The sequence below is a fragment of the Bidens hawaiensis genome, unplaced genomic scaffold (genome assembly GCF_021521415.1).
Source record: "Bidens hawaiensis isolate Kalapana, Puna unplaced genomic scaffold, B.hawaiensis_p1.1 tig00044214_1, whole genome shotgun sequence".
In the NCBI taxonomy this organism is placed as follows: Eukaryota; Viridiplantae; Streptophyta; class Magnoliopsida; order Asterales; family Asteraceae; genus Bidens; species Bidens hawaiensis.
In genome coordinates this window covers 61,681-128,799 of record NW_027497853.1, presented here as the reverse complement: position 1 = coordinate 128,799, position 67,119 = coordinate 61,681, and the positions used below count along the sequence as shown (strand labels likewise).

The 67,119-nt window shown below is 35.7% G+C and overlaps 5 protein-coding genes, 1 non-coding gene and 1 pseudogene across 6 annotated transcripts; 3 read left to right on the top strand and 4 right to left on the bottom strand.

The window, feature by feature from the left end:
- Positions 1 to 3,636: 3,636 nt before the first annotated feature.
- On the bottom strand, positions 3,637 to 4,652 carry LOC143594792 (16 kDa phloem protein 1-like). Its single transcript, XM_077074019.1, has 5 exons — positions 4,574 to 4,652; positions 4,245 to 4,310; positions 4,021 to 4,159; positions 3,802 to 3,937; positions 3,637 to 3,705 (listed from the first exon to the last, which is right to left on the bottom strand). Exons 1-5 carry the CDS (start codon positions 4,638 to 4,640, stop codon positions 3,637 to 3,639), a joined length of 477 nt encoding a protein of 158 aa, XP_076930134.1. The 5' UTR covers positions 4,641 to 4,652.
- A 2,313-nt stretch (positions 4,653 to 6,965) lies between these two features.
- Positions 6,966 to 9,552, bottom strand: LOC143594799 (serine/arginine-rich SC35-like splicing factor SCL30). Its single transcript, XM_077074024.1, has 6 exons — positions 9,383 to 9,552; positions 8,757 to 8,834; positions 8,031 to 8,195; positions 7,817 to 7,933; positions 7,253 to 7,372; positions 6,966 to 7,144 (listed from the first exon to the last, which is right to left on the bottom strand). Exons 1-6 carry the CDS (start codon positions 9,550 to 9,552, stop codon positions 7,033 to 7,035), a joined length of 762 nt encoding a protein of 253 aa, XP_076930139.1. The 3' UTR covers positions 6,966 to 7,032.
- A 3,483-nt stretch (positions 9,553 to 13,035) lies between these two features.
- On the top strand, positions 13,036 to 15,357 carry LOC143594791 (uncharacterized). Its single transcript, XM_077074018.1, has 3 exons — positions 13,036 to 13,449; positions 14,605 to 14,818; positions 14,906 to 15,357. Exons 1-3 carry the CDS (start codon positions 13,213 to 13,215, stop codon positions 15,355 to 15,357), a joined length of 903 nt encoding a protein of 300 aa, XP_076930133.1. The 5' UTR covers positions 13,036 to 13,212.
- A 7,279-nt stretch (positions 15,358 to 22,636) lies between these two features.
- Positions 22,637 to 23,314, top strand: LOC143594798 (uncharacterized; annotated as a pseudogene).
- A 17,268-nt stretch (positions 23,315 to 40,582) lies between these two features.
- On the bottom strand, positions 40,583 to 40,655 carry TRNAK-CUU (transfer RNA lysine (anticodon CUU)). The gene has a single exon. It is a non-coding gene; the product is annotated as a tRNA-Lys (tRNA).
- A 973-nt stretch (positions 40,656 to 41,628) lies between these two features.
- LOC143594797 (very-long-chain enoyl-CoA reductase-like) lies at positions 41,629 to 43,753 on the bottom strand. Its single transcript, XM_077074023.1, has 4 exons — positions 43,656 to 43,753; positions 43,535 to 43,574; positions 42,025 to 42,779; positions 41,629 to 41,852 (listed from the first exon to the last, which is right to left on the bottom strand). Exons 1-4 carry the CDS (start codon positions 43,728 to 43,730, stop codon positions 41,784 to 41,786), a joined length of 939 nt encoding a protein of 312 aa, XP_076930138.1. The 5' UTR covers positions 43,731 to 43,753; the 3' UTR covers positions 41,629 to 41,783.
- A 6,756-nt stretch (positions 43,754 to 50,509) lies between these two features.
- On the top strand, positions 50,510 to 54,797 carry LOC143594796 (putative serine/threonine-protein kinase PBL1). Its single transcript, XM_077074022.1, has 3 exons — positions 50,510 to 51,473; positions 51,558 to 51,779; positions 54,515 to 54,797. The coding sequence occupies exons 1-3, from the start codon at positions 50,535 to 50,537 to the stop codon at positions 54,764 to 54,766; spliced, it is 1,413 nt and encodes a 470-aa protein (XP_076930137.1). The 5' UTR covers positions 50,510 to 50,534; the 3' UTR covers positions 54,767 to 54,797.
- The last annotated feature ends 12,322 nt before the right edge of the window (positions 54,798 to 67,119 follow it).

The window sequence follows — 67,119 nt, the reverse complement described above, 5'->3', positions numbered from 1 at the left end:
GGAAAAGTGGGACAAATGAACGTTTTGTTTACTTTGGCTAATTAGTGGATATTTTCGTCATTTTCCCTTATATGATATCGTCAGACGTCTAAAAAATCTGTCGGCTCTGGCAATTTAAAGAAAAAAAATTATTAACATGATAGTTTTTTTGACGCGTGACAGAATTTTGTTGGTTGAAAATCTTGTCAGCTAATGATTAAAAAGTGTGTGGGATGATTAGATTAAAGGTGGAGGTTGTGGGAAAAATTGGACAAATGAACGTTTTGTTTACTTTGGCTGATTAGTGGATATTTTTGTCAATTTCCCTTATATGATCTCATCGGACGTCTAAAAATCTGTCGGCTCCGACAATTTAAAGAAAAAATATCGACCTGACAGTTTTTTGACGCATGACAGAATCTTGTTGGTTGAAAATCCTGTCAACTAATGATTAAAAAGTGTGTGGGACAATGAGATCAAAGGTGGACGTTATGGGAAAAATGGGACTTTGGCAGATTAGTGGACATTTTCGTCATTTCCCCTTATAGTATTTACATATTAAATCCCTGTACGTTCAAGCAATGGCCAAACAACTACTTGTAGTTTCTTAATGGTTATTAAAGTGGTGCACTTGTCATGAACGAGACATGAAGAATTGAAGATTCCTGTTGACATCTTTGATTTTTTCAAAGTCGGCCGTTGACTCGGTTAATATGTCTTTACATAATTTTTGAATACTACTTTTAAAATTACTGCTAAAACATGGGTTCTTGACTCCTTGATGCCATCGAAATCGAACTTTGCAACTATTGGGTCTTTAGATTTTTGTCGTATCTTCAGAAAGTATTTAAAAGCATCACATTCAACATATCAGAAGTTATAGTTATGGACCTATGGTTTTCAGTGGTGTCAGGGGAGGCCAAGTAATTGAGGTCTAGAGCCTTGGTGTCTCTCGCTACTGTTTGTTGTTTTCATTCGTCACCGTTGATAGGGCGACGTTGTAATAAAGATGGAGAAGGTAAATCGGAAATGAATTCATAAAAGTGTTAGATGTTCTAGTAAACGTTTAGATAAAATTTATGTAGGAGACATTTAGTTGTAGTATATTCATTGTTCTAAATGTTACAAATGCATTTTTATTTATATAGGTTATTCTACTAGTCTACACATAAAGTAACCGACATACTATCCTCATTAGAAGGTGTTTAGAAGAAGCAGATAGTCGGATTCAATAAACTGCTTCGTAGCTAGGAAACAACGGCAAGAAGGTTTAAACCCGAAGTTTCTAATATTAATTTACAGAAATATTTGGATATTGTGTATTTGTGAGTATATTTTTTCAATATGCTCACCGAAAATGAACATAACATTACTAATCTAACTTTTGATTTTACGTTAAAACTTAAAAGTCACTTATTCTTTGCTTTTTCTAAACGATGAATTCTAAAAACAAATATAGTTTAGGAACAACAATTAGACGTGTAGTAGGTGTACACTACTATCTAGTTACAAACTGATTAAAGTAAAACCTAACTTTACCGAAATTGTATAAAAGCAAACCAAATTATATATTCAGTTAATCAGTTTTCAATCCGTTTAAACCGTATACACATTGTTTTTTTTCTTTTGTCAAACCTTTTTTATTTACTTTTTTCAGTGTCATATTGCCGCACACATGATACACTGATATCCTTTAAACATAGTTTATTATATGTTTTGTTTTTATCACCGCACACATGATACACCAATCTCCTTTAAAATCTCATCTTTTTTTTTCTTTAAAGAACAAAGAATCTATATATGATGAATAAAATTTAAAAACATATAATAAACTATGGTTTTTTATTACCGCACACATATATGGTTTTTTGGAAGCGAGGTGATTTTATTAAAATTTAAAAACTTCCTGTAAGAAACTAAAATCCTATGGTACAAACATGTCAGTTGAAGCAGAAAATTCACAAAACTAATTGGTTCTGTAAACATGCGGTGTTGTTTAATCTCATTGTTCTTTTTTTCTGAACAGCTGTAAATTAGGAATGACCAATTTATATACAAATTAAAAGATTAAGCGATTATAAGTATAAAAAGTTCGCTAAAAGACATGTTAAAAGTTGGCAAAAGTGTTCAGGTTTCTCTACTAGTTGATTTTTTGATAATCCAAACTACCATATGAGCAATTTACTTACAAGAAATTAAACAAATACAAGTATAAAAAGCGCTAAAAGACACTTCGAAAGTTGTAAGAAGTGTTCAAGTGTCCTTGCGAATTGACTTTTGATAATCTAAACTATTTTCAGTTAACCTGTAGGCAATTTACAATTTATAATGGTATTTTAACCAATGACACTAAAGTGTAACACCTCAAATGGTTTTGATAGTATGATCATGGTTCGGTGTATCCAATACGAACCAAAGATTATGATAAAGTATGGTCAAGTTAATACAATTCGGGTAGTATGATGGTAGTTCAGTACGACCAAAGCAAGCTGCAGAATATGAAGATGATACGGTTCAGTTAAAATGTAGTTTGGATCACCTGATGATATTAAGAATGGTTTATCTGATTATCTCGACAAAGGTCATAATACAATTGTAGCAAACTGGGGACCACCGGTAACATACTTACAACTGTTAACATCCAAGTGAAAATATTTAACTCGGATAGGGAACCACTTGCCATGTAAGAGTTTGAATCCGAGGTAAATCGCGGTTCCACTTTACATCATGGAAGTGAGTGTATTTATAATGTTCAAAATTACGTTAAGCCCCTAAAAGTTGAAGTCATGTCAACCAGTCCACTTGTAATTGTTTTTTTTAGTTATTTAAAAAGGTGGTTTGGTGTGAAAGTATGAGGAGTGGTGTCATAGTTTTTATTAAGACTTGGAATCTTCGATAATATTAATTCCTCCATGGCGTCTTTGATTTCTTCAAAGTCAGCAATACTTCTCTAGTTCTCCATCGAATTCATTTAGCTATTGTTCTTGATTTTTATAAATTTACGATTAATATTTCGAACGTCCATCATAACACTTCAGTCTGAAAGTAATTACATGGTTCATAAACATCATCTAGGATATTACCTACTTATCCAAATTGTCGGCTTCTTTGAGCCTATCTCGTCATATATATACCTCTTCTAGCCTCGAACTTCTCGGTATATACAACAATGAAAAGAACTATAGCTAAGAGCATGAATTTGGGGTTAGCAATCCCGGTTTAGCAACTTTTCAACACTTAATTAAGTCGTAGGTCTGACATGCATGACAAAAACTTAGGGTAAGATAACTAATACCCTTAATCGCCATAACCAATTCTAATAACTACCCCTAACCTCCAATACTTAGGGTAACATAATAAGACAATAATATAAATAATAACTTAGGATAAAAACTTAATTATTATTTCAACATGACACACCATTACGGCTTGAGATTGTGACTTCATTAACCCGGAGGCGGATATGATAGTGAAAACAAATTAAGAAGCAATGGACTTGCTAAATATTTTAAAATGCAATACTTTTATATATAAAAAAAATCATCAATTACAACTTCCACATTACACCATGCATAAATTTTAAAAAATCTCTATTATCATAAATCAACATTTTTACTACTAAATTAAGCAACCATATACAGTTTACATGATGAACATTTACAAAATCAATGCCATTGGCTCTCTTTCCATCCACCAAAATTCTTGTCCATAATTTTGGGTTTCAACCTGTAACCACCAAAATAATCAGGGAAAATATACATACAAATGCACAATACGTAATCAATTTTAATTAGAGAACTGTGAGGTAAAGTGATTATGTACCCTTGGAGTGAAGGTGACTCCGACTTGAATATCTCCACAGTAGTTTTGATTACTACCCACAACACGATATTTTTGTGGATGCAGTTCCGTGCTTCCATTCTCAACTCCTCGTTCCAATACTTCTTTCAAGTGTATCCTGAATTCGTCAATTAATCAGAATTAAAACAATACCACTTTGACATCTCTTGTAACACCAAATATCCTAAACTGCATACGTACGTTGTTTGTCCGATGTAGTCATCAGACGAGAATGTGTCATGGTCCATAATCTTGAGAACAAGCTTGGGTTGCTTGTCAGCTCCTGGATATTCTACCCGGAATTTGAATTTTTCGTTCCATTTTGGGTTACTTCCTTGCCCTGCATCATATATAATATATTTAACATTTATATTATGATTTTGCTGATATGAACATGTTTATACTTGACAATATTCAAATTATACCTTTGGCAATACTGGTTTTGTGTTCTTGACTCCTGTATTGGATCAACACATATGGATCTATTTTGTCTGCCAAAATAGACAAATTTAAGTTATTTAAATTTCACTCGATCATCGAGCTGAGATCAAGCCAAGGCCAACTTAGGCTCAGCTTAAATTCTAAACTGAGCCAGCTCAGCTCAGCTCGAATTTTAAACCTAGCTGAGCCAGCTCGGCTTGGCTCGGCTTCAAACCAAGCGAATTTTGAGCTACATTTTTGCGCTTGTCAAGTGAGTTTGGAGCAATGAGCTATTTCGACGATCCAATATACATAAATTAAAAAAAAAACGTACTAAGGAAATCGGATTTGCTGAGACCGCGAGCATCCACTAGATTGACCTCCAGTATTCCTATCGTCATCTCTCTCTGTGTATATATGTATCTCTTTGAATCACACAAAAGAATGAACTGAAACTTATGGAAATGAATGTATTTATAATGTTAAATGGTTAAGCTAGCCCCATAAATTTGAAGTCATGTCAATTGAGTCCACTTGTAATTATTTAAAAGGGTGGTTAGCTAAGAAAGTGCGCGCGAAGTGGTGGTGGTATAACTGTTTTGAGTAAGACTTCTGGAATCCTAAATCCTTCAATGGCGTCTTGACCTCTTCAAAGTCCTCCATAGAATGCAATTTCTAAATCTAATTTCAGGTTTTTTTTTAAGAAAGATGCTTCAATATATTCCTCGTTAGATAATTTATTAATAATAATATAATATATTTTTTCACATACTTTGTAGGGTTTTTTTTAAGAAAAATGCTTCATTTACTCCCATGCATGCAGGTTTTTTTTTTCTTTCTTTCTTGAATTCAATTTAATAGGTTTTCTCATTTTCTCAATTTGGTAATTGTTTTCTTTGAATCAAGTCGTTCTTTACATGGTTAAGTCAATATAGTGTACCATGTAGGTTCAAATAAACATTTTTAAGTAGCCATGAACCATATTTAACAGGTGGGTATTTGTTGGGAAATCATCATTTTATTCATATTAACAAATAGCATTACCAAACTAAACACTTGAGAAGTTGAGAACTTTATCTGTATACTCTGAAAGTGCCAATTGTAAGTTGAGAACTTACAATTTTAGCCAATTATCTTGTTTTTCTCAATTATACAACTTTAATACCTTTTTTTTAATTTGTTGCAACTAGATAATTGGCTTAGTTTTGGATTAGAGGCAAACCAAAAGAGACATTACATATTACGAAGGTCATCTCTAACCCTAAATAAACAGACCCCCCCCCACCCCCCCAAAAAAAAACCATTGTTCTTCCTCAACGTCAATGAATTACGATATGATGCTTTGCCCATGTGGTTCGTCATTATTGTTCGAACATCTTGGACATCATTTAACTTTGGTCGATTTTTTATAGTTGTGGTAAAAAGATATATTAAAAACTATTTTGTTCACTTCTAACCTAATTAATCGATGTTGGTCCCCCAATTTCTAACCTAATCGATGTTATACGGAAAGGTGCAAAGCCGTGGGATTGTTATTTGGCTTAACCCTCCTATGTGTAGAGCTACTTTTATAAAACCTAGACTTTTGAAAAAAAAAATTAACATACATGAAGAAAATACAAAAACAGTGGCTAAGATGAGCTCAGATCTTGAAGCTACTGGAAGAAAATTAGCAATCAAGAACAAAATGCTAAAAAATATATTATGCATTTCATGGTTGTTTTTCATCTTTTATCATGTATTCCAGTGACCTTTTTTAATTGCAATATATAATATGTAATATCTCTTTTGGTTTGTCTATGTATCTAAAACTAATCCAAGTATCTAGTTGCAATGGATTCAAAAAAGTTACTAAAGCCGCGTAATTGAACAAACCACGAGTATGAAAATAACATTTAGCTTACAAGAGAAAATATATAAGATAAACAAATTATCAATTTACCCTGACTTAACGGGCAAAAATAGACGGAGGTAGAAAAAAGTATTAAAATTTTAAAAAAGTGAAGTAGCCATTTCCCATTTGCACTAAATTCAAAAATGATATTAAAGTTGCGTAATTGGACAAACTACATGTACTAAAATGGCACTTAACTATTAAAAAAACTGAGCCTTTCTAAAAAAAAAAAAATTTAACAGAAGTCAATGAGCAAATATCATTTAAAAACAATTAATTTATAAAAAAAACAAAAGAATGCTGCATATGGATTTGTTAAATAGAATTAAGTAGGACAAATACATTCATACCTGGGATGCAGGCCACTTGCCTCACTGATTTGGTACAAACTGAAGAACTAGAGATGGTGTTTACTTATCAGTTGCTTAGTGTTTTTTATGTGCCCTTAAGAGACACGTAGCATGTTGTGATTTAAGGGAGCGGGTGTTAAGCTACAGGTAGGCTGAGTCCTCGTCCGCCTATATGATAGACGTGTTGCAGTGTCATGGAAGGGGTGCATAAATCGGGTATTTGACCATAACTGGTTCCAGGTATGGTCAACAAGACAGCAAACCACCTTCTATTTTTTTTCTTTTACAAGCTTTAAATAAGATTTGTGTTTAAACTTGATAAAACTTATTTGTTATCAAACAAAAATCGTATTTAAAAAAAACGATACAAAGAAAATACACCTTAAAGCATTCATAGAGTTCCATAATCCATAAAACATGCAACACAATACAAAGTCTTCACATGAGAATTCTAGGAACATGCATGCCAGGTCCCGAGGTCACCAGGCTTAGTTTTAAGTAAATATAATGCATGCACATAATAACCAACTCAACTGAAACTTGTGTATTCTAATCACGCGGCGGTGACATATCAGCAGACCGAGACCTAGAACCAGATGGTGACCTAGATGCTCCACCAGGAGATGGCCTGTACCGTGCGCTTCCTCCGTCTGGAAACCTCCTACAACATAATCACATTCGCCCCATTCAAAAAAACCGTTTTTAAAAAATAACAGTAATAATAATAATAAGATATAAATATTTAACAGAGTGCTTGCTGTAACAATACCTATCATCATTATGATCAGCAGCTCCATCATAACCCGGGGAATCACTGCGCGATCGGGGTGCCCTTCTAACAGGGGATGGAGAATAATGCCGTCTTCTTTTGGGAGCAGGAGAATAAGACCTGCTCAATTACAATGGTTCACCCTCTTAAACAAAATAAAGAGTTAATTACACAAATAGTCCATGCGGTATGTCCGTTTTAGTTCTCATGTATCAAAAGTTACAGGCTTAGACCAACCATTTGTCAAAACGTAACACCATGGTCCCTGAATTGGATTAAATGCTAACATATTCTGCTAATTTTTTAAAAATGACTAAAATACCCCTACCTATTACAAAAGAAAATTGGGCCTGGCTTGAGAGACTTATTAATTTAATTTTTTAAGTTCAGGGTAATTTGGTCATTTCAAATGCAATTTACAGAAAAAGTTAACAGCCTTCCATTTCATAGATCACTAGTGTTGCGTGCTGGCAAATAATCGGTCTTGCAATACAACCACACCACATGGACCATTCGTGTGACTAATTCTAAATTAAGCAAATCCTCTTAAAAACCAAAAATTACCTTGATCGATGACGATTTCTGGAGCCTGAAGGATGGCGAGGAGACCGAGAGCGGGACCGAGACCGAGACCGAGATCGCCCGTGATAAGATCGCCTGCCTTCATGACTGGAGGGTCCCCTGATTATTTTTCAAAATAACAAAATAATCAGAAAACCATGGCATATGAAACATTTAATTAATAAAAACCCACCAGCGTGTGTTAATTAATAATTACCTAACCCTAGCTCTTCTACGCATCTCCTCGGGCCTCTTTCTTGTGTCTGAAGCAAGAACAACAGAAATCTCCCGACCAGCAAACATACGCCTGTTCATATGATGTTGGGCTTCTACAGCATCATACGGGTCCACAAACTGCACAAATGCGAATCCACGTGGCTCCCTGCGTACAACTAAAAGAATCTTTAACAAAAGCACCAAGTACACATAGGGTTCCTGATAACAAGCCAACCAATATCCGACACGAGTTGACTCACATTTTTCTTATTATACCTTTCTTATTATACAAAAGTACATGGAAGCAGCTAAGATCCAAATGGCTGACCTTTTCCTCTACTATCAAAAATCTTGAATTTCTTGTAAAGATTTGAACTTGAAATCAATAGTGTCCAAAACAAAAACTCGCTTCAACTTCTTCTCAATTGATGAAGAACCGATCGATTTATATAATTTCTCTTCATATTCGAACATTCTTGAATTACAATCTTGGTTGAACTAATGTTAAGCAATGTGGGGCTTGGGCTTGTTTTAACTTCAAAGTTCAAACCAACCATACCCCCTGATGACAAACCAGGTCAAAACATAACTCCCTAGAACCGGTCACATACATTTTTAACACAGATATTATGATTATTAACAACTATCGATTTATCCCTTTTTGAGTTATGAAATTATTGAAGCAATTAGCGCTAACTTATTATTACTTATTAGTATTCCCACTCACCCTGTGTAATAGTTCTTTGGAAGATACACATCCCTCACCACTCCAAACCGCTCAAACGGGACGCGAAGCTCTTCAGGCCTAAAAGTCCAATCAAAACAACACAATTTGATAATCATATTAATAGAAGAATGAACGTTCAGCATGAAGTTTGCTCATATTCGTTTATTTAATAAAAGAACGAACATGAACAAAAGCCATGTCCATTAAATTGTATTCGTAAACATTCGATAATGTGTTCGTTTACGTACCGTTTACGTTTGTTCATTAAAAATTTGTAATACTTTATAGTGACTTTTCTAATATTATCATATACGAGTATTTTGTGATAATTAAATTTAAAAACTACCATATGAATATGAACGTAAAGATAAACACCAGCACAAACATGGTAGCCGAACCGACCCATTGACACTAACCAATCTCGGTTAGCCAAATCAAATAAAACATTGTTTGCGTTCATTTACGTTCGTTTGTGCTCATGAACCATTAGTGAACAAGTTCATTTCCTTAATGAACGAACATGAATAGCCGCTCCTGTTCGTGAACAGCTCAGCGGACGAACATATAATCATATCATTTAAAATTAAACACGTATAAATCGAGGATCTTGTTTTCTAAAATTTGACCTGCAATTTAAGGGAATATTGCGAACCAAAAGGCTGCCTTGATTCTGGTCTTTCGACAGCCTGCCTCGGTCACCACCGCCATAGCCTCGTCTCGGAGGAGGGCTTCGAGGTCGACCTCCGCCATGGGCTCTGCGTGGAGGACTGTAGTACGCTGGACTGTATCTCCGCATTTCAAACCCTAACATAAGAAATTATAATAATCGTTAAATTAGCATCATCCTGGTCTACAATTTCTAATCGGTAACGAAATTGAAACAAGAATATGAATGTTGTTTGTAATTTTCGATTTAGGTCGTGAGGATTAAATGCTGAATATGATATATGTGAAGGTGATTGTGAAATTGTAGATATAAGATATGAATGAATAAGATGAGATGGGTTACCGAATTGATGTGACAACGGAAGAGCAGATCGAGAAGAGAAGATTCGGTGCCCTAGCTCAAGGTAAAGGAACCTTCTTGTCTTATTTTGTGTTCGGTCGGTATGTTTGGGATTGCTTATAGTCGGGAACGGTTTGGTATGGTACAGGTTTATGAAGACAAAATTCATTAAAATAACGCTACCATATCATATCAATCTCGGGTATGGTATCGATAGTGAAGGCAAAATTTAGTAAGATAATGGTACCGTATCATATTGTAACGTTCATAAAATTTTGGTTCAAAAATGATAATTTATTAGCTTAAGCAGATCTCAGGTAGATCGAGCTTTTTGACAAGCAGATCTCAAATAGCTCGTGAGCCGAGCTTAAACAAACAAGAGTCTAAAAATAAATAAGCTTGAGTTTCACTTATTGAGCTCGAGCGGGCTCGCGAGCCTAAACGAACATGCTATTTATAATATAATATATACATATTAAATAATTTTTAATTAGAATATATATAGTGTTACAAAAGTAACTAAATCATATATTATATATATATATATATATATAAATATAACTAATATATATAAAGATAATTAAAAAATAGTAAACGAGTCGAGTCCGAATTTGAAAAATTACTCACGGGCTGAGCTTGAGCTTTGGAAATAAAGATCGAAACTAGTTGAGCTCAAGCTCTGTATAAATTAAACGAGTGGAGCTCGGACTCAGCTTGTTTACACCCCTTAAGTAACAAAAATGCAAAAGTAATAACTCCAACATAAAGTGTGTGTTCGGGATTGCTTATTTAAGTCCAAAAAGACTTTTTGTCAAAACGACTTTTTAATTTCTGACTTTTTAATATGAGTTTGGATTGGTTAATGTGGTGAGGAAAACCGAAATTGCAAAAAAGAGGATTATCTTTTAAAAGGAGTATAATAGGTTTTGAGTGCTTGAGAGATATAATGGGTAATTACAAATAATAAGTTATAAGAAGTTTCAAAAAGTCACACGCTAACATGACACTATTTCAAAAGTTATTACGAAAGGTCATTTTGACTTTACCTAAATAACTTTTCAACTTTTTGACAAGCAGACCTCAAATAGCTCGAAAGCTGCTCGATTTGTTTGCAACCCTATTTTTACCAAAGGGTGTTTGTGTGATGCGGCATGGAAGATAGACTTTGGTATACACGTAATAAATGGTAGCATGCTAAGTTTTTTTAATTGAAAACAAAGCAATAGAAAATATCATACTCAAACTAAAGAGAACAAAATGTTTGTTTATATGGTGCATCAAAACCGAACATTAAACTTTGATTTCATTCGGCCATAAAAAGGAATATCGAAAATTCGAGTGTGATAACAATGAAGTAGAAGAACTCAAATTACTAATGAACCACTCAGACCAAGACATAACTTTTACTTGTTTAAATAACGTTTAATCTCGTGGATACGTATAATTTTGAAGAACATGTGGGTGATTCATGTACCTATACATTTATTTCATGTATTTAAGTATTTCTAAGTAAAATTTTTGGCCCGAATTTAATTTTGGTTATCAACTGCAATTGACAAAACTGAAAAAAAAAACCAAAAAGTTAATCGAATAAACCGAAAAAATTAATCGAAGCATGTTGATTAATTTAGTTTGGGCTATTAGCCGAATAAAATCGAAACTGTGCACACCCTTGATCATAGGCATTGAAAGGTTATATTTTTTTACTTATACACAAAACGTGTGTTTCCTTTATTATATATAGTATAGATAAAATATAATAGTTGATGTTATCTTACAACTATATAAAAAATAAAATAAAACCTGTAATATTCTTTTAAGTATATTATATCCCTACCAATATTCGACTTGAGCTAAGCTTAAATGAGTTCATATTTAGAAAAGCTTATTTTTAAACTGGAGCTCATATGATATTAAAAAAAAAATCGAGCCAAATTAATATGACAAGATTAAAACCCGCGAGCTTAAAGAAGCATATTATTTATGTAAACATAACGAATCTTATATAATGTACCAAGCTTATTGTTACACCCTTACTGATGTGTTAAGTTAGTCTAAACAACATAGCGTACATGCACATATTGTTTTTATATAACAAATTGAATTAAACAAAAACACATAACCACAACCACCATAATTAATACTCAGAAGACAAATATTGGCTAGTGTACAAAATGAAGAACGTTACTATCATAAAAGAAAGGATGGCCAAAATGCAAATGTGTGGGGGTAACTTATTTATCATATGGCGTGACCCCTCTAAAAGTCGTGTCACTATCGTATCTTAGGCGACAATTAATGTTATCCTCTTGCCTTCTTTAGAACCTCTAAATTTATTGATTTAATAATATATTATAAAGTCATACAGAAATACTTTATTTTTAAAAACCTTAATTTCTGTAAATGTTTATAAAGATACCTAACCCTGTTTATCGAATTGACGTCTAACATGTAGTTCAACTAAAGTGGACCTAACTTTGGTGACCCCAACTCGCAAGTTAAGAACTCTTGGATTAAGTTTAACCGTTTAAGCCCTCAACCTTATATAAATAAAGGCCACTCGCAAATCTGTTTGTTTTCTCTCAATAAGATCTCTCTTACATATATTATTACATGCTAAATATAATTTACAAGATGGACATCTCTAACTTGTGCTTCAAAGTGTCTACGAGGCTTTAAATATGTAAACTCTGTAATCAGTTGTGGTTGTAGCTTACATTGCAAGGCGACAAAAAAATAAATTCTATACTGTTGTATGGGAGACGAATCTGAACCAGATCTAAGTACTCAAGTTCAAAACCTCGATGATGCGAATTTTGGATTCAACAATATGTTATCAAAATTATGATGAAAAGATCATGATCTTCAACTTTATGTTTCTTGCAAAGTTACTTGAGTGGATAACAAACATAGAAATATTTTAAAAAAATATGTGGCCTAAAGACGAAAGTACCCCACAAGCGAATATACTTCATTTTGTGTCTAAACACGTCATTCACCCATATCCTCCACTTACCAAGTCCAGGCCCTTTTTAGTCATTTCGCATTCCACCCAAATCCTCTATATATCAATTTCCCCCGTTTCTTTCGTCTTCATCCTCTGCCAGTTGATTGTATCTCAATTTATTTACACAATTTCTCTCAATCTTATTCCTCTTTGGATCTCTGTTTCAAATATTGTTGTGAAACATTTTATTAATCCGTTCTTTTTGATTGATGTAATCACAATCCTTAAAAAACCCACATAGCGAACAAACAAACAGAAGCAATAATCTTGGAAAAAATTAAAACTTGATCAGTTTGCGAATCAATTAATATTTTCGGATACCCTTTTCGTTCAATTGAAATGGGTTGTCGTCAATTTAGGGTTTTTGTTTCTTAAAATTAGAATTTGTAATTGGGTGTTATATTGACGGTGGGTTATAGGGTGATTGATTTTAATTGGAGTATATGGATTGTAGGGTGTACCCTGAAACAGGGGACCCGTGGCTGATGGTGGCGGGAAGTGGGTCCGGTGGTGGTGGGAGGGTGTTGGGTGGGGCGTTTAGCCATGAAAGTGAACATGATTTGGCGGCGATGGTTAGCGATTTCTTGGAGAATGGAAGTAGTTGTGGTGCCGATTCGCGGTGCAGTAGCGATAGCGATTCGGGTTTCTGTGAACTCGCTCACCTCGCCGACAAGATTTCGGTAAGTTTGGTTCATATTATTTGCTGTTTATCATACAAAGTTGTCAACTTTTGTATATTGATATTTGTTAATCTGTGGTTTATACATAATTGGTTATTTATTTATGATCAGTTTAGCTATGTCATTGTTTTTTTTCAGCCAAACTTTGATATAAGATTATTAGTTGTCCAGAATCGAAAATTCATTGGATTTTAATATGTTTAGATGCATTAGGTGGAAAATGAGTAAATGACAATCTTGTGATGTTCGGTTAGGACTTTCTGTTAATATATTTACTTGATTTTGAAGTAATATGTTGAGTTTGTCCAAATTTCTAAAGAGCAAAGTTCGTCCTTTGGTCATTTTCGCCACTTTCGTCCAAAATCTTTTTTTTGCCTCCTTTGGGTGTCATGGGGTTTCATTTTCTTGCCATTTCAGTCGAACTCATTAACAGAACTCTTGCTCACCTTGCCGACAAGATTCCGGTACTCTTGCTCTATCTAACTTTAAAGATTTTCCATTATTAGTTATTGCTTCATGCCTCATAAATGTTTGCAAGTTTCGTTCATATATTTGCTGTTTATCATAATTTTTTGTCAATTGTTTTAGCTTTTAGGTAAACTGGATTTTAATAATCCAAACTATGATCTGTTGGTCCAAAATATGCTTCCCAGTTTGGTTCTTAATCATCACTGTGAGCGAAATTGAGTAAAAAATATATGTAAATCAATGACGATTATGATACTGGGATTGAGATTGCTCTATATTGAAAGTGAAAGTTAAGGCTGTCAGCAATCAAATTGATAGTATGGATTATTATCTGCCAATGTGTGTAATAATTTGGATTATTATAATCCAACTTTCCCTTTTTTTTGCCTAATTATCTTTAATAAAGACGCCGAGTTGTCAAAATTCATTGGATTCTGATATGTTTAGGCACATTAGGTGGAAAATGACAATCTTGTGATGTTCAATTAGGACTTTTCATTAATACTTTAGCCTGATTTTGAAGTAGGTTTGTTGAGTTTGTCCAAATTTCAAAAGTTTGTGTCTATGTTACTTTTAGGAGCCATAATGTATATTTTTTGACTTTTTGTTACAAATCAAGAAAGAATATGCCTTTGTAGTTGATGAATTAGATACTTGAATTTTGATTATTATTTTGCTTTCATGCAGTACTACAAAGGTTTGCAAGATCAACACGGGATTGACATGCTATCAGTGGTTACCTCTCTCATCTTATCGATCAATTCCATGGATCTTGAATATATGAAATGTTCATGTAATAGTAGTTGCATTAGGTTCTCTCTGGTCAAACTTCTCAGACTTTCCGGTTATGATGCTGCTGTTTGCACATCCAGGTGGCAGGGGACCGGAAAAGTTCCCGGAGGTAATTTTTTTGATGCTAAAACTTATTATTATTATTATATAATATATATAATAATAAAAACATTAGACATATTGCGTAAAAACGCAGGCGATCATGAATACATTGATATCATAAACTACACCGATTCTACGAACTCCGACCGTTTAATCATTGACATCGATTTTAGAAGTCATTTTGAGATAGCTAGAGCCGTCCCGTCCTACAACCGGATATTGAACTCGCTTCCTGTTGTTTACGTGGGCCCGTTAACAAAACTAAAACAGTATCTTCAAGTAATGGTGGAAGCTGCCAAGTCATCACTTAAACAAAACTCCATGCCACTTCCTCCATGGAGATCACTTGCATATCTTCAATCAAAATGGGACTCTTCTTTTGAAACCGAGCCAGTTTCTGACCCATTTGTTTCTCAACATAAACTATGTGCTGGCCATCTGAACCGGGTCAAATCTTTGATCCAGTTTGAGATGGAAACGGATAGGGGTCATCTGAAGAAACCCGCGAGTCGAGCAATGGTGGATAGGTGGAGGATGAGAAATTAAGATTTAAAAACACGGTGAGATGTAAAGAATGTTGCACGGTTAAAATAAGGTGATTAATAATTTTGAAGTTTAAACCTCACAAGATTGATGCTTTTTTTGGGGTCATCGAAGTCGTGACGGGGTTGTATACTTGGTTTTTTATATGTTTTGTTGAGTTACCTTGTTTCATCTTTTGATGATGAGATGAGATGAGATGAGATGATCAGATCCTCAGTGTTTTGTTATGTGGATCTGATGGAGTTTTGGTTTGTATTTTAGTTTGAAGTTTGTTGAGTTGTTATAAGAGGTTGGTTGGATACTGTTATATTCTTTAATTTATAGAAGATAAGGTTTATGCCATAATAATGGAGAATATGTATTTTTTTTTCTTCTGTTCTTTTGGTTTTTCCGAATCTGCATCCTTGAATGGTAGTAGGGGTGTTTATTATTCAAACCGGACTTGAGTAACCCGAAATTCGATCCGAACCAAATTTGAATTTCAATTTATTCAAGTCGAATATTTATTTGATTTGAAATTTTATTCAAGTGCGAACGGTTCAAATTAACTCAATAATATTTATGTGTTTTTTTTGCTTTTATGTACTACACATTGTGCTTCAAGTTCAAATGGCCCTTCAAAATTTTTTTTAGGGAAAAAATAGAGTTAGCTTTTTTACATTACTCGTTCTAACATTTAATAAATAACAATACGATCGATTCAAGTTATTTAACCATTTAACCTAGCCGCTAAAAGAAAGGAAACTTTGAATGTATGAGTTAGATATTAGTTTAGAAACGTTTTTTTTATAATTTTGAAAATTTTTTATTTTATTTTCCAAATACAATTATTCGAATAATTTCGAATTCGAGTATCTATTCGAATGTTTTTTGAAATTTTTTTATTTTATTTTCCAAATACAATTTATTTGAATAATTTTGAATTCGAGTACACTTATTCGATTTTTAGCGAATTCAAGTCGAATTCAAATTTCAGTTTTACATTTGAATAACTCAATTCGAATAACCCAAATTCAATTCAGAGTTAAAAGGACCGAGACAAGTGGCTTGGGTGACATCTTAATTCTTACAATGCAAGTGCATTTCAAATTTTCCCAGAGTCCACTGTTTTCTTGAATAGTTGAATGCTTAATTGGGCTATAAGTTCTGGCTTTGAAAGAATGGATTGGGCCGAATGTACATGTTTGTCTCATGCCATATCTTAGTATCTTAAATTCTTATTCTTATGTGGCAACTAGCAACTACCAAGACCAAGTACCCACATCGAAGATTTGGAGGAAAACAGCCAGCGTCTCGCTCGAAACTAGCTCATATGTAAACAGGCCAAGCTGGGTCGGTTTGTAAATAAGCCAGGCCATTGGCTCAGGTGTTCGTGGCGCACTTGATAATGGGCTCATTGGCTCTCCTTATTGGTCTCTTTAAATAAGTTACCAAATTTAATATGCATATAATAATAACATAATACCAAATTTAATATGCATATAATAATAACACATATAATATGCGTAGAGCTTATTAAAAAAATGCACGTATAATGTATAAACTCACGTATTTATAAATTTAGTATTGTGTATGTTAAACTTATATTTTTGTCTTTTATATCAGTATTTGTGAAATTAACGAGGCAAGAGCTGGCTTGAGTTTTTTACAAGTTGAGCTCGAGTTTTCATCTTATTAAAATAAATGACTAGAGCTGGCTCATTTAAGTTCAAGCTCGAGCCCCGAGCTTGCTCTAATTCGGCTAGACTAGTGAACAACACTAACCATAAAGGGACAAAGTATTATGTTAAACTGCCTTTAGTCACTATTACTAATATGTTTACATTTTATTGTCGTATACTCGTGTATCATGCTCATTGTTGTCTTAGGCTCTTGTTTCCTACATGGGCGGAATTAAGGGTGGCAAATGTGACCCATAGGTTGAATGAGTTGTAATAAAATGTATATAATGGGTCAGAATGCATGGGTCAAGCTAAAAAAAGAAAATGATTGAAACGGGTTCCATAAAAAAAAAAAAAAAAACCCTCAAAAAATGTCAACCCGTTTTGACCCATTTTAATCCTTTTCTTTTTTTAGTTTGACTCATACTGACTCATTATATACATTTTATTACAACCCATGAGTCACATTTGACACCCCCTAGATGGAACATTTGTCATATTTTATATTGTCATCCTCACACATATTATCATCAATTATGTAGTTAAACGGGATGTAAACATTCTTTTATTGTAACTTCAACCATTTATTTTTTTAGTTAGCTTTTAGTTAGTATTGCATGTGCTTTATAACAAACATAGGCTTTTAAGTCTATAGCGTAAACAGGTGGGCCATAATTAACAACCAAAACTAAGATATATTACCACCAGTTTAAATGCCAACATAGATTAAAGATCAAATCAATTGCTTCACTTCATAAGCAACAACCAAAATCTATGAAACAGTACTTCCCAAGCAATTTTTTCAATAACATAGAAAATAAGGTAACAGGCTCCCTTTGAATTGTGACAAAGAAAAAAAAAAGCAAAAAGATGTTATTTGTGGGTCCTGCATGTCATCAAGAGGTGGGTCTACTTAGGAACATGGGAGGTTTCTTTTTCTCCTTGTGAAATGATTATAAGCTCAATATTACCAGCATCAAGAAAGCAACTTTAGTCTATATATGTTTTCCAAAATTTTTGGTGTGCCAACCTTAATATCATATCTAATGTTTCTTTAAAAACTCTTAATGGGTTTTATAATGTGGAAGGATGTTCATTGAATCAGTTTTCGGGTTATGAATCGAGACTTTGGAAAGGAGATTCAAATTTAAAACGAGTTTGAATTGGAATTAGAAAAAATATTCGAATCGGAAATTCTAAACGATTTGAACAAATTACAAACCTAATTAGTAGAGCAAGCAAATTTGTAACTCGATTTGGGTTGATTTGAACAAAATGATGTGTGTAATATTAACAGTTGATGGAACTCACACCCGAGCTCCAACTATCTTGAGTGTAACTTCCGAGGAAATCAGCTGTTAGACAGTTCGATTAGTCTTTATTAAGTGTTCAAAGAATCAAAGCAGTGAATGCTTGGATAAAGTAAGGTTAGAAATTTTTATTTAATAATAAATAAAGACGGAAGATAACCGTTTTCTGAGTTTAGTTACAGTACTTAAAAGTGCATATATAACGATAATAACAGCTGAATAGGTATAGTTGACATAAAGGTTAACACATACTTTTGTGAGTCATTCCAAATCAATATAAATTTGGTAAAGATATAGTCTGGGTGACATCAATGATTGTTACAACTTGTTTTCCCATTCCCAAAAGGCAAAAGATGTGCATGTTATGCGCTTATTCAATTTATTGCTTTTGTGACCCTATTTTATTACCTTTTTTCTCATAATTCTCATTGCTATTATTATAGTTTCAGTTGATTTTAAATTTCTTAGAAACAGATTTGTTTGTTGATAAAAAAATATGGAAAATTACCAACAAAAAAATAATAGGTTTATAATAATGGTTTAATGCTTCAAAATTTAACAAGGTGCACGTGTGACGAAATATTAATGATAAATACCAACACACGTAGATGTACACAGTGAAAATCTACTTCGTTATACACGGAAATATATTTCGGTACACACACAAACATTAAGCACATGCAGTCATGGGATTTCATCATTTTTAAATGTAAACTTGTATAAATGTATCTAACTGACGCAACATTGACACACGAAAACATCATAGAAAGAATTCTCAAAACAAATGGGTGTATTGTTGAATGAGGAAAACAAAACAATACATGATAGTCTCTTTAGAATGAATTCCAAAATTTTGGGAAGTATAGACAAATTTTCTAATTTTCATTCGAATCGACAAACTCTCAAACAAATATTGAAATTAAAGACATAAATAAACGTGTAAACTAAGGCAATTATTGATTTACGCAATTTACCCTAGAGAAAAGAATTAAAAATCGTTAAAATTTGGGGAAAATTCTCTACTAATAAAATCAAATCAAAGTCCTAACTAATGGAATTTGGGTACTACAGCTGATCTATCTCCTTAAAACCTTTTGCGTCCACTGCCTATGGATCTCGTAACTCCACTCACAATTCAAATTATACTTGTTTTACGTTTGAGCATTTTCTTTCATGTTTATCTCTGTGTAGCTGGTCAAGCAAGAATCAACTAACTTTTTAGATACCAATATTGTTCATAATTTTATTTTATGTATTGGTTTTATAAGCTACACGCATATGGATAGAGATGCATGATGATGTAAGGATATAGTACACATTCATGCATATAGACAGAAATGTATCGAGTGTCAAGCCCCGTATCAATATTCGAGCTATTATTGAAGAAAAATTAAGTATTCTTTTATTTTCATATGAAAGATTAACTTGTTATATATAATCGGAAATAACTTTGATAACCAAGTGGGCTACACAATATATTCCTTTCGTATAAATATATAACAAAAACAAAAATATGTCATTCCTTATGTGATTATGATGATTGTCATATATAACTCAAGTTGCTTCATCAATATAAATACATAAATGCAATTATTAGTCGGGTTCAATGGTTATGATTTAAAGATCTATTAGTGTAGTTTTTAAAAGATTGAGTTTTGTAGTTCAAAAAAGGTTTGCGATGTGGGATAGCTTGTTGCTTATTTGCCTTATGTCTTGATGTAAACACTATAATTTATAATTTATAGTGTAATGATATATTTCTTGTTAAAAAAAATTATTAAGGAAAAGCCAACACCAAATAAGTAATACAAGGCTTTGTTTAGTATATAAGAATGCATGCATCCAATGATGATAACACTTGTACGCAGTGCGTGACAAATAATTGTATATAGCAGAGATTATATTAAAAAAAAACGTAAATGCATTATGAATCGCAATTAAAACAAATAATTACATGCATTCCTTTTTAATACTATAACTGTATAACTCAAGTTGCTTTTAATATACGGTTGTCTATGCTTTGAATGCTCATTTTCACTATGATAAATATTTGTGTGATACAAAAGTATGATATGGTGATAGCATCATCTTATCAACAAAATTAACTACTTTTATCATACAATTACGTATAAGAAAATCAAACCAAACCGATAAGTTAAATCATAAACAATTGGTGGTGTTGGTTCGGCATGAAACGAGTACAAATGAAACCATTCAATTTTAAGCTAACCAGACACAATTGGTAAAAACACAACAAAACCAATCAAAGCTAAAGCTACTGTTGTATGTTTCCTTATTTTGTTAGCGACGACACTTTTGAATGTAGTTGACACGCTAAATCAATAGCCATCAGAGTTACCAGTTCAACTATTTATCTTATTTTTGAAATAGAAAATAGTGTTACGGAGAAAAACTTTCTAGTTATACATACATCAACCTTTTTATAAATCCAATATTAATGTACTTCCTAGGCACTAGTTGAAAGATAGACCAAGACTAACACAAAACTTGTGAACACTTCGCCTTGTTAAAATGCATTGGTGTTTTCTGTACTGCTCTTAAACGTATAGGGATTTCTACTAATTAGGCTCCCATGAACTTTCTAATGGATTTACTTGAAGGGAGATCTACTCTTCGACCAACTTATATTCTTTTGTTTGGATGGGTATTGAAGAAACACTAAGTGACCCCAGACAGATTATGGATAATCTGGGGGTTAAGTAATGTTTCCCACGAGGGTTAGGTCCGGCAAAGAAGGATGTTCTTCAGATGACCTGCAAAACAGACACCGTGAGCTCGTCACTGAGAATGGGGGTTCCTCCTTGTGACCACCCTCCGGCGTGAGAATCAGACTAGATTGCTCTGAATATAAGTATATATTGAGAGAAATAGCTAGTGAAGGTAAGATACAAGATGATCATACCGTTCCAAGGTGTTGGAGTATTTATAGCCAGAGGTAGGTTTCCAAGCAGGTACAGCCAGCTGTATAATATTCTTGTTCTACCAACTATGGGCTACGCACGTGCCATGCTGGTTGGTGGGTAGGCAGCGGCTGATAGTGACAAGGCCGGCTGTGTACTGTTCCCTTTCCACCAACTGCAGGCTATGTGCGTGCCACGACAAGGGTTGGTGAGTAGTTAGCGGCTAATAGTGACAAACAGTACTAGAACATGCTCCTCGTACTGTTGTCGGTGAGCTGTCACCCTGTGATTGGTTCATGGGCTGCTTTGGTCAGATCTTGTCTATTTTGTCCATACCTTGGCAGGTATAGTACCAAAGATCTTCCTAAAGCATACGGACTGGCTCATTTGGGCGGGAGTATTCCCGCCTTGCTCATTCCTTCAGGTGACACTGAATTATTTGAGAGTTAGTGCCTTGTGCGTGTAGCCTTGCTATTAGTGCGAGTAGCCTTCCCTGATGGCTTGTATCCGCAGCTGCGGGGACAGGCGGGGTACTTCACCATTGGGAGGCTTTCCTTGCGGGAACAGCTGGCGTACTGCGCGTAAGGTCTTCATCTCTGAGCATGGTGGGTCATGCGGAACCAGTTGGTCCTTGCGCAGACGTCCCTCTTCAAGGTGAGTCTTGCGGGTCCAACTGGGCTCTGCTGGGACCTACCTCTTCAGGTATGGAGGGAACAAACTTGTGTGGCAAAGTTGCTAAACTCAAGGACATTGAGTATGTTGCTGGTGAGGCGACGTTGATGCCAAATGAGAAAATTTCTAAACATGAGAAAGTTTATTTAAGAAAGTAACATATGTTTATCCCGTTCACTTTTAATACATTTGATTTCTAGTCTCGAAGACTGTGAAATTTCATAATAAGGTTCAATGGGTGCATGATAATTCTCCGGCCTTAAGACCAAAGCTTTTATTTTCAGTTGTATCGGTTTTACTATTCAAGAAAAGGTTGTGACAAATCTTATTATTCGTTTACATAGCATTTTATTGTAAACGTTTTGAATGGTTAAATATCCTGCATATACTTTCAAATTTCAATATAAACGTATGTCAATGTTCATAATATTTAAATGATTGGATTTTATGACAGAGATGTTTCAATTCATTTAATATTTACACCAAAATACATTCAAAATTCAACAAACCATTAAAAAGAAAATTAATTAAAAAGCGTATTTTTTCCCTTGCAAAATAAGCCAGAGAAAAGCCATTCGTTCATAATCACAAATCATTCATTATTCACAATTTCACATTCCACAACACAAAAACAAAAACAAAAAAATAACCATTCCACCAACCTCTCTCTCTCTCTCACCATAACCACCGTCACCACCACCACCAACCACCACAACCCATGGATGAAAAATCACCGAAATCCAAAAAAAAGAAACCAAAACACAAACACCCTCCAAACGATTACACCTTCAAACCCCCATCAGAAGTCAAAGGCCTCCGCTTCGGCGGTCAACTCTTAATAAAATCCTTCACCGTCCGCCGCGCCCGCCACCACGAACTCCCACGCCTCTTATCCCTCCAACCCACAATATTATTCCCTTCCACCACCGCCTTCATCCCCACCAACTTCACCATCCTGGCCCACCATGCATGGCACACCCTCACCCCGGCACCAAAAACTCCAAAATCATCATATTCGTATTCGAATCCCAAAGTTTAAAAGCCTCCGTGGACCGCCTCTGGCCCACGGAGATTCCCCTAGGGGAAGTGAACCGGAAGCTTATCAAAGGCCTGACCGGGTGCGAAATGGCCCGGTTCAAGTTTAGGAAAGGGTGCATTACGTTTTATGTTTATGCGGTTCGGCGAACCGGGTCGATGGGGTTCTCGTGTGCGGATGATTTGAGGGTAATTTTGGAATATGTTGTGGCGTTGAATGATTTTATGGATCATACTGCTATGCTTGCTTTGCCTAATCAAAGAAGTATTAACTTTGCCCCCGCTGCGGCTATGGCTCATTAGCGATTGGAAATTACTGTATTGCCCTTTTCTTTTGTTCTTTTATTTTTTTATATAAATAAATATAAATGGTAATGTTTTGTTGTATCTTGGGGGATTTTTAAAAATTTTTTGATTGAATTTTTTTGTTTTTTTTTTAACTTGTGACAGGTCATTTAAGTAGATACATTAATAGCTATTTAATAGTTTAAATTAAGAATAATGAAAGGCGTGTTAATATTTGAAAAAACGTTGATAATTATTAAAAATTTTAAATATTTAATAACTTTTTATTAAATATTTTAAAAAACGTCGGTAGAATCCCAACCCCCAAGGCATGGAGGCAGGACAACAGCTCTCTCTGACGCCATCACCACTTTGGTGGGATGGTAAAGGCTTTGGCCTTTGGGTGAGAGGTCCAGGGTTCGATTCCTGGCATTGGCGGTATAATGTAAATAGTAGGAGGAAAGCTTGAACATTCAAAAAAAAAAAAAAAAAAAGCTCTCTCTGACGTGTATTCAATCATGCAAGCCTCAATCAAACTTTTGTTCACAAAATGTTAGAATGGGATTTTCAGGGAACATGTGAATATGTGATCGGTAAGTAGCGACTTTACTCAAATAAAAAGAAAATAAAATCACTGATGTAGTTTTCTCAACAATAGGATGATATTAAAATTTAAGTGGTTTGGAAAATTTTGAGTAAGGTTAGTGACTTAGTGGTTTTTATAGGTAAGGAAAAGCTAATCAGTGGGGGAGCGGGTGTTTCATTAAGCTTCGCCAATGGTTGAGGAAAAAGTTAAGTAACTTTAGTGAAACAATTTGGAACTGGATTATTATAAAAAATTGAGGAAAACAGAGAAAATATGTGACTGTGTTTTGAGAATTTGTGTTATATAACCAGAGTGGTGATATGGCTTGGAATTAGTTACACTTTTATGGTTACCAGTTACCGCAACCTGTTGTGATTAGGGATGCTCAAAATTTGATTCGAATTCAATTATTAATATTCGAATTCGTTTTAAAAAAAATTCGATTCGTATTCGAATACGAATTTATGATTTATTATCAAAATTCGAATTCAAATTAACACACACATATGTGTGTGTATTTTTTTGGGCCAAATCCAAAAATAATAAATGATCATTACAAAATATTTAAAGTTTAAACCCAATAGCACATATTATTTCTTATCTCATACTATTTATATCTTAATTTTGAAATTATTATCAGGGTTAGGTTATAATAGGAAGTATACTTTTTGTAGGAAGGATAAGAAGTAATCTTGTCAATTGTTTTTGAATATGGAGGGTTGAGATTAGTTTAGGAGGAAATCAAGTGTGAACACAAGGTAAAGGGCATAAAAGGAATAACACATTTGTTGACTTTCTCTCTCCACATGCAAGACACATGCCAAATTCCTCCATCATTTTAAAACGCCCATAACTTTTTTTTACGACGTTTTTATTGAAAAACAAGTTCACCATAATAACGAGTGTCTTTTTATCTTTTATATGAGTACCATATTGTAATATAAAAATTAAAAAAAAAATTAGTGGGTTTTTTACAAATTGTGTTTTACAAAATTGTGTTATACAATAGTATTTTTCATTGTGTTATTTACATTGTGTCATACAATTGTGTTTTTTATTGTGTTTTTATCATTGTGTTTTTTTTCATAGTGTATTTTTCCATTGTGTTTTTTCGGACTTTTCCGGCGAGGTGGTGGCGGTGGGTGACAATTGTGGTGGCGGTGGAGTGGTGGTGGTTGTAAGAGATGAGTGAAGATGTAATTGGGTTTTTGAAATTAATTTAAGTGGGTTTTGAGATTAAAGTAAGTGAGTTTTGATATTAAAGTATTAGACTAAAATACCCTCCTTCCAAGCCTTCTTAGGAAAATCAAACTTCTTATTTGAACATAACCCATTATTATCATATGGTTTTGTAGCTACTTTAGACTAATATTTGTGTGTTTTACAATTATAATTTTGGTTTTTGAAATTTTTAGCAAAGGTGAACTTGAATCAAATCGAATTAATTCGATTTCAGTTCGTATTCGATTCGAATTCGAGTTTCCTTCTGTTCCATAGAACCCTTGACGTTATTATTGCGATAAACCCAGTGACAGGGAAGTCGATATGTGACCATTGTCCATTAGAGTTACAGAGATTGATGGATGTTAAGATGTGTTTGGTGGTGTTAGATCGATATCCGTCAACATAACTACCCAAAATCGACACCACTCTTCTCTGCTTTATGCAAAATGCATTTTTCAATGAAAATGAAAACTTTGAAAATGAAGAGGGGGTTAGTTTTCTTTTCATTCGGAGTTAACTACACAAGCAATCCATTAAAAGTGGTATTTTAGTCATTTTATGTAAATTCAACATAAAGTTAAACTCAAACTTGTTACAAAATTAAATCTATATATAACCCAAACATACAATTACTTAAACTTAAGTCTCAAAATGTGACTAGGTAAATAGAGCTTATTTGTATAATAACTCTAAATTATTTAAAAATGAAATCTATGAGAATAAAATTAAATAGAGTGCCACAAACAATAGTATTCCAAAGATAATGGAGCTGTGAATATTAACAATATTGTGTTTATTTAACTACTATAGTGCAACATCTATTTTGAACTATTCATGGTAAGATTAACTTTCTACTTACCATGTTTGGGATGAAAACGACATAACAAGTTGACATTATAACGTGAGAAAACACAGGGTTTTATTGGTGGGTAACTTTAATGCGTGACATGTGATAAATAGGGGCATAGCAGTAAAACATAAACCAAATCATATGTTTCTCTTCACAGTCTTAAAATATTTATATAACTATATTTAAGAGCACTCACATTCTTGCCTCCATTTCTACCTATATAATTAAAGTAAAAAACATATCTTTCTTTAAATTTTGTTTACTTATCGGGAATATTTATACAATTCTCATACGATTTCACATAAATTTTAATTATGTATAACAAACTGGTTTTTCTATCTCACATATTTAGAGAAATCATTATATTCTTCTTCCAACCATGTTAAATATTACAGGTGAATTAAAGTCTAAAAACAAATATTTTTTAACTCATATAACGGACTTTCGTTACCAAATCAAAAACGTTACAGCATGTCTAATCATCATAAAGCTGAAAATTGATACTCTGCTTTTATGTTGTATGAGCATGTTATCAATTTTCAGCTCCTTGCTTATTAGACATATTTTAATGTTTTTGGTTTGGTATTGAAAGTCCGTACTGTCATAAATTTTTCAACAAAGTCTTACACAAATTAAAATTATATGTTTATTTGAGAAGTCAACCACAACCTCTTGAATTATGATATCATTCTGAAAACTTTATACAGTTTGAGAAGTAATATCAATATGCAACTTATTTATTAATATTTCAAGACACGTACATATTGCAACAAAAGTCAATAATGTATAATTTATGTTTGAAAACAACCTCTACCTTTTGAATTTCGATCTGGATTTAGATCTCTCTCAAACAACGGGTCCCTACAAACTATGACAAATCGATCAGTTCTTAATAAACCAAATGATAAACTGAAACTGATGCAGAACCAGATCCCGAATTAGACCCGAGTCAAGACCCGTTGGAAGATTAGTCAAGCTCATTTTACCCGATTACCTTTTATCGGTTTATTTAAATTTCAAGTTTGGTTGTTTTCTAAGTTTGAGGACTTATTAGTTTTTATCTCTTTTGTGTTTTGGTTTGTTTAAAAGACAGGAATGTAATTGGGCTCCATTTGGTTCATTTTTATTTATTGAAGTTTATCTCTTTGGGTTCTCTCCAAAGCATACTACCGTTGCCGGTTTCAAGTGGTACCAGAGCACGGTTGTTTCGATGGCAGGTAGTGGGAAAGACACTCGTTTTCATCTCCGTAGAGACGCCGACAGAGGCAACAAAGATCGTTTTCGAGATCCACGAGACATCGAAGAAATTAAACGTTTGAAAAGTGGGAAAGACGCTCGTTTTCATCTTCGTAGAGACGCCGACAGAGGCAACGAAGATCGTTTTCGAGATCCACGAGACGAAGAAATTGAACGTTTGCAACAGCGGGTCCGAGACTTAGAGATGCAACATGAAGATCGTTGGGAAGAAACCGAGACTGAGTCGTTCATACGGGACGAGCGGAGTGCTAACTATCGGAACCCTTTTGCTCCTCAACCTCACAATAGGGAAGTGCAACAACCCGATCCACTTCGAAACTTAGGAATTAAGGTGGAAAATCCGGAATTCGAGGGGCAATGCCAACCTGATGAATTTATTGAATGGCTTAGCACTGTAGAGCGGGTGTTTGAACTCCGAGACATCCAAGACAATTTGAAGGTAAAACTCGTTGCTATCAAGTTACGTAAATACGCGTCGTTATGGTGGGATCATGTTCGAAAGAAACGAACTGGAGAAGGTAAAGCAAAGGTTGAATCTTGGGCGAAGATGAAGAAACTTTTACAGGCCAAATTCCTACCTGTTAACCACATTCAAGATGCTTATCTTGAGTATCATAATCTAAGGCAACAGTCCTCATCGGTGGAAGATGTAATTATCGAGTTCGATCGACTGCGAATGAGGTGCGGGGCTGAGGAGAGCGAAGAACAGGTGATTGCTCGATTTCTAGGGGTGTTACGAACAGAAATTTCAGATGTTGTTCAATTACAACCATATTGGAGTTTTGAGGATGTGTGCAGATTAGCCCACCGGGTAGAAAAACAATTAAAGGCCAAACCGAAATCCAATATGACCCGGTTTTCGCCAATGGGTCGAGGCTCGTCAACTAATGCCACACCTAGTAAAACAACCCCAATCAAAACTGACACCACAAGTGGCTCTAACCCACCGACGATACCAACACCCGGGATAAATCGGTGTTTCAAATGCCACGGATTGGGCCATTTTAAACGAGAGTGTCCTAATAAACAAATGGTTGCCCTTGTTGATGACACGTAACCTATTTATGACACCGAAGACGAGGCTGAACATAATGATGACATCTCCGAGATAATACACCCGGATAAGGGTGAGGCGTTAATTTCTCAACGCGTCCTTAACTCGTCAGTTGCAAAAACCGAAGATGACACCGCAAGGTTACGCAACAATATTTTTAGGACTAAATGCACTACGAAGGGAAAGGTATGTACTTTCATTATAGATGGTGGGAGTTGTGAAAACATGGTTGCTACAACAATGGTGGAAAAACTAGGATTACGCGTAGAAGATCATCCCGAGCCCTACCAGCTCACATGGTTAAAAAAGGGAAATTTGGTTAAGGTAACTCATCGTTGCTTGGTGAAATTTTCGATTGGTAATAAGTACTCTGGTGAAGTGTGGTGTGAAGTGGTTCCCATGGACGCGTGTCATATATTATTGGGTCGCAGGTGGCAATACAATCGGCGAGCCAAACATGACGGGTTTCGTAACACATACACCTTTAAAAAAGATGGCATAAACATTACCCTTGCACCCCTAGATCCACGTGAGACACATACAGAAGCATTAATCCTCACCAAATCAGAGTTTCTAGATTATACATTAGCCTTAGCCAAAAATTTGCCAGTCATGTTCGATCTTCTCGTAACAGAAGAAAACCCCACCATAGCTAATATTGCACCAGAGATACAACCTTTAATTGAGGAGTTCAAGGATGTTTTTCCAGACGAAATTCCACCGGGTTTAACTTTAATGCGCGAAATTCAACATTGCATCGATCTCCTCCCCGGTGCTAGTATCCCAAATAAACCCGCATACCGAATGAACCCGAAAGAATTTGAAGAATTACATAGGCAGGTGACTGAGCTTTTGGCTAAGGGCCTTATATGGGAAAGCATGAGTCCATGTGCTGTTCCCGCGCTACTCGTTCCTAAAAAAGGGGGTGCTTATAGAATGTGTGTTGATAGCAGGGCGGTTAACAAGATCACCATAAAATACCGGTTTCCCATCCCTCGCTTCGAGGACTTACTTGATCAACTACACGGGGCTAATGTTTTCTCTAAAGTCGATTTGCGAAGCGGTAATCACCAGATACGTATGCGACCCGGGGACGAATGGAAGACCGCTTTTAAACTCGTGATGGGTTATACGAGTGGATGGTTATGCCTTTCGGACTATCTAACGCGCCAAGCACGTTCATGCGTCTTATGAATCACATTTTCAAACCGTTCATCGGTCGGTGCGTGGTTGTATACTTCGATGACATATTGATTTTTAGCAAGGATACGCAACAGCATCTTTGTCATCTCCGTGACATCTTTTTAGTGTTGCGGGATCAGAAACTATATGCTAACAGTAAGAAGTGTCACTTTCTCACAAAAGAAGTTATTTTCTTGGGTTATTTAGTCTCCGGTACCGGCATTAGGATGGACAAAACCAAAGTAACAGCTATAACCTCGTGGCCTCCACCAACATCACTGCAAGATATACGAAGCTTTCATGGGCTGGCTTCGTTTTATCGCTGTTTTATTCGCAATATTAGCACCATTGTGGCTCCGATTACGGAGTGCTTAAAGAACAACACATTTGTGTGGACAAAAGCAGCTCAAATAGCATTTGAAGAATTAAAGGTATGTGTCACTCAAGCACCTGTTTTGGCCTTACCCAATTTTGATGAAGTTTTTCAGGTAGAGTGTGATGCTTCGGGTGTAGGGATCGGTGGCGTTTTGAGCCAATTAAATCAACCTGTTGCTTTCTTTAGTGAAAAAATCTGCGAGACGAGACGTAAATACAGTACTTATGATAAGGAATTCTATGCTATTATACGTAGCCTCGAGTATTGGCGTCATTATCTTCTACCCGGAGAGTTCATTTTGTATTCGGACCATGAATGTCACACCCCGACCAAAGGCGGCGGAACATGCCGAGGTGTAACGATTGTCCATAAGCACATGACACTAATTAAAGTGACAGTATTTAATAAACTCATTTCATTTCACAACATCGAAAATGTTACATAACAATTATCCATAAAATAACCATAAACAAGATATCACAAAATATGGCAAATTTGATATTGTTCATTTTTACTAATATCCTAAGGTCTTTGATGTCGTTTTCTTCACAATCATAAATCAACCAAGATGCAAACCTGCAATATTTCATAAAAATAAAGTTTGTCAACACAAAGGTTGGTGAGCAATTCATAAGTTTAATCATATTAGTATATAATAAAGATAGCCACAAAACTTGCATACGAAACGATAAATAAAAGTGGTAATTTGGATAAATAGATATCGCTAAACACATTAGCGACACCTAGCTATAAGGGGATGCCAAATAGTCTAGGATTTTATAGTTATCGTTAATTGCAATACGTTAACGACACCTTGCTATAAGGGGATGCCAAATAGTCTAAGATTTTATAGTTCCACCAACCAAAAGCGATAAACACATAGGCATATAAGCATAGAACACCAAATCGAGCAATTATTTTGGTAAAGTATAAAACTACGTTTGTGGTTTAAGATTCAAATATAAAGCATTTTGTTGAATAAGTATGAAATGTCACCCCCAAAATAAAAGATGGGAAATGGGGTATGAAGTACTCACCTTCAAGTAGTAAACTTGAAAGATGGTAATTTGGAGATTTGTCGGAACGACGAGTTTAACGCACAATGCCTAAAAAGAAAAGAAGTCTTGAATTTAGAAAGGTTGTCTTGAAGGTCTTTAAACAAAATAAATGTTGAGAAATGTAAATAATTAAAGTTCAAGGTTTTAAAATGTAATTATTTAAGGATTTATAATAATAACCCTTTAAAAATGTAAGTTTGCTCGAAACCGGGTTAAAGTATCTAACCTTAATATTTACTCAACCTATGTTAAGTAATAAGGTGGGTAAAATGCAAGAATGCAAATCCCTTTGGAATAAAGATACTAAAACGGTTTTTTTTATCGAGTGTTCGGGTTGTCGGGTCGGGTCTTGATAATTGGTCAAACCCAAAGTCAACTTTCCAAAATATTGAATGTTATGAGATAACTCAATAAAATTTAATAAGACTTAACCAAGTATGTAGTTCCATTGTTTTAGAACTAACAACGCACGTTAAGCGAGTGTTCGGTTTTGTCGGTCCAAACTTTGTTATGAGATCAAGTTGGATCCAACATTTCCAAGTACTTAAGAAAATATTTAAAAATCAATTTGTAACTATTTTTAAAGAAATATACAAGTCTTGATGGCTAAAAAAAACACACTTGTGTGTCTTAAGCGAGTAAGAATCGGTTTGGTTCGGTTTCCATCTCACAACAAGTTCATAGATGGTTTCCACATGTCCAAATACTAAAGAACTTGTATAATAATGTACAAATAAAAAATACTTTAAGTTTTACAACTAAAAGTTAACAATAAAGTCTTTAAACAAAAGTTCGGTTTTCGGTTCGGATCGTGTTTCGGGTTAAGATCGAGGTAAGATTCTACAAACCCATAACCATAGAATTTGTAAAAATGATTTTAGAAACTTAGATCTAACAATAAGTATGTTTAAACAATTATTTAACAAAACTAGTAACAAAGTTCGGTTTACGGTTTAGAGCTATTTACGGTTAAACCGAAGCATAGACTCTTAAAAACCCATAACCATGGAACTTGTAAACATGACCAACAAACTAAAATAAACAAGATTAATATGTATGAACAAGTTATATAGATGTATGTATATCAAGGACACGCAGTCCCCCATGAAGCCTTGCCTTATGAGGTTCGAAACCTCACCTACCGGAATCGGAGAAGTAACTACCAAAGGTAAACAAGGGGTGTATATTATATATATGTTTCACAACCATAAACAAATATTAATAAGGCTACATAAACTAATTAAGATGAAAGACTAAAAACATTCAAGAACACTTAAGAATATAAACTTGAATCTTTGATGTTTGAGAGAGTTTTTTTTTTGGAGTTGTAGCAAGGGAAAATGAAGAGGAAAGGTGGTGTATATATAGGGTAATGTTGGTGGTCAAATATGGGTATGAGACACAAGAGTTTTCATGCAAAATGGATCAAGACAAAAACACGAAACAAAAAAAAAATAATAATAAAAATAATAAATAAATAAAAATAAAGGTAGGATGTTTTCAAGACCCAACAAGTGTGAAACAATATTGTAACATAAATCCATCATTTTGATTATAACATAAGCTTCGGTTTACAAATCGGGTCGGTTTACATAATAAACAAATACAAAAATGAATACAAACAAGACCCGAAATTGACGAATGTCACAATGAAGCTTTGAAATATGTTCAAGGGCAATCAAAACTTAACGCGCGACATGCTAAATGGGTTGAGATGCTACAAGATTATTCTTTTGTGATTCGCCACAAGGCAGGAACTTCGAATACGGTAGCCGACGCCTTGAGTCGTCGCCATGCCCTCTTGTTATCCCTAAGTGTTCAGGTTACGGGCTTTGAGTCTTTATGCACTTTATATCAAGATGACCCGGATTTTAAGGAGCAATGGGCCAAATGCACTCTTTCACCATTTCAAGACTACAATCTTAAGGATGGGTTTTTGTTTAAAGGATATCGGTTGTGTGTTCCATATTCTTCTTATCTGGAAGCGATCATCTTAGAATGCCATCAAGGGACATTAGCTGGTCATTTTGGGAGAGACAAAACAGTGGATTTAATTCGTGATCGGTTCTTTTGGCCAAACTTAAAAAAAGATGTAACTCGCTTGATCAAGAGGTGTCGAGTTTGCCATATTGCCAAAGCCCATTAGACCAACCAAGGGCTTTACATGCCTCTACCTGTTCCAAATGGCCCTTGGGAAGACGTGAGTCTTGACTTTGTTTTGGGATTACCACGAACATAACGCATGAAGGACTCCATAATGGTGGTTGTTGACCGTTTTTCTAAAATGGCACACTTTATTCCATGTACTAAAACTTTTGATGCGTTTTAAATTGCCCGACTTTATTTTGCTGAAATTGTGAGACTTCATGGAGTTCCAAGAACTATCACATCAGATCGCGACGTCAAATTTGTAAGTCACTTTTGGAGAACACTTTGGAAACGGTTGGGTTCAAAGTTACAGTTTAGTAGTTCCCATCACCCCCAAACCGACGGGCAAACCGAAGTCACGAATCGAAGTCTCGGGAATCTGCTTCGTAGTCTTGTCGGCGATAAACCTCGACAATGGGATCTTGCTTTACCACAGGCCGAGTTCGCTTATAACAGGTCTAACCATCAGGGGCGGATCTATAGTAGAAATGGGTGGTTCCCCGGAACCACCCGAGTTTCAAAATAATAATGTATTTGTATATATAAAACATTAGAGGAACCACCTTATAAATTAGGAAGGAACCACCTTAAAAACATTTGAAACGTTTGGCCAGCTGGTAAGGTGCTGGTTTTGTAACTTGAAGGTCACAAGTTCGATTCCGGATTTCCATATAATTTTTGAACTTTTTTTCTTGAACTCTTCCTTTTTACTAACTACTGCACAACCCATTTAGGGTTTTATTAGTCAAAAAATAAAACACACAGACACTAAACACAATGGCGCCTGCTATCTCCCCTGTCCCCTCTTCCCCGTCGGCCGTTCCCCGACCACCACCGAAGCTTTTCCGGCCGTTCTCCAACCTCCTGCCTTCCTCTCCTCCTGTCTTCTACTCTTCCTCGAAGCTCGATTGCTCGAATCCTCCCACTTTGAAGGTAAGTTTGCATTCATTTGTTAAATGTTAATTGTTCTTGACTTGTTAATTGTTCTTGATTGCTAACTACTTAATTGTTAGGTTATTTGTTAAATTTAGTTTTAATGGCTTGTGGTCACGAATAGTATATTTCAAATCATGGTTGTTGGTGTTGGGTGTTAAAATAGTTGGAAAGATAAGAGTGGTGGTGTTGGTGGATGTTTTTTGTTGAGGTAAGGTTAATTGTGTGAATATGGTTTCTAACCGACCCGAACCTCAAACGGACCCGGAATTTATTATTGTATTTTTATTATGTAATGAACTTTGTCCGAACCATCTAACCGACCCGAACCTCAAACCGACCCGGAATTTTTTATACCCGATTATATGAAATTGAATCATCTAAAAGTTGTGCACCACTTGAAAAAAATTCATGGATCCGCCACTGCTAACCATGGGTCTACGGGTCGTAGTCCGTTTTTCATTGTGTATGGTCGAAACCCGTTCACTCCTTTAGATCTTGCACCGGTGCAAGACCCACAACAGTTCAGTACTGATGGGGAAGAACGAGCAATTCAGATTCAAGAGCTACATAAGCAAGTGAAGGAGCAAATCGTTAAACATAATTTGCAATACCAAACAAGGGCTAATCGACATCGACGCTAGGTTGTGTTCAAAGAAGGAGACCTTATGTGGATTCACTTACGACGCGAACGTTTTCCACAAGGTCGTTTTGGTAAACTCCAGCCCCGGGCAGATGGTCCGTTTCGTGTTCTCAAACATATTAATGATAATGCATACAAAATTGATCTACCGGGCCACTATAATGTTTCGGCTACTTTTAACGTGTCGGATTTGGCTCCGTATGTGGAGGGGAGCGATTGTGAGTTTGACTCGGGGGCGAGTCCCTTTCAAGTAGGGGTGAATGATGCAGATCTGGATCCTGAATTAGACCCGAGTCAAGACCCGTTGGAAGATTAGTCAAGCTCATTTTACCCGATTACCTTTTATCGCTTTATTTAAATTTCAAGTTTGGTTGTTTCCTAAGTTTGAGGACTTATTAGTTTTTATCTCTTTTGTGTTTTGGTTTGTTTAAAAGACATGCATGTAATCGGGCTCCATTTGGTTCATTTTTATTTATTGAAGTTTATCTCTTTGGGTTCTCTCCAAAGCATACTACCGTTTCCGGTTTTAGAAACTATGACTACACTGATCAAGACAATCACCAAAATACAAAAACAAGAGATTTCTGAGTACTTTGAAAACAAGAACGCTTTAAGATGGATGAAAACTGCGATTGTGATTTTTCAATCTTCAGTCGTTCCCGTTCATATAATGACTCTCCTAATACCAAAATGGCAAAATGAAATAGAAAATAACAACATAAAACTGACACAATAAAAGTAATATAACACCTTTTAACATTTTAACACACCAACCCCAGGACTTCTGTATCAGTTAAATCATAGATGATCTTATACGCTAATTAATACTTCAATGACAAGAGTGGGCACATAACTTTTTTATACTTATAATTAGTATAATAATTGTCCGTCTAGGCGTCTGTGATGAAAGACATTATAAGGCAACTTTTGTGTAAAATCCTGATTTTCAGTTGTATAAGCTAGAAAATTTGATGATGATAATAATCTTTTATAAAGTGCCGTTGAATACTAATCTTAAGAAAGTTATAAAAGAGACTAGAATGCCAAAATATTTAATTTCGATGGCTAAAAGTGTAATAATTAAGTTTAAGCAAATAATTACTAACTACTGAGGAGCCTTATATGATGATCATCTTAAAACTAAATCATAGCTGGTCATACTACCTTAGAGGCACGTAAAAGTCAAAGTAAAAGTTAGAAACGGAGCAGAACCAGAGCCTGGCCTGACTCAACTAAGCTCGGCTTGCGAATAGCCCTCATTCTTTTAGACACTAGACTGTGGTATTCAGGATTCAACAACCCTGTTTTAGGATCATATTTAGTAAATGTCCTCGTAATTTGTGGCCGGTTTGGGGACAAAGGCCCCAATACAGGAATAATAATAATAAATAAAACAATCCCCGTCTTTCAAGATTTTAATCTTCACTAAGACTTTACCGGCCATCGATCCTATCGTCTTCCTCCAATCATGTGAAACGGGGTTTTCTTTATAACTGCGCGCCAAGTGTTCAATGAAATGTCTTTTTAAGTTTTAGTATCGTTTTGTCATATTTTATGACAACTCATTCCTCTACTTTGAACGGCTCATGGCCGTGTCCGTTCCGTGCGTTTCATTGTTGTTCGAATGGTGGGGCGGGAAATAAGGGGATTTCTCGTTTGATCTCTCATCTCAAGAGTGTGCACCTTACTAAAGAAGAACGTAAAAGTGTGTTGCGGGAGACGATCTCTACAGACCATGGCTTGTTTTTGAAAGTGGATGAAACATTGAAGGTGTTGGATCAATGGTTGTGTGGGGATTGCATGAACCTTCAGAGCTTGAAACGTGCTTGTCATCACCCTGATGGCATTGTGAAGTTTAATGATCATGCAATTGACTCGGATACACACATTATTGGGATTTCGAAACCTTTTATCAAGGGCCCCGAGACAACTGTTCATGAGTCCTTCGTGTTGGATGTCTCCTTCCTTGATCGTGTACTTAAGGCACCTATCGTTACCGTCAAGAGTATCCCTCATAGTTGTCGGATGGCCTTTTCACAAGCTTTGAAAACAACACTCTATAAAGTGGTTGCTCAACCAGATTCTGTTGATGCATGGGTTAGGCTGTTAGTTCTTCCTCGTTGCACTTTACAGGTGTCCAGACCAAAAAATAAGCACGAAAGCAGGTCCGGGAATAGGAAAGCCATGCAACATCATTCAATAATGAGTTCTTTAGCCACATGGGGGAAATTTGACGGTATTACCATGTTAATTAAAAATCTGTTAAATGGTTCTGGTTTGAGGTCCTTAGGCCAAGGTGACATGGATATTCAAAAGGAGGGGGGTCTTGTCAACAATAACGTTAAACAGTGTCTTCGAAAAGTTGCGGATGATCACTTTACTGCTGCAGTAAAGGTGTTATGCTCATTTGGTGTTGCACCTTACAATTCTGATACCACAAAGGCTTTAGAAGCTAAACACCCGTACAAGAAGCTGCCGGCTATGCCGAACATGACTTATTCCGAGCCTCCTCTTGTGGCAGAGGTTGATAGTGTCCTTGGTTGCATTAAATCGTTTCCCAAAGGAACTTCGTGTGGGAGGGACGGTTTGAGAGCGCAACATATTTTGGATGCTCTTTGTGGAGAAGGGACGGCTATTGCCACTGACCTCATATGTGCTATCACTGCAGTGGTTAATTTATGGTTAGGAGGGAGATGTCCGTCTACTTTGGCAGAGTTTGTCGCGTCTGCTCCTCTTACACCGCTATTAAAATCCGACAACGGGATTCGACCTATTGCAGTGGGTACTATATGGAGGCGTTTGGTTTCTAAGGTGGCTATCAAAGGGGTTGGCAAAGAAATGACCAAATACCTTAATGATTTCCAGTTTGGGGTTGGTGTGTCGGGTGGTGCGGAGGCCATATTACATAGCGCCAACAGGGTATTGAGTGAGCGCCACACTGATGGGTCTCTTGCAATGCTTACAGTTGATTTTTCTAATGCATTTAATATGGTGGATAGATCAGCTTTACTTCATGAGGTAAGGATCAGATGCCCTTCTATTTCCTTGTGGGTGGAATTTTTATATGGGCAGCCATCAAGACTATATCTTGGGGATGATAATATTTGGTCCACCACAGGGGTTCAACAAGGAGACCCATTGGGACCACTCCTTTTTTCCTTGGTTTTACACCCCCTTGTGCATCAGATTCGAGACAATTGCAAGCTTCTTTTTCATGCCTGGTATCTTGATGATGGGACAGTCATTGGAGATTCAATGGAGGTGGCTAAAGTGTTGGATATCATTAAGGTGACGGGTCCAACTTTGGGTCTTGAACTGGATATTAAGAAAACTGAGCTATTTTGGCCTTCTTGTGATGGTACGAAGTCTCGTGACGGTTTATTCCCTGCTGACATCAGGAGACCATTATTAGGGGTGAAGCTTCTTGGGGGAGCTGTTAGTAAAGACACCGGGTTTATTAAGGGTTTGGCAAAGAAGAGAGCTACTAATGCTGTTGATTTGATGCGTCTTCTCCCAAAACTTGGTGACCCGCAGAGTGAGTTACTTTTGCTTCGATCATGTATGGGTATTGCTAAACTTTTCTTTGGTTTGAGAACATGCCAACCTGTACACATGATGGAGGCAGCGGTGTTTTTTGACAAGGGATTGCGTGAGGCGATCGAGGACATTGTAGTTTGTGGAGGTCCTTTCTTTGGAGACCTTCAATGGCGACTTGCTTCCTTACCCATTAAGAATGGGGGTTTGGGGTTGTATTCGGCAGTAGAGGCTTCCTCTTATGCGTTTGTGGCCTCGAGAGCCCAATCGTGGGTGCTTCAGGATCACATTTTGCGAGACAGTGGTATATGTGGGATGGATTCTGATTATTCTTGTGCTCTGGCTTGTCTTCGTGATATGATTCCAAGCTTCGATTTTAGCAGTTTCTCTAACAAAGAGACCGCCCCCTCTAAAGCCCAGCATGCATTGGCGAGCACTCTTTTTAGTAAAATTGTTCACGACATGGAGTCACACTTTAACATGACAAGCAGACAAAAAGCCATTTTTGAGTGTCTACAAGCACCACATGCTCAAGATTTTCTTCTTGCTATCCATATAGATGGGTTAGGCCAGCATATGTCTCCAGTGGAGTATCGTAGTATCCTTAAGTATCGCCTTATGATTCCTTTATTTCCGGTTGATGAGATATGTCCTGTTTGTCGTAAAGCGTGTTTAGACTCATATGGGGAGCACGCGATGCACTGTAAAGAGCTCCTGGGGTTCAAGTACCGACACGATCTGGTTAGGGATGTGCTCTTTGATATATTCCGGCGAGCTGGAATTTCTGTTAAGAAAGAAGCACCTGTGAATTTCTAGACTGACCCGTCGGAGGGAAGATCATCTCTTCGACCGGCTGACATTTTGGTGTTTGGATGGATAGGAGGGAAACACGTGTGTGTGGATTTAACAGGGGTTTCTCCTTTGGTGGGCTTAGGGAGTAGTGGTTTCGCGGTCGGTCAAGCCGCATTAAAAGCTGCTTCAGGTAAGGTGGCAAAACATGAAAAGGCGTGTCTTGACAACCAACATGTATTTATTCCTTTTGCTTTTGACACTTTTGGTTTCCTCGCGCCTGAAGCTGTGGAGCTACTTACTCGTGTTCAGCGGGTCATGCATAGTAATGTTATGACTCCAAGATCAGCAAATATAGTTTTTAAAAGATTGGGTTTTGCGATTCAAAAAGGGGTAGCGGCGCAGCTTGTTGCCCGCTTGCCTTCTGTTTCGATGTAATCCAATACATTTTTGTACCTTTATTTCACATAATTAATAATAAAACATCATATTGTTTTTTTTTATTTAGTAAGTGCAAAACTGCAAATGCACTCTTCTAGCCTCTAGGGTCCAATCCAATGGCCAATGCATTTACTATGGGCCAGTGTTGATCATTTTGGTCTTTGTACTAGGGAGTTCATCCAGGATTCCAGGTACTATTAAAGCTTAACTGGGCTGGGCTGGGCTAGGTTATTTGGGCTTATATTTTCTTGCAGATTGCCGCGGCCTCCTCCTTAAACTCTTAAAGGCGATACAAGAGGCTCCTCCATTGGAATTTTAAGGAGATTTGCAGGGTTAGATTGTAAGGTTACTTAAGAGAGATTTTAAGTCATCATGAAGGAAGAAGAAATGTGTGATGGCTATTGTAATAAAAAAAGAGCTTATGGTGAAGAAGTTGAAGATCACAAATGATGGATAAAATACTAAGGAGCCCTAGTTTAAAATTTGATCTTATGTGGTGCCATCTATTAAGGTGACAAACAATTTTGAAGAAGCTCACTATTGGTAAGCCGAGGAGTTTGCTTCAATCACAATAAGCTAGGATCAGCATTGGATCCAATGGGAAACAAGAAAGGTCAGATGAGCAAGCACTTCAAGGGTTTCAAAACGGCAATAGGTTTTTCAAGCCCTGGAGGAAGAGGCTAAAGAATCAAGGTTAACAAGTTAGAGCCTGCGATTACTTTGAAGAATCCGACAACTTTTGTAACGACTGTCAAAATTTATGGTCTAATTTGAACATTGATAAAGTTAAAGGACTTGATTGTAATTAAGCCAAAGTTTGACCCATGATTAAAGGTTATGAAAAGATATAACACATCTTCCATAGCCTTGATATTAGATCAAACGAACACTTCATGAACATAAATCAACCCAACAAAATACAAACGAACATCAACAAGCACCAACCGAAGTCTAATTATACATAAACAAAAACAAACATACATAAACGAACAAATGTAAATGAAGAAACATAAACGAACACCAACTAAAGTCTAATACTTGTTTAGTTACCCTTAAAAATTATAAGTTAAACAAAGAAACGTAAATCAACGAACAACGAAACATGTGTATACATTCATTCGTTTAATTTAATAAGCGAAAAAAATTACCCTTGTTCGTTCATTTATTAAACAAACGAACATAAACGGATCATCTGCCAAACTGTCCATGAGCAACTTATAGTTAAAACTTAAAATCATGAAAAAGAAAATAGACAAATTGAAACTGTTCCGCCCACCGTGGGGCTCGAACCCACGACCACAAGGTTAAGAGCCTTGCGCTCTACCAACTGAGCTAGACGGGCTGTACGTTCCGTGATACAGAGACAAGGTATCTACTCCTTCACCTTAGTAACAATTTTGCCTACATTTCTTTAAAACAGGTACCTTTATTAGTTGTCACAAATTTGCATCTTCATGTGAAACATTAAAATTGTAGTTTTGATAGTACTTGATCATTTGATTTAGGGGTGTTTAGTATTCTAATCGGACTTGAAAAACTCTAAGTTTGAATTGAATACGAATTTTTGATTTTCGATTCGAAGTCTGAGTTCAAGTTATGCATTTTATTTTGTGTTATATATACAAACATAATTACATAAGCATTTTATTTTGTGTTATATATACAAACATAATTACATATCTACACAAACACTGCACACATATACATATATAGAGAGACACACAATTACAAAAGAGCTTCCAATAAGACTTCAAAATTCTGAATGCATAATCTAGTAATAGGTTTGTCAACTATGGGTGTTCAGTGTTTAAATCAGGACTCGAAAAACTAGTTCATGATGGCTAGTTTTCAGAATACAATTACTAAAGTCTTGATTCAAGCGTTAGCCGTGTGGTCACTTTAACTAGACCCGGTTTTTTGTATTTGAAGAAATCTCAAGGAAAACTGTATACAATGAGACTATTTGGTCTTGGAGACACTGAGTGATAGTTATACTAATGTGCTAATCTATTCTGCCTCTTTGAATGTCTTCATAGAGATCTAATTACTTTCAAGGTATAAAGTCTAAATTTATATTTAAACGAATTTTTAAATTCAGACTTATATTTAAATCTCATTATAAAGGAGATGTGTATTAATCAAGTTTTTATGTATACAATTTTTTATTTTTTATTATTATTATTATTTACCAAAAGGGTATGGTTGGAAAAAGTATTTACCAACTTGGTGTAGTTGGAAAATTTCATAGTTTGTGGAAGCGAACACAAGAGAAAGACTCAAACTAGCAAATACAAATGGGCTAAATTCAAAAGTCTTCTGCAGCAAGTACACATGGTATGATTAAGAATTCAAAAGAAACAAAAGTTCTAAACAAGTAAAACATATGTTGACTAAAAACAAATTCATGATACAAATCTAGCCAATAAACCTGAGCCACTGAAAATGGCATACAGTCCATGTTTGTTGTCGCTTACAGGAACGGGGGCAGTATAACCCATCGGCGAGGGTACTTTGGTCTTCCTTCCTTCCCATCAAACAGCTGCAACAAACAAATATCATAAGATGGCATCAGAGCTAATAGTCAAAATTTGAGCAAATTTGACCCGTTTGAGTTAAAAAAAAAAAACTAAAGTAAAACAACCCAAAAGTAACTAAACGGGTTCATATCAACCTAATGTTAGTTCAGTAAGTAAAAAGGTCAAGAAAATTACCCTCCTGAGACGCCGATGTTTGGCCAACGCCCAGTTAGTCATAATGGAAGCAGCAACCACAAGAAACACATAACCCGCAACAGTTTGTGTTGCGATATTAAAACCCAACCACTGATAAATCTCGGTAGTGTAATTCGCACACGTCACAATATTAAATAAAAACCCACGTGGAATCTGGTACCCTTCATTCCCACTCGGGCTCCTAAGATTCCTTAGTATGATGTGGCAATACAAGTTTGCAACTTGCATAACCAACCCGAACCCAAATCCAACTTTCATTTGAAGATCACTCACAGGCGTATAAAACGGATGATTAACATAATAAGCTATGTAACACCCGAAAGTCCAATAATAAGCACAGTTCCTAAACACATTTGAAAGAGGCGAAGTTGCGTGACTGAACCGGTGCACAAAAAATGTCTCCATGATCCGTTTGAAGTAGTGTAAAGACCAATAATATAATGCATATGTTTGAACCGGATGGATGACCCGTTCACCTTTGTACCCGAAAAATTGGTACACCTCTGGGATGTAGTAGAAGACGGGGTAGAGGATTAACGGGCCCAAGTACTCGAAAAAGAAGAGTGTGCGGTATGAAACTTGCGGGCCCAAATCCTTGAACACTACGGTTATGGTGTCATTATTTCCATTTGTGTAGTCTTTGAGGCTTTTTTTGGATTGAAGAACAACGGGCTTCTTTGAGCCCGGTTCTAGGGGTAGGGTCAGCCGTTGTCGAGAAGAATAGTATTTCTTGACTGTTTAAAGAAAATGCAAGTGAGTAAGAAGAAATATGGTTTTGATTATATAAAAGCCCTTGAACAAATACATGAAATGAAGACTATTTAATAATTAGGAACAAAAGGAACCACTTTTGGCTTTTGATCTCTACAATCCATTGACATATGATTCAATGGCTTAAAAGTGATTCATTTGGTACCCAACCATCTAGTGGTTATCATTCTATATTTGCTCAAATTCATTGTGTATAAACTTTATAAACTTAGCAATATCTATATTATTATTGGTGTTTGTAAATCAGTGCAATGAACAGTAAATTTATTTATTTTTTAATTTTCTTTTATTTTTTAAATTGACCACAAATGTTTTGTTTTTTATAGTTTGACCACAAAGATTTTTTAAGAACTAAAATTAGTAAAGCTTTAATTTTTATAATAGACCACAAATTTTTTGTACTTTGAAGTTTAGCCACAAAGTTTTTAATTTTTTATTTTGATTTTAAAAAAAACACTTTTTTTTCCTCGACCATTTGTGACGAACCAAACAGATACCAACATGACACCCGTATTTGTTTTTATGGTTTTCGATCCATGTAAACCACGTGTCAGTATCCCGACTTTATTCGTTTCTATGGTTTTCAATCGATGACTGAATTCCCTCCGGTTCATACGAAAACAGGCAACTTTAGATTGTATTAGATCCATAATGAGTCAATCGGGTGAACCATATATAATTCGGGTTGTATTTGATCAATTTAATGAGTAAAACTTACTTTGCTTATGAATTGCTTCCTGCACATCAGCCACAGTAGCCTGTTCCACAAAATAATAATAGTAAACATCAAAACCCTAAAACAATTGAATATAGAGTAATTGAAATGAAATGGAAGTTACAGAGTTGTCGAGAACAACGCCGCCGTTGATTAATTCTCTGCCGCTCCGCGTAGTGATAGTAACGGTGACCTTCATTTTTCCGACAATGGTTGAGTTGAGATCTGGTTGGAGCGGTTAATGGGTATTAATAAGGTTGTGGGATAGTATAGGTGATGGATGGATTAATTAAGGGTGCAAAGTGTGATTTTGGTGATGAATTTTAAAGGCGTCCAGTTGGGGTAGATGGAACTACCTGTGTGTCGAGTTTCCGGGTTTTTGGTAGGGGTGTTCACGGTTTGTGAGTCAAATCGTGAACCAAACTATTAGTAACGGTTTTTAATTATTGTAAATCAAAATCAAACCGTTGAACTTTTAACTAAACCGAACCAAACTATAAGTTACTGGTTGGTTCCGGTTTAATTTCACGATTTAGACCTGTTGGGTTGTGAATAATTTGCAAAAGTTTAGCATATTTAAATACAATTTTTCCACTGACACATTAAACACAAGTTGTCGAGAAATATGAAAATGCATCAAGATAACTAACCGTATTCATCAAGATAACTAGTTTCAAAATAATTAGTGACATAGTGGGCCAAATAGATGAATTAAGGTATTTAGTGCATTACTGGTTTATATTTAACACAAATATATTGGTATATATGATCTGGTCTAGTTTTATATGGTTAGTTTTAGTTAGAAACCATAAACTAGACCGTTCGCTACAGCTAAAATTTTTAGACCAGCCGACCGAAACTCAAAAAAAAAAAATCGTGAAACCGAATCAAAAACTGGTTTTGCCAGTTTCACGGTTTCAAACCGAACCGTGAACACCTCTAGTTTATGGTATAAAAATTACAAATGACATACAAGTGATGGTTAAGGCTTGATATTTTATGGTCTTAGTTTGAAAAATGGGGGTTTTCCTATAATGATGGGTTTCTTGCATGAGGGCCTATAAAGTTGAAGTGTCGGTATTTACGGTTGGCATTCCGTCTCGAGAAAACTCTTAGGCTCCAAACATTTAGGGGGTGTTTGTTTTTTTACACAAGATCTTCATGGCCTCTTTTGTCTGCAGCGCGCAGACCACGCACAGACATTGACCTCTACATACTGTTTGTTTTTTCGAAGACGTTTCATTAAAAAACGTATGTGCGCCCTCTTCTTGGTGCAGACTTGGACCGTAGTCTTCCAACCTCTTCTAAACTCATTATGTCCATCATATATCAATTAAGTTATTAAGTTTTTGTTAATTGAATTCTTGTTAATTGATTTGTTCAATTGAGTTGTTAATTGATTATTATTATTTTTTTGTTCAATTATAATTTTGCATAATTGTTCAAGTATTATTTATTAGTTTTTAGTTGAAAAAAGTTTGTAGAAAATTTAGGTTTATAAAAAGTCTATAGAAAGTTTTTAGTTGAAAAAAACGGTTTGTAGAAAGTTTATGTTTATGTCATTGACTTGTGAGTTGTTTTAAGCTGGAGTTTTGGCTCGTTTCATTCATTATGTATGATCTATCTATTTTCGAAAATAAATGAAGAAACTTTTGGAGGAAAAAACATTCATGTGGAAATTTGTTAAGGTAAATTTTATAATTTGCTAGTTCATTAGTTTTAAAATCACCCGACCTTGTGTTGCTTGGTTATTTTAACTTGTAATTATTTGTTTATTCGTTTAGATTTGGCAAGACTTGACAATTGCTACACTAATGGAACTTGACGATTTGATTATAAGATTAGAAAATGGTTCAAATAAGAATAAGGAGTTTCCTAGGAATGGTAAGAACCAATAATTTTTTGACATGTGGCATTACAAATTATGATGAAAGAACAATTCTAGTAAACTATGTCGGTTATAAAGGTAAAAGAGTAACTTTAGGAAACTATGTCGGTTTTTGGTAATTTTAAATCTCAACCATTGATTAGCATGATCCAATAGCTATGATTTATTCCTAGTATTCCTAGGAAATTACTTCTTTTTACTATAACCCTCCCCTATAAGATTAATATCAAAACTTTTTTATATGTTGTTTGTAAGAGCCTAATGATTCTCATACATGTTAATTTTGGATTATGTATTTTGATATTGTGAGCATTTTTAATTATGGATACTTTGTATTTTTTGGTATAAAATTTGGATTTATATATTTTTAATTGTTGCTGGATAATTTGTGTTTTTGGTATAAAGCATATATTGAAAGTTTTAGCAGTTACGTTAAAAAACAAACAGTCCTCTTCTGCTACAAATATCTGCAGATGTGGTCAGCAGACTACAGACATTTTACCCCTGAAAAAACAAACAGCGGCTAAATGAAAAAAAAATAAGTGAAGGGTAGGGTTTGAAGTAGGCACGTGGGGTCGTAGGCGGTAGGTTGGTAGCTGTATCTATGGTAGCTTGATTTGGTTGATTTTCATACATAGGATTTCTTTGTTTGTTGTTTTATACTTTCTAAATTGTGAAAGAGAAAATAAGAAACACCCATTTATTCATACGATCCTGGATTCTGGAATAACAGGACCATCGGCCCAAGATGACGCAACACCGGCCTAGTTGTGCAGGCTCAAAATTAATGGCCCAAAGTCCCAACATTCCATTTGTTCACTACTTCACCACTTCGTCTCCAACTATGATTTGCAACCAACTTTTCTAAGACACCAGGAGAGAGAAACAATCATTTGTTTTTCTTTTAGTCATTTTAATTTCTTAAAGTTTTAGGAGTTAGGTAACTTTTGCACCCATGTGGTCAAAAGACGGATGCACTTTACAACCTCATTTTTGAATTTAAGTCACATGCAACTCCAACGTTGTCAATGTGACGCACTTTGATCTAGGGATAAGATAGGCATCGTGCCGGGTACCAGCATCGAAAATCTCGATCCCGAAAATTACAAATTCTTGGTACCGGTACCTTTATTAAAAGTTAAATTCGAGAAATACCGGTACCGTAGCGATCCCGAAACTCAAAACTTTGATACCGATTGTACCAAATCGGTACCGATTTCAGCACCGGTACCGAATTTGCTATCCCTACTTTGAGCCCAACCAACTAACTCTGTTAGTTTCTTCTGTCAAAAAAGTGTGAGGCCAGGTGCAAAATCACCTTTTCACACATAAACTTAGTTTCTGTTAATAAAACTTCACGGCTTGTGTCGTCTAAGTGATCATTTTACATTTTATATTACACATTCCATAAACAAGAGTAAGAGGTGAAATTGAAACTTGTCAATGTTCATTGCACGAAAATTATATAACCAACATTATGGAAAAGCGGGCAAGGTGATCATGAATTCTTAATGGAGATCGTTATGCTGCCTAGTTACAAACATGACAACCTTGTTTCTCTCATTGGATTCATTGACGAAGGTAACGAAAAAAGTTCTTGTTTACAAGTATGAAGAAAATGGAAGCCTGGACAAACATCTGGACTCCACACACCTCACATGGGAGCAACGTCTTCAAATATGTCTTGGTGCGGCTCGCGGACTTGAGTTCCTTCACAGCAGAGTGGGAATGGGACATTGCGTGCTACATTGTGATGTAAAAAGTTCTAAATTGTTAGATGCTAATTGGGAAGCTAAGATTTTATATTTTGGATTGTCTAAAATAGGCCTAAAAAATCAACCATATACTTTTCTATGCACGTTGGCTTGTGGCACACAAGGTTATGTGGATCCGCTATATGCAAGTACTCAAGTGCTAACAAAAGAATCTGATGTGTATTCTTTTGGCATTGTACTATTTGAGGTATTGTGTGCGAGGCTCGCAATAATTAGGAATTATGATGACAAGCATATGCGTCTCTCTAGATTGGTTAATATTTATTACGGAAAGGGAAAGTTGTCATCTTCCCCAGTCTTGTTGAGCAAATGAAGCCAGACTCGTTAGCAGTATTCTCGAAAATTGCTTTTTAATGCCTGAATGAATGAAAATCGAAAGGGGCGACCAACAATGAGATCTGTTGTTGAAGAACTAGAAAGCGCATTGGAACATCAACTTGTAAGTTATTACTTTCTTGAACTTAAATAAATTTTATTATATATGCTATTTTTTTTATTATAACTGATCAAACTTAAACTCACAAACTTTGTGCTATCTGATACCAAGGTAAATGAATTATTGAGCCAGTACTTCAAACCGTAAGCTATTGATAACCTTGTTTTCAAATTAGACTGTAATATTAGTTCTTCGTGTCTTATTTGAATGCAAACTAAGGTGTTGTTTGTTTTTGAAGACAAAAACTGTTTGCAATCTGATTTCATCTGATTTCATGTCTGCAACTGAAGATGTGGTCTGAAGGTCTGCAATCTGAACATATAATACTGTTTGTTTTATAAACCGGGGTATCGTCTGCATAAGCTGAAAATTAGTTACCTATCATACATATCACAGTATATAGAAGTCATTAAAGTCTGTAGACTAGTAAAATAGTTGGAGGTGGTAGTGGACGATGGTTTTGGGCGACGGGTAGGTGGTGGTGGTGATGGTGGGTGGTGGTGGCGGACGGTGGGTGGTGGTAGTGGAAGATGGTTGTGGCTGACGGGTGGGTGGTGGTGATGGATGGAGGTGGTGGTGGTGGTGATGGACGGTGGTGGTGGGTGGTGGTGGTGGACGGTGGGTGGTGGTAGGTAGTGGTGGCAGACTGTGGGTGGTGGTAGTGGACGATGGTTGTGGCCTATGGGTGGGTGGTGGTGGTTATGGATGGTGGTGGTGGTGGGGGGTGGTGGTGGTAGGGTGGTGGATGGTGGTGTTAGTGGACGGTGGTGGTGGCGGACGGTGGGTGGTGGTGGTGATGGACGGTGGGTGGTGGTGGAGGTGTTGGACATTAGCTGTTGGTAGGATGTTAAGAAGTGTGAAGATGTGTGAAGATGTTAAATAATAGCTTATTTTTTAATACCATAAAAGCAGTTTGCAGATCTTATTTAAAAAAAAAAACAAACAGTCTTCAGAAGCTTATGTATGCGCGCCCGCAGACATAAGCCTCCTGCGGATGTTTTAAGTAAAAACAACACCACCCAAAACTTTTTATTTGGGGTGACAACTCACACTCTCTAACTATGCTATAAAACTACACCCTTGTTGATATTTAAGGAACTTGAACCCTCACAATTTGGAAAGACGAAACATGATGTTCAACGCCTTTGTATTGTTAACGGAAAATTCCAAGGCCCGTCGGTGTATTTGATGTGTGCTAGACGAACCAATAAAACATTTAGAAGTAACCTGGTAACTGAAAATAATACGTTTAGCATACACACTAATTTAATATGGTTTTCATAAAGATATTCGTGGTAAATTAAGAATATATGGACGATGACATGATGTTATATCTTCCTTCATGTCTCGATGTAGAAATTCTAAAGAACGTAAGAAACTGACAACGTGGCGCAATCTCCGACATGGTCTCGTGAGGCATGCATGAGACGAAACGAGACAAGAAAGAATTGCAATTCTTTCACTTAACTTTGTAAATAATTGACGGCCCCAATTGCCCAAGTGACGTTGATTGAACTCAAGAGGACTAAACAACCTTTATATATATATATATATATATATATATATATATATATATATATATATAGGATCATTATCATGTGAGAACTTTTTGAGAATCGAGAACTATGAGAACCATTTTGGACCACAAAAAAACCCAAAAATAAAAAAAATCATAAAACAAAAAAAAACATAAAAATAAAAAAAGTAAAAAAAACCAAAGTTTTTATTTATCATCTCGGTTTCTTAAAAAAAAAAACGTAAAAAAAAAATTCTCGGTTTAGCTAAATTATACATATACATATATGTATAATATGTACATATATGTACACACATGTTTTTTTCCTATACACATATGTATAATTTAAGGTAAATGATAATGTATATATGTGTACATTACATAACTAGAGATTAAATGAAAGTATACATATGTGTATAGGTATAATACGAATTAAAAAGAAAAAAAAAATCAGTTTTTTTATTATACATATATGTATAATATGTACACACATGTTTTTTCCTATACACATATATATAATTTAAGGTAAATGATAATGTACATATGTGTATATTACGTAACTAGAGATTAAATGAAAATATACATATGTGTATAGGTATAATACGAATTAAAAAGAAAAAAAAATCGGTTTTTTTTAATAAAACCGGAATGAAATATAAGAATTTTGGTTTTTTTACTTTTTTAAAATTTTGGTTTTGTTTGTTTTATAATTTTTTTAATATTTTTTTTGAGGGTTTTTTTAGTGGTCCAAAATGGTTCTCAAAGTTCTTAATTTGTCAATGGTTCTCTTAGGATCCTTACCCCCTATATATATATATACATATATATATATATATGTTATTCTACTATTGATTAGCATCTACTAATATATTCTATGGGTTTTGAGGAAATACTCTTTTACCACCCAAATGTCCTCCTAGGGACAACTAATTTGTATACTTATTGCTATGTGTAATTAAAACTAGTTAGTTATATAATAAACATACAATAATTTGTTTACATTCGTTTCAACTGCTTTATCCGTAACAATTTGAATGATCGATAAAACATAAGAAAACACCAAAAACAAGTACGTTTAGTATATTCTTATTAATAGAAATTTTATCGGTCTGCGGTACTCAAAACTTAACATTGGGATAACAAAAACGTACATATGTTAATTAAATCATATTTTTATATATAATTAGGTAGAAATTATTCAATAGAGTTATAATTTTAATTAAATGAAATGTTGAAAGACTGTAATGGTAAATTCAAATCTGGCTACTACTTTAATGATTGAAAAATTCAATAAATATCCAACAAAAATCAGTGGAGAGTCTTTGAATTCTTGCTTAATCCTGTTCTCCATCAACAAATTCCACCCAAACACAACATTTTGTAACCTCATGGCTTCCATTCCAGAACTAGACCACCTCAAAATCCCCCTTGAAGACATCAAATTGGCCACCAACAACTTTACCGACTCTAATATAATTGGTCAGGGCGGATTCGGGAAGGTCTACAAGGGCCAGTTCCCCCTCTCCGCCTCTACCTCTTCGACCATGCCAGCCGCTAGGCCCACCACGGTTGCAGTGAAACGATTAGACGTGAAGGGCGGACAAGGACAGCATGAGTTCTTAATGGAGATCGCTATGCTTTCTAGTTACAAACATGATAACCTCGTATCTCTTGTTGGATTCTCTGAAGAAGGTGACGAGAAACTCATTGTCTATAAGCATGAGGTTCGTGGAAGCCTTGATAAGTATCTAGCAACCGATCTAACATGGGTGCAACGACTTCAAATATGTCTTGGTGCTGCTCGTGGACTAAACTACCTTCATGTTGGGGTAGGAGAAGGCCACAGAGTGTTACATCGTGACATAAAGAGCTCAAACATCTTATTAGACGAAAACTGGGAAGCTAAAGTTTCTGATTTTGGGTTATCTAAAATAGGCCCCACAAATCAGGAGATCACTTTTCTTATTACAACTGCTGCTGGCACATTTGGTTATGTAGATCCGGTGTATGTATCGAGTGGTGTGCTTTCAAAAAAATCTGATGTGTACTCTTTTGGTGTTGTGTTATTTGAAGTTTTATGTGGGAGACTAGCAATGAACGGAAAATATGAAGACGAACGTCGGTTTTTAGCTCATTTAGCCAAACTCCGTTTTGAAGAGGGAAAACTAGATGAAATTATCCTCCCCAAAATACGAAAACAAATTAAGCCGAATTCGTTGCGGACATACTCCAGCATTGCTTATCAATGCCTGAAATTTGACCGAAAACAACGTCCAACGATGGCCTTAATCATTGAACAACTACAAACTTCATTGGAGTTTCAAATTGTAAGTTATCAATCTTTTAAAATTAGGATGCAAATTTGTTTGATTTATGAAAATATCAACTAACGCTATAAAACTTAATGGCAGGATTGCAAAAAAATCACAGGAATTGGGTTATGGGGATCGAGCACAGGTGGATCTCCATGGTCTTTGCAACTTGACAGTAATCAAAAGCTTAGGAAGATAACGATAGATCACGAGGATTGGATTTATTCCATTGGTTTTACAACTGAAGATTTTAATGGTTCGTTAGATTCTTCTCAACACCATGGTGGTGGCGGTGGCAAGAGCGGTGGCCAAATTTCTGAGGTGATCTTTTATCCCTGTTCATCATTTGCTGAGTGAAGTTGAAAACTAATTAACCATAATAATTATAAAGGCCAGAAAAATATACACCTGAGTTCAAGTTTGATTATTGGTAAAAATAAGACAACAATTTAATTTTAGATTCATATTAACTAGTAAAATTTCTCCGCACGTTGTGGCAAAAATTCAATAAGTGTCAGTTCGATTTATTACGGTACCGGCACTTGATCTGTCAATAGGGTGCCAACACGTGTTTTACATTGAAAAATGAAAACCACTTGAACCAATGTTCAGTCAGAATTGACATACTTTTGATGTTGTTTGGATAATATCATTTGGTACGCCCCAGTACCGGTATGGTAACGCTATTCACTAGCTTATGGTAAAAAAATAGTCTAATGTAAATACAACACGGTTTTAAACGAATTTATCCTGAAAACCATAAAGATGATTACTACTTACTATACATGGTTTGTAACATCAAAAATTAGTGCTAATTAAAACGCTTTATTCCCTAAATAAATTCATTAATCTCAAACATCAAAACATAATCATAGCATTAGCTAAAGGTTAATAACGCATACGCAAACATGGCGTTCTTCAAACAAATTATTATTTACATATTGATACCATATTTGTTTTTTTTTTTAACATAAAAGCATATTGTTTATATATTAAGTAACTAGTTTTAGAGCTCGTGTCATACACGGGATAATTCACATTATAAAATTATAAGTAAAACAAATAATTACATAGCATATATGAAAAAATATATATTACATCTATGCTTGTATCTATACAATGTGTACATAAATTGATTTTATTTTTATCACAAAATTATTTTTTTAAATGAACTTAATAAAAAAATGTTCATGCAAAAACGTACCCGAGAATATTTCTTTCTATTGAAAAATTCATTCTCGGTGCCATATATGTATAATTGAAAGGCTTTTGGTTATGAACCAGTTTCGGAAATAAAGCTTCTCATACAATAGTAGTTCTAACCACCCAGTCTAAATACAAAAGGAGTGTTACCTTTATTGATATATTTATTAATTTACTATTTATTAAAAAAAAGTAGAACATTAAATTGTAACAATGGATGTGCTTTAAGAGCTATATTTTTTTGAGCTGCACCATGAAAAAGATTTTGATAAGTTTTAAAGGCTTTTTGACTTTGTCATAATGACAACATAAAAAAAATAACATGTTATTTGAGCATAGTTTTCCATGACATTTTTTCCATACAACGTTCTGATTACATTGAAAGAAAAATTAATGTTGACATAAATATTTCAAAATTGATAAAAGTTAGAATCATTAATAGGCATGGGGGTGGTATGTCGAAAGTGCTCGCAATCTTTTCTTACATTTTAACAGTTGAAGGAAAAATAGTCAGTTTGTCAAATACCGAACCTTTTGATTATTTTAAAAAATACCCTTAAAAATAAATTTGAAACACGAATCATGTTTAAAATTCTAACTTTCATACTTTTGACATTTTAAAGTCAACACTTTGAACCCATAACAAATTTGACGATAAATTTATTTTGCATTCTCAAACTTTTAAAAATACTCAAAATTTTCATTTTTGACCCGTAACAAATTTTGACATAAATGTAGTTAACTTGTACCAAATAATATATTTACCAACTTTTGACCCATAATATCAAATTTAAGTTCCATAAAAAACCCGAAACAATTTTCATTTGAGAAACATGATTTGTTGTTTATTTTTGAAATTCACCAAGTATTTTGAAATATGTAGTAAAATAATATGTTAATATTTATATTTATAAAGATATATAGATATATATAAATATAGTGTAAAAGGAAAATGAATAATTATTGATTTATTACATATATTAGGGTATATTAGTTTTGGAGGGAAAAAATTATGAGAATTAACCAAAACATGACAAGTGTCTACATTTATTTTACTTTATTAGGATAGGTAGATTGATATTGTGATTAATTGCATTTTTCTCATTGAATAAGTTTACAGTTACAAATTACGAAATATGTAATCATGGGCAATCAATAATGGTAATAATTGTGATGATACGAAGAAGGAAAAATAATTCAGAATATTTGGATTTATTCTTTAATAGATTATTCTCAATTTACATGTACAAAGTACAAATTCATGTGGAAATAGGGTTTGTTAAAGTGAATGATCGGCGATAAACATCTTTCAAATGGGGAATCATTCCAAATTTAAACTGACCACCTTGTGGTGTAGCTCAATTCAAGCTTAGCTAATTCTATTAATGCCGTATGAAAATTCATTTGGCTAGAGTAAAGAAAATAAAGCATAAAAGAAACAAACCCAACAGTAGTTTTCAAGATGTTATTTAATATTTAATGAAGGTTGTAGTCTAAGCTTTAACAATGGTAGATCATTGTAGCATTTCATTATACTTTAATATATAGTATATGATATAATGTCTCGTTAAACAACCATAAATTTATATCCCTCGAATAGACTTTGATCTTACCCTTGCGACATTATGTGGGTGATCAAAGTCTCTTCGCACATTTTTGTTATTGTATTAAATTAACCATTTTAAGAATATTTAACTTGAAAACAATTTTCATATCAAATAACTGAAATATTTTGATTAATTAAAATTTATCCTAAATGTTACGGAGCATATAACCTAGTGCTCAAAAGTTGAGCTAATAAATATCCATTGATGGAAAATCATTTTAACATGCTCATCATTGTTTTTTCTAAGATTAACTTTGACGCGGATGAAGAAATAACAGAGATACTCGGTACAGTTGGAGTAACAACGGGACATTATTGGGGTTATACAGTGATCTCTTCGTTATCATTTAGAACAAATAAAAAAAATCTAGGGCCTTTTGGAAAGGAGACAGGAGATCGGTTTTCAGTTCCATGGGATGTAGGCTCATTTGCAGGGTTTTATGGTCGTGCTGGCTTTTACTTGGATGGCCTTGGTTGTTATTTAAAGGCTACCATATGAAAAACTTTTGCTTCATAGAAGAACTGCTTAATGATTAACTCAGTGAATCAACAACATTCATTTTATAAACCAAACATTAAATGAGTATGGAACCAATGTATATCGCAATAAGGCATTTTCTTGCATTGTTTCACAAGGGGTTGTCGCCCCTACCGAGGGTGACTTATTGGGGTGGTCTTAATCTGTGTATCCTACTGATGGTTGGGGTATAAATCATGTGTATATATGTGTTATTTCATGTATTTTATTGTTTATATCTAGCGAACACAATTACTTAGAGTTCTTTTATGATTACTGGTGTTCGGAGCTTAAATGAGCTAATTCAGAGCCACCCAAATGAAGATTAAGCAAGTTTCGAGAAGACGAAAGCATAGGGAAGCATATATGGATGTTAAGAAGGATTCGAGAAAGGTGCTTTTTCATAATTGAAGCATCACATTGATTTAATACACGTCAGTTAAAACTTAAATGCAAGAGTAAAGTATAATTTGCATCCTTGTGGTAAATGAGCTGAAACAAGTTGCGACCCCATTTTTAAATTTTGACCTCTTGATCCCCTTTCCTTACAATTTTGTTACTCTCTACGTCCCACCCTCTAACATCGTCAAGTTTTAATTATCATAAAACTCTTGACAAACTAAGCATCTCTTCACACAAATATAAAACCCTTGTATCAATATCGTCCTTCATTTCACCTGGTTAAGATCCTCTACGTCCCTCTCCCTATCGTCTTTTCCAACAACATCCAATGGCCGCATGTTCTTCCCCTCCCACCTCCGACGACCACCTCTGTTCTTCCCCACCAACTCCGACAAGTCTGTTTTTCTCCCGGCACCTCCAACAACTACCTCTATTCTTCCCCACCCACCTCGGACGACTATGGTTGTAGCGATAGAGTGGATGTGATCATTGATGCTCACCATTTGACATGTAGTTTTGACTCCTTAATTGGTTGATTGATTAGTGATTATCAAATTGATCATCCAACTAGAGCTCGAGGGAACATTAACTTGAGCATTTTGTAGCCGGAATTAGGGTGAATACTACCTTAAGCCACCTAGGATTGCACTTTAAGTTGGTGTTGAAGTTTTGGCCGAACTTGAACTTCACTTTTCAGTTTGAACGAGGATGGGAACAGATCAAGTAGGGATTAACAAATATGGGTTTTCTTTGCATTTTATTAATGCTTAATTATGTCAAACAGTGTAGTCGATTAGGGTTTTTTTTTAATGATCAAAGTTTTTTTGTTCATTATCGTTTTATCTTAATCATGGTCGTTTCAGCAGTTTGTTAACAGAATATTGATGTTTATTTGATAGAAGGACGCAACATATAACGAAAGTGCATACACGAGGAGTCAATTGGCCAAATTTTGAAAATGAGGTCGCAACCTATTTCCGTCAATGTAGTAACTCAAATTATACTTTACTCTAAAAGCAATAAAGAATCGTTACCTTTGATATATTCACGTTGGTTCATATTTGCAATTTAGTTTTGTTTTAATTTATTAAATGAACTTTATATAACATGAATCACCAACGCAATAGTGTGATTCTTTTATGCTGACCAAATCACGGCCCATTCAAATTACATTGATCATCTTATCTAAATCATCTTTGATCATTGAAGTCATCCGTCATGAGCCACACCTTAGAAAGAGACCCCTAACCAACAATAATACACAATTAAATATAGAATTGGTAATGTAATTACTATAGTACATAATTGATAAATATATTTGTTATCAAATACAAGTAAAAGTCTTATATACATATAAATTAAAGATACCGGTAAATGGTGGGAATCGATCAAAGACCTTCCGTGAAATTTACACACACTTTTTTATTAAATGTAGTTGGTAATAGATGAGCCAATCAGCCTATATAAGTTAATTAGTCTCATCGACCATTCATAACACCAAAACATAACAATATGTCAAGTGCTAGAAACCCTGAAGTGATCAGATCACGCTCTCGAGCAGTTGTCCCCGCAAACCAAAACACCCGTCTCGTTGTATCGCGCCATGCACGTGTAAGTGGAACTCCAGATCTTCAAGGGTTCGGCCAACTTGCGCGTAGACTGGCCCCGTATGGTGGTGTGGTGATTACAAATACGGATACAGTTGGGCCCAACTTCCTCCGCAGAGAAACCAGACTGGTTTTTAACCCAGCACCCCGTGGCAATGCTGGTGTTCATGATCCATATAGATACCACCACGGGCGGCCACATAACCGAGAAATCCAAGTGGTTGGCAGGCAGGAAACCCGTGGAAGCCAAGATCGCCACCAGGGGCGGCCACAGAACTATCGCTACCACTGATGACCATGGTAGGACAAGTGTTTCTCTGTGATTGGGATTTCGACTGGTTGTATTTGTGTTTCTGGTGCTGTAATTTGTAAAGAAAACAATAACTCAATAAATGTATGAGTTTGTTGCAAAACAGACTATGGCCGATCCAATTAATATGCATGTATGAGCTTTAGCTTTCATATTATATTGGTATATGTATGATTTATATGTTGATGTTTGAAAACGAGTGAGTTGGAATTAGTTTTTGTCTTGTTTTATAATATGTTATTAGCACGAGTTTATTCATTGTTCACTGTCTATGTTTAATTAACTTCCAATCCATCTAGTTTCTTTGATTCTGTCTCAACACCATCACTGCCACAACACTACTACACAAAGGGGAAAAGCGGCCGAAATTTGCGACCAACCAAAATGGTCGCAAAATTAGTGACCGTATTAGCAACAAAGTTAGTATCGGTCGCAAATAACTAGGGAACCTTTATGGCTTCAGTGCCATGAGGGGGTTGCAAGGGGCAGTGCATGCCCTTTGGCGGGTCTTTTGCAGCACCCACGCTGGTCCTGTATATTCGTAACTAAGGAACCTCTATGTATTGTTTTGCTGCTGCTCAAAAACACTTTAACATGCACAATTTATGAATACAAGTTAATTCCGTGAGAAAGTGGTTCCATAATTTGCTTATATCTACACTAGTTCTATCGCCACTAATCTTTCATCATATCAACTTCCTTTTTAATTTTAGATTTGGGTGTTATACAGTTTATATTGTTTAGTTTCTAAATTTTTACAGTCATTTGGAACAAATTCTCTACATTGAGCAACCTAAAACGAATATAAACATAACAAATGCAAAACATGTATAATGAGCACCGCGCCTAACATGAAATAAACGAAACATTATATTAAGAAAGAATTCCTTTTGATAATGCGTTGGAGTGTTAGGTTATAGGTATTTCTTAACAAGTGTATGGCAATTCAAGCAATCTCGATGGTCACATGTTGAATGATATGAAAATCAATGAATGATACAATAAGCATGCATCGATGGATATGTTGGTTAGTGTTGTGGTAGGATTGGTTCAAGCAAATAGGGAGAAACTAAGAAGAAATTTAGAGAGAGTAATTGGAACAATTTTCTGGATGATTTTCATAAAAAGCAAATAACTCCCTTTTAAAGGGTACAATGGACTCAAAGCACTACTCAACTACTCCTAATAAACTGGAAAACATGCACATGGAAACTCAGTCATGGACCACAATTTCCTTTATTCTCTCACCCACTTAGAATTGAAAATATTAACATAATAACAAAACATGCAAGACTCAATAAACAATTAAAATAAACCCACGTGCATGGACTTGGGTACGTAACAATCCACCCTGCTTGAACTCACCTTGTCCTCAAGGTGAAAGTCCGGATGCGCCTTCGCAAATCTCCACTTGGTCTCCTATGTAGCGTCTTCTCGAGCTCGACCGACCCACTTGACGAGTATTTCGGTACGTGGGCGATACTTTCCCTTTTTAATCACCCTTTCATCTAGAATACTTTCTAGCTGTGGTCAGGAAGAAGAGAGATCCTAGTCTTCTCCGGTTGTTGTAGTTGTGTCTTGGACTTCTCCAATACACTTACGTAAGAGGCTAACATGGAACACGTCATGAATTAAGGACCCGGGAGGTAGTTGAACTTGATACGCGACTTGCCCGACCCGTTTAAGAACTTTATACGGCCCGAAAAACCGAGGGCTAAGCTTGTGAGACAGCCGGGTTGCAACACTAGTTTGTCGATACGGTTGTAGTTTAACATATACAAAATCACCCTCCTTAAATTCGACCTCCCTACGTTTCTGATCAGCCTGGATTTTCATGCGGTTTTGAGCCATAACCAAGTTAGCCCAGAGTTGACGAAGAAGTACGTCCCGATCACGAAGATAGTCGTCTACAACCTGAACATTTGTGGTACCCGGAACACAGGGTATGAGTTTCGGAGGCGGACGGCCATACACTACCTGGAAGGGAATCATTTTTGTGGAGGCATGAATGGAAGTATTATAACTATACTCGGCCCACGGAAGCCACTCGATCCACTTTTCGGTTGATCGCCTGCAAAACATCGTAAATACTGCTCCATTGTACGATTAACAACCTCCGTTTGACCATCCGTTTGTGGATGGTAGCTAGAGCTCATACAAAAGTGGTACCTTGCAACTTGAAAAGAGCCTGCCAAAATGAACTTATGAAAACCTTATCCCGATCACTTACCACCGTAGTAGGAATACCATGAAGCTTAACGATATGAGTGACAAACTCTTATGCCACCGAAACGGCCGTGAACGGATGCTTTAATGGAACGAAATGAGCGTATTTAGAAAGTCTGTCGACCACCACCATAATAACCGAGAACCCCTTTGAGTTTGGTAAACCTTCAACAAAATCCATGCTTATATCTTCCCAAATTTTTTCAGGAATTGGCAAAGGCTGCAATAACCCACCCGGTAGCATACTGTCGGTTTTAAACCGTTGACACACTTGACATTCCTGGATGAAACGCTTGACCCTTTCCTTTAACCCAACCCACCAAAAAGTTTGCTTGACTTTACTTAGTGTTTTATGATACCCAAAGTGCCCACCTTCAGGAGAAGCATGCCAAAGATGCAATACAGTACCCAATAAAGGAGATGTTGGACTTAAAAGGACAGCCCATCACGAAACCAAATACCATCACGAAAGATCACTTTATGTTGAAACCTTGGGTTTAAGTTAGAGGGCAATTTAAAATAATAAGGATCAAGTTGTACCTCACGTTGAATGTCATGCCAAATAGTGGAACACGGATGTGAAATAGCCATGTATTCAGGAAGACGTGAGAGTGCATCCGCCCCTTTGTTGCAAACACCCTTTTTATATTCAATAGTATAGTCGAAACCCAACAACTTAGGTAACCAACGAGCTTGCGCCGGTGTCGAGAGGCGTTGCTCCAATAAATATTTAAGGCTCATGTGATCGGTCTTAACAACAAAGGGCCGCCCAAGTAAGTAATGACGCCACTTCCGAACCGCCTTAACCACCGCCAACATTTCTTTTTCATAAGTGGACCATGTAAGCATCGAACCCTTCAACGGGGCACTATAAAATGCAAGAGGCCTGCCATGTTATGTAAGAACAGCCCCGATACCCACCCCGCTTGCATCACACTCAACCGTCAAAGGTTTAGACCAATCCGGAAGACCTAAAGTAGGGTAGTGGTTAAGGCCTCTTTTAAGGCCTTAAATGCATTGTCAGTGGCTTCATCCCAGACAAATGAACCTTTACCCACCAATTTGTGTAAAGGAGTCGCGATGCTTCCGAACCCCTTTATGAACTTGCGGTAATATCCCGCCAACCCTAAGAATCCCCGAACACCCTTAGCATTTATAGGAGTGGGCCACGCTAAAACAGATTGAACCTTGTCCGGTTCAACCGCGACACCATCAGCAGAAATAAGGTACCCCAAATAATGGACCTGTGATACCCCAAAACAACACTTGGACTGCTTTGCATAAAGATTATTAGTTTCTAAAATTCCAAGCACAATAGTTAAATGCTCCACATGTTCCTCGAGGTTTTTTGACTATACTAGGATATCATACAAAAAACAATATAAACTTACGTAAAAATGGTCGCAATAAATCATACATCAGGCATTGGAAGGTAGCCGGGGCGTTGGTAAGCCCGAACGGCATGACAACGAACTCGTAATGGCCCTCACAAGTGCAAAAAGCGGTCTTGTGAATATCTTCATCCCGTACACGAATCTGGTGATACCCGGAACGCAAATCAAGCTTTGAATAAATCCGGGAAGCATGTAACTCATCCAACAGTTCATCGATCATTGGAATTGGATACTTATCTTTGACAGTAATGTCATTGAGATACCGATAGTCAATACAAAAACGCCACGAGCCATCCGATTTTTTGACAAGTAATACCGGCAATGAGAAGGGGCTGTGACGTCGAATCAACCCTTGTTGTAGCAGCTCACGGACTTGTCGCTCAATCTCAGACTTGTAAATACGGTTGTCGGTAAGGACGAGCACTAACAGGTTGCGCACCGGGTATGAGCGGAATGCCATGGTCCTGGAAACGCTTCGGAGGTTCATAACCTGCTGAATCGCTGAGCAAGGATACAAAGCAGGCTTAGATTCAACCGATAATAGGCTGATTTGAAGGAGAACCGCGGGCCCAAGGATACCCATTGCTTCATGAGATTTTAAGGCAGCCAATTCGGATCCTTTAAGCCCCTGCAACTTGTGTGTTGAACCAGCTAGATGGAACCCAATAGTGAGTTTTTCATAATCAATCTCTACCGGTCCGAGGGTCTTAAGCCATTGAACCCCTAGAACCACCGGACATGCTGCGACAGGTAAAACAAAAAAATCGGTAGAGATGATATACCCTTGGACGTTGATAGCTAAGCCTCGTACACGACCCGCACACGTTACTTGTTCGCGATTCGCCACTACAACTTTGAAGGGTGTATCCTGTTCCACCTTGAGGCTGAAACGATCCACCAAAGCCTGATCGATAAAGTTATGGGTACTCCCCCCGTCGACTAACACAACCACACATTTGTTTTGAATCTGACCTGACAGGCGTAGGGTTTGTGGAGTGAGGGCACCGGTGATTGCATGAAAAGATATTTCTACATGGGAATCGTCTAAAAGTGTTCCGGAATGTTCCTCATCGACATCAGTGACATCTTCAATCATAAAAAATTGAGGTTTGTTGCATTTATGCCTCGGTGTATATCGCTAATCACAATAGTAGCAAAGCCCTTTTTCTCGACGTTCACGGGCCTCGTTATTAGAGATTCTGCGAATAGGGGTGGGGGCTGGAAGGGATAACTTAGTTGTGGGTCCAGGGCTCAAAAGCCCAACAGAGGAGGAGGTTTTAGCGGATAAGGTAGGTGTTAGGGTTTTGGTAAAGGGAAAAGCTTACGTTGCATGGCTATTTTATCTTCAACCAGACGAGCGATACTGATGGCTTCCGATAAGTTACGAGGCTTTTTTATGTTTACCTCCAATCGAATTTCATCTTTTAAACCGCCGATAAAACAACCGAGAAGAAACACATCCGGCAAACAATCAACCCGGTGTGAGATCCTCTCGAACGCCTCTTGATAGGCTGCGACTGTGGTCGTCTGTTTAAGACGAGAGAGAGCTTCAGACGGATCGTCAAAATTTGTGGGACCAAAACGGTGAAGGAGGGCCGTAGTAAACTCAGGCCCAAGTAAGTGGTCCACGGGACTTCGTATACCACTTGTGCCATTGAAGAGCAATGCCGTCAAGATGGAGCGCGGCGAGGTCGGCTTGCTCGGCTTCCGGGACCTTCTGAAAGTCAAAAAACTGCTCGGCTTGATAGAGCCAAGCCGTCGGGTCATCCCCACTGAAACGGGGAAAGTGCAGTTTGAGGTAAGGTTTATGTTCGGCACCGGGATGCACAACGACACCACCACCAAATCCGGACGGACCAGGGGTGGCCTTATCCTGTTTGGTGTCAATTGTCGCCTGAAAAGTGTGGACATCACCCATGAGTTTTTCGAACATAGCATTGAATTTGGCTAGGGTATCTTGGGTTTCTTGCTGGAATTGCTCGGTAGTTTTCTTGCGAGTGTCCATGGAGATCACCATTGCTCTGATACCACTGACTGCTGTGGTAGGATCGGTTCAAGCAAATAGGGAGAAACTAAGAAGAAATTTAGAGAGAGTAATTGGAACAATTTTCTAGATGATTTTCATAAAAAAACAAATAACTTCCTTTTAAAGGGTACAATGGACTCAAAGCACTACTCAACTATTCCTAATAAACTGGAAAACATGCACATGGAAGGAAACTCAGTCATGGACCACAATTTCCTTTATTCTCTCACCCACTTAGAATTGAAAATACTAACATAATAACAAAACATGCAAGACTCAATAAAGAATTAAAATAAACCCACGTGCATGGACTTGGGTACGTAACAGTTAGCAACATCAAAACACCCTCATTCCCATGGTTCAAGCATAGGAACAAAAGATCGAGCATGGAATCGAAGAAGTGACGCAAATTTAATTTTGAGAATTTTCCTTTATAGATGTTCTCTTGTTTATGTGGTTTAATTAGTTTGTTATTCTTATTTTTGGCTTTCTTACTTCTTGTGGGTCACCCTTTCTTTTTTTATTTTATAATTGACATGGAAAAAAAAGTATTACTTAATAAATGAATTTGCGAAGTTAGAACAATTTGGTGAACGAATTAGGGAAGTTCGGCGGAAGGCTGGGCTTTCTAATACAGTGCCGAATGTTTCGGGTTTTTACATCAAGCTTTTTTTTTCATCCGGTTCCAAATGTGTTAATTGGCCATGTTTTAGAAATTTTGAGACGCTATTATGTTAATAAACTAAACACATAAGAGAATACGTTACTTTTATGGTATTAATCTATGATAAAAGATCTAATACAATAATCTCTTATCGTACATTACGTACGCGACACCCTTACACCCTTGATTTCAAAAAATACGCGATGGCAATATTATATATTCTTTCAATTCGTTTCCATCCCAATTAACCGCTATGATCATTCAACCATCGTCACTGACTCCATTGCGGTCTTCACTTCAATTGAACTGAAAATTTGAAAATTGATTTCAACTGATAGAAATCTAAATACATTCCAGATTTGTTCATATGATGAAATCGATGATTAAATCAATGGTCGATTGATAATTTCTTGATGATTACGTGATTATATGAGTGTGATTTTAGCGTTCAATTTCATGTTACATATAGTTTAATTTCAGAACTGAGCTTCTGAATGTTTAAAGGTTTGTCTAGAACGTTTAATTTCATATATGAGCTCTGATTAGGGTTCTAAACTTCTAAACAAAACTTCTAAACTTTTTCGTTCTGAACTTCTAAACAGAACTTCTAAACTTGAACGTTTAAAGGTGTTCGTTTTTTGTCAGAACGTTTAACTTGAGCGTTTAAAGGTGTTCGTTTTTGGTGAGAACGTTTAACTTGGACGTTTAAAGGTGTTCCTTTTTGGTCAGAACGTTTAACTTGAATGTTTAAATGTATTTGTTTTTTGTCAGAACGTTTTAGTGTCTTCAGTTTTGTTAAGAACGTTTAAACGTGATATTTTGAAATGTAATCAGAGCTCAATTGAGTATAGTATTCTGCAATTTTATAATCGATTGATGAATCTAAATCCTTTAACACATCAATTTGATTGATTAAATCATCATTTTTTTTTATTAATTTTGAAGATTTTTGATGTTCAGCGACGTTTCGTTTTGATTTTGGTTTTTTACTTTATAGATTTCATACTTTAAGCTCTGATTAGGGTTTAGAAATTGGATGAGATAGAGCGATGAGTTCAGAATTTTGATCAGAATGGATTTGTAATCGACAAATTTGATCATGAACTAGTTTGGGTTATTTACGAAACTGTCACCGCGTGTTTTTTGATCCAACGCTCTGGAAGGTCGCGTTCGTAATGTACGAAAAGATATTATTGTACAATAACCCACCCCTTAAATCTATTGTTAGAAAAATATGATAAAACATTTGTAATGAAATTTATCTTTCCTCAGAAAAGTTAGTAGATACAGTCGAAAATTCATAGAAAGCAATGATTTTTGAACGATTTAATAAAAAAATAAATACATATTTTAATCATGAAACGAAATAGCACGTTCCAAAATCCATATTGTTATATTCCAATGGTCCTCCCAAATACACGTCCTCAAAATGTTTTCACTTCACTTTATTTTATTTTACTAGTAAGTAACCCGTGCGATGCGACGGTGATGACAACTTTAAACTAATTTATATGGAAAGCATTATGCACCATACCCTACTAATATTGTCTTAATGAAAATGGTAACATAAAATTTTAATGACTGGCAATTTAAAGTGTTCACACATAACACAACTAATGGCCTAACCGATTTCTATAAACATGCTCACAGGTAACATTAACTTAAAAGGTAAGTTGCTGAATTAGAAAAAGGGGCATTTTAGGAAATAATCAAAATGATTCATAATACAACAGAAAATCATAACCAAAATAAATAGAAAAAAATCAGTTGTGGAGACAAAAGATTAACTAAAATGCTCTTGAATCAATCAACTTGCAAGTTTTCAATTTGTTATTCAACTTTATCTTATCCCCAAAATACCCCTGGATGCAAAACAATTTTGCAGCTTATAACTGAAATTCGTTTATCATCAATACAAAAGCTGAGAAGCCCCATTATTAAGCAATTCAACACAGCAACACATCCCCCTGACATTGTTACTTTTGTTATCCAAATAAGCCCATTCCATATCTTTGATGATCAAGCCGATCAAATACAAATACGTAGCAACATAATTCATACCAGAAGCGACCCTTCGACCATACTTTGACTTGTTGGTCAGTTCTGACCAAAAAAAGTCAACTTTCGCCAAAAGGTCAATTTGACCCTAAAAAATTCAGATTTGCGAAGCGAATCAAAGCTGATCAAAACAATTCCATTATATAGATGTTCATTGATTCCCTAATTACCCTTGTTGGCATGGAACTTCAATTCTCTCACATCATTTCGAATTCTGCTTATCATTCCTCATGACTAAATTACTCAATAAGTTGGTGATGCCAGTTTTAATCATTTGATGCTTTTGACTGTTAAAATGATAACCAGGTCATCATTGATACTGTAAATAGCAGGTTCATCAGTCTCGCCAACTCTGTGGTAACATACACAGCCTGTTAGCATTCAAGATTAAAAATTTAATAAGTTTGCAATGAAGTGAAATACATAAATTATTTAGTTGATATGATACAAAGTTACAAACAAAAGTCAAAGTATTAAAAAGGTTAACAAATGTTATCGACTTCATTACTCAGCAAAATAACTACAAAATAAGGACTGTAGAATTTAAGCTTCATGCTTCTAAACTGTGAAATATGAAGCATAAATAGATAATTAAAAATCTAATCTTCTAATGAACATGCCTATATTGGATTTCATTTGTTTAACCCGTTTACCTAAACATGTCGACCCCTCAACCCATTAGTTCATTTACTACGGTCCATTAAACGCGTTTAAAACTTGATTACAACCCATTTGGCTCGCTTGGTTTTAGAATGTGTGCATCAGGCATAATGCAAGATTGGTGCGCTCTAAATCGCAAAATGCGCGATGCAGTCTGAATCTCGCATTTTTTAGTTATGCATATATTATTTGTACCTTATGCATATACTAATTGTACACATGGAGTTAAAAGACTTATTCTTGTTACATGTAAACTCTTTGGTTTTTACTGTAGCTTTTTTTTTAATGTATTTACTTTAATCTCTTACTTTTTTAGTTTTTAAAAGTTGAAAAGTTATAAAATTATTTGTAAGTATTTTTTAATAACAAACGCCTCGCATACGTGATGTGTGCGCATTACGCATCTGCTTTTTGGATCAAAATTCACAGTTTTAAACCAATTTGGCTCGTTTAGACAAATAAGTTAAATGGTCCCATGTTTGGGTTTACACAATTTTAAGTGTGTCGAGTTGAACAATACCCGTCAACCCGATATAATTGACACCCCTATAAGAGGACAGGCATATCCCAACCTTTTTGAAGTCTCGTGAGTTGTAATGATAGTTGTACCTTTTCCGGTCACATAGCCAATCTAGTTACAAATCCGAAAAAATGAAAAAAAAAAAAAAAAGAGATTACTTTAGCAACAATGAGAAAGAAAAGGAAAAGCAAAAAGGCTTATAGGTTCTTTGGTTGAAGAGTAATGGTTAAATCACTTTGAGCACCAGCCTTCTTAGAAAATTTTTAGTACCTACATATAATATTTCATAAACAATCTTTATCACTTTTAAAATTTAATACAAACTAACGCTTTTGAAAAAGAAAATAAAATCAAACATAGTAAACATAAGAGACATGAATTCAGTTGAAAGTTGCCTGACTCAAAACCCAACTTTTCTTTTGCCATGTTAATGCAAACATCCAAGATATTAAATATCCAAGCAAAGAT

Coding starts and splice junctions, on each gene's coding strand:
- LOC143594792 (XM_077074019.1), bottom strand. CDS start 4,640: ATGACGATAGGAATACTGGAGGTCAATCTAGTGGATGCTCGCGGTCTC. Junction 4,311..4,573: donor CAGCAAATCCGATTTCCTTA/GTACGTTTTTTT, acceptor CTATTTTGGCAG/ACAAAATAGATCCATATGTG. Junction 3,938..4,020: donor GACTACATCGGACAAACAAC/GTACGTATGCAG, acceptor TGACGAATTCAG/GATACACTTGAAAGAAGTAT.
- LOC143594797 (XM_077074023.1), bottom strand. CDS start 43,730: ATGAAGGTCACCGTTACTATCACTACGCGGAGCGGCAGAGAATTAATC. Junction 43,575..43,655: donor GCGTTGTTCTCGACAACTCT/GTAACTTCCATT, acceptor TTTGTGGAACAG/GCTACTGTGGCTGATGTGCA. Junction 41,853..42,024: donor AACATCGGCGTCTCAGGAGG/GTAATTTTCTTG, acceptor TGTTTGTTGCAG/CTGTTTGATGGGAAGGAAGG.
- LOC143594791 (XM_077074018.1), top strand. CDS start 13,213: ATGGATTGTAGGGTGTACCCTGAAACAGGGGACCCGTGGCTGATGGTG. Junction 13,450..14,604: donor ACCTCGCCGACAAGATTTCG/GTAAGTTTGGTT, acceptor GCTTTCATGCAG/TACTACAAAGGTTTGCAAGA. Junction 14,819..14,905: donor GACCGGAAAAGTTCCCGGAG/GTAATTTTTTTG, acceptor GTAAAAACGCAG/GCGATCATGAATACATTGAT.
- LOC143594799 (XM_077074024.1), bottom strand. CDS start 9,552: ATGCGGAGATACAGTCCAGCGTACTACAGTCCTCCACGCAGAGCCCAT. Junction 8,196..8,756: donor CCAAAGAACTATTACACAGG/GTGAGTGGGAAT, acceptor AGTTGTACGCAG/GGAGCCACGTGGATTCGCAT. Junction 7,934..8,030: donor CGTAGAAGAGCTAGGGTTAG/GTAATTATTAAT, acceptor AAAAATAATCAG/GGGACCCTCCAGTCATGAAG.
- LOC143594796 (XM_077074022.1), top strand. CDS start 50,535: ATGGCTTCCATTCCAGAACTAGACCACCTCAAAATCCCCCTTGAAGAC. Junction 51,474..51,557: donor CTTCATTGGAGTTTCAAATT/GTAAGTTATCAA, acceptor ACTTAATGGCAG/GATTGCAAAAAAATCACAGG. Junction 51,780..54,514: donor GCGGTGGCCAAATTTCTGAG/GTGATCTTTTAT, acceptor GTTTTTTCTAAG/ATTAACTTTGACGCGGATGA.